The sequence below is a fragment of the Leptopilina heterotoma genome, unplaced genomic scaffold, assembly GCF_015476425.1.
Source record: "Leptopilina heterotoma isolate Lh14 unplaced genomic scaffold, ASM1547642v1 Lhet_264, whole genome shotgun sequence".
NCBI classification, from domain to species: domain Eukaryota; kingdom Metazoa; phylum Arthropoda; class Insecta; order Hymenoptera; family Figitidae; genus Leptopilina; species Leptopilina heterotoma.
Genome location: NW_025110974.1, coordinates 302,267 through 371,234, shown reverse-complemented (window position 1 = coordinate 371,234; position 68,968 = coordinate 302,267). Strand labels below are relative to the sequence as shown.

The 68,968-nt window shown below is 24.5% G+C and overlaps 4 protein-coding genes and 1 long non-coding RNA gene across 8 annotated transcripts; 2 read left to right on the top strand and 3 right to left on the bottom strand.

The window, feature by feature from the left end:
• Positions 1–2,484: 2,484 nt before the first annotated feature.
• LOC122503592 lies at positions 2,485–4,412 on the bottom strand. 2 transcript variants are annotated; one of them, XR_006301758.1, is made up of 2 exons: positions 4,058–4,412; positions 2,485–2,652 (listed from the first exon to the last, which is right to left on the bottom strand). It is a non-coding gene; the product is annotated as an uncharacterized LOC122503592 (long non-coding RNA). The 2 variants fall into 2 exon arrangements; XR_006301757.1 differs by having other exon boundaries at positions 4,093–4,412.
• Positions 4,413–13,684: 9,272 nt separating this feature from the next.
• On the bottom strand, positions 13,685–18,987 carry LOC122503598 (nose resistant to fluoxetine protein 6-like). The gene is made up of 10 exons (XM_043614194.1): positions 18,753–18,987; positions 17,985–18,330; positions 17,250–17,523; positions 17,006–17,166; positions 16,656–16,827; positions 15,746–15,942; positions 15,044–15,167; positions 14,763–14,952; positions 14,366–14,508; positions 13,685–14,142 (listed from the first exon to the last, which is right to left on the bottom strand). The coding sequence occupies exons 1-10, from the start codon at positions 18,910–18,912 to the stop codon at positions 13,972–13,974; spliced, it is 1,938 nt and encodes a 645-aa protein (XP_043470129.1). The 5' UTR covers positions 18,913–18,987; the 3' UTR covers positions 13,685–13,971.
• Positions 18,988–20,020: 1,033 nt separating this feature from the next.
• LOC122503597 (nose resistant to fluoxetine protein 6-like) lies at positions 20,021–23,981 on the top strand. 2 transcript variants are annotated; one of them, XM_043614192.1, is made up of 10 exons: positions 20,021–20,302; positions 20,613–20,949; positions 21,274–21,544; positions 21,676–21,836; positions 22,041–22,203; positions 22,282–22,475; positions 22,732–22,843; positions 23,010–23,199; positions 23,305–23,447; positions 23,709–23,981. In XM_043614192.1, exons 1-10 carry the CDS (start codon positions 20,035–20,037, stop codon positions 23,892–23,894), a joined length of 2,025 nt encoding a protein of 674 aa, XP_043470127.1. In that variant the 5' UTR covers positions 20,021–20,034; the 3' UTR covers positions 23,895–23,981. The 2 variants fall into 2 exon arrangements, with proteins under 2 accessions (XP_043470127.1, XP_043470128.1); XM_043614193.1 differs by lacking the exon at positions 20,021–20,302 and having other exon boundaries at positions 20,948–21,055.
• Positions 23,982–24,172: 191 nt separating this feature from the next.
• LOC122503583 (adenylate cyclase type 10-like) lies at positions 24,173–36,667 on the bottom strand. Its single transcript, XM_043614178.1, has 27 exons — positions 36,432–36,667; positions 34,641–34,747; positions 34,184–34,281; positions 33,665–33,747; positions 33,354–33,490; positions 32,947–33,137; positions 32,407–32,513; positions 32,178–32,296; positions 31,944–32,085; positions 31,615–31,758; positions 31,274–31,480; positions 30,568–30,842; positions 30,154–30,434; positions 29,778–29,818; positions 29,051–29,204; positions 28,808–28,957; positions 28,442–28,669; positions 27,738–27,938; positions 27,402–27,578; positions 26,944–27,182; positions 26,554–26,816; positions 26,346–26,466; positions 25,801–25,984; positions 25,640–25,718; positions 25,252–25,348; positions 24,632–24,913; positions 24,173–24,328 (listed from the first exon to the last, which is right to left on the bottom strand). The coding sequence occupies exons 2-27, from the start codon at positions 34,685–34,687 to the stop codon at positions 24,173–24,175; spliced, it is 4,203 nt and encodes a 1,400-aa protein (XP_043470113.1). The 5' UTR covers positions 34,688–34,747; positions 36,432–36,667.
• Positions 35,296–64,938, top strand: LOC122503595 (probable multidrug resistance-associated protein lethal(2)03659). Of its 2 annotated transcripts, none has more exons than XM_043614191.1 (11): positions 35,296–35,314; positions 42,209–42,345; positions 42,812–43,060; positions 49,332–49,587; positions 50,417–50,748; positions 55,479–55,681; positions 60,465–61,818; positions 62,890–63,104; positions 63,192–64,270; positions 64,366–64,476; positions 64,574–64,938. In XM_043614191.1, the coding sequence occupies exons 2-11, from the start codon at positions 42,272–42,274 to the stop codon at positions 64,601–64,603; spliced, it is 3,903 nt and encodes a 1,300-aa protein (XP_043470126.1). In that variant the 5' UTR covers positions 35,296–35,314; positions 42,209–42,271; the 3' UTR covers positions 64,604–64,938. The 2 variants fall into 2 exon arrangements, with proteins under 2 accessions (XP_043470126.1, XP_043470125.1); XM_043614190.1 differs by lacking the exon at positions 35,296–35,314 and adding an exon at positions 38,760–38,938.
• Positions 64,939–68,968: the final 4,030 nt, after the last annotated feature.

Genomic DNA, 68,968 nt, shown 5'->3' with positions numbered 1-68,968 from the left:
ATTTCACATATTTTGTTTCTCTTAATGACCAATAATTATTTAATGCTGATTGCCATGTAGCATTATAAAATAAATTTTTCTCCCTTAAAAATGAGAATAATAATAATAATAATAATAATAATAATAATAATAATAATAATAATAATAATAATAATAATAATAATAATAATAATAATAATAATAATAATAATAATAATAATAACAAATAATTAATTAAAAATATCTTCTTTACAAAAAATACCTCTTTATAAAACAATTTTTTGTTAATTTTTTTATTATCAATATTTTTCTCCAATAAAAACATTTTATAAAATTGAATAAATGATAAAATAATATTATTTGTAATTTTTATTAATTTAAACAAAAATTATAGAAATAATTATTAAAAATTATATATAATATAATTAAAATTTAATTATTAAAAACAAAATAATTGTGAATTATTTTGAAAACCTTATAAATCTGCTTGCACACATTTTTTCCTCATTAGTCACAATAAAATGATCTAATTCTTTAAGTTCAGGTAGACAATTAATTATGTGATAACGATAATGACAAACATGAACCAAAGGACACTCGCCATACAATGGATCGGCAAATGCAATAGATTCTACATTTTTTTGACAAAAAAAAATAAAGACATCCTGTTTTTACAAGAAAAAATTATTAAAATTATTTTATTTTTTATTTTTTTGTATCAAATAAATTGTATGTACACGAAAATTATTTATTAATTTTTATTACTTGCCTTCAGTGAATACAAAGGATTTCCTGAAAGATTGACACATTTTAATTGTCCATTGAGAGGAAAATTATTGACAATTCGACTAATATTATTGTTTGCTAAATTAATTTCACGTAAATTTGTCAATTCTTGAATATTCTTTAAAATAATTAATAACAATAATTATTGTTACTACTTTTAATAAAATGAATATTTTTTTAATTATAGTTTTTACTCTTCAAATTATTAATAATTAATTAATTATTCATTTTTATTAATAATATTTAAATTAATTAGTTCATTTTGTCAACAACGAATTATTAACTTTTATTAAAAATTATTAGTAATTAGTTATTTAGTTAATTATTAACTACTATAGTTGATAACTATTAACAGTCATTAATAATTAATTATTATGTTATTAATTATAATATTACCTATCATTTAATAACATAATAATTATTAATAATTAATTACTAAATGAAATTATTATTAAAAATTCTCATTAAAAAATTATGAAATTGAATTGTTTATTAAGTATAGTAATTAGTAACTTTATAATTAATACGATGTAATATTTTATTATTTATTGTCAACAATATTAATAGAAAAAAATTTGAAAATTCGTTTTTAAATTCTAACTGCAAAACTAACCTCAAGGCATTCAATAAAATTTCCAGCTAAATTTAAAATCGATAGACATTTATTGTTCACTAAATTTGGAATTCTGTCAATTTGGTTTGAGTATAAATAAATTAATTCCAAATTTTTGCATTTTTCAAGATCTTTTGTTTCCTGTTTTTTTTAACAGAAATTAATTTTAATAATTTTACAATAATATTAATTTTTAATATAAAAAGTAAGTAAATATTTATTTTTTTTAAACTATTTTCATAACATTAATTTAATAATAATAATAATTGAATAATAATTTTCATAATAATAATAATAATAATAATAATAATAATAATAATAATAATAATAATAATAATAATAATAATAATAATAATAATAATAATAATAATAATAATAATAATAATAATAATAATAATAATAATAATAATAATAATAATAATAATAATAATAATAATAATAATAATAATAATAATAATAATAATAATAATAATAATAATAATAATAATAATAATAATAATAATAATAATAATAATAATAATAATAATAATAATAATAATAATAATAATAATAATAATAATAGATGAATAAAAATATTTATTACATTTACTTGACATTCGACAATCCATAATTCACGAAGATGAATTAAATTTGAAATGCCATTCAATGATGTCACACTATTTTGTCCAATGACAATTAAAATACATAAATTACGTTTTGTGCAACATATTTCGTTGAAATTAATTTTATCACCCGAGAAAATACACAAGTTTTGCTTTTTCTCGCTAAAATTAACCATATTTGTTGACATACTTTTTTTACACTTTCTTTTATTTTGAAAAAAATTAAAAAAACTTATTTTTTAGTTTTTGAAACAATAATAATATAATAAGAAGAAGAATAATGAAAAATATTAACTAATATTATTATTATTTTTATAATTAAACAAAAATAATTGTCTTTTGGAATTTGAATTTCTCTTTTGTTAATAGGCGCAACTAGAGCCACGACTTATTATATTTATTGGCATAGAGTAATTGTTCATTACTCTTAAATATTTAAAAATAAAATAAACACAAAAGTGTATAAATAAATAGGTATATAATTATAAATAAAATAGCAAGAGCCAGTAATTGGAAAAATTATATTTTATTTTAGATTTTGAGTAGAAAACTGTCCAGTTACTTGGTCAATTACTTGCCAGTATCTAGAAAAACTTGTCAGTGACTGGTCAGTACTGAGTTGAAATTTCTACCTGGGACGACAGGATCCATTAGGACCATTGCAAGGCATGCCTGAAATTTGAGAATAAATTTACATAAATTATTAAATTATGTAAATTTAATCTTTTATAGTTTATAAAATAAAAAAATTTAATTAAAAATATGTTATCTTTTATTTTTATTCAAAATTTTTAGCCGAAATAATAAATAAAAAAAAAATGCATAAAAGAAATTGGAAGAAAAACTTTAATAAATTATCAGCGTCATTGTGGAATCACCATTATATTACAGTTATATATAATATATAATATAATAGAAATATTTTTTGTTATTATTAAATATTAATAATAACATAATTTTATCGTCTCACCGTTCGCAAAAGTAACAATATATGTCAGTAGTAGGCAAAACATGACTTTTGATGATAAACAGCGCATTTTGAAGTTAAATTATTAATACTTCCTTTTACTATAAATTTAAAGTTAAAACAGAAAATTTAGAAAAAGTCGTCACCTTTTTATATGAAATGGTGCCATGTTGTTTATAGAAAAAAAAAATGATAATCATTATCAACATTATTATAATTATCATTATCAGGAACATTAAAAATAATTCGTTTCCTTCCTTTAACTATATGTTTATTTTTGTATTTTTTCATTGAAAATTTGTTTTTCTTTCATTATTGAAGTGTTAATTATTTTTACCAACAACCAGAAAAAAAAAAAAAAAGCTAACGTTTTCAATACTATATTTTTTAATAACAATTAACCTACCCACAATCTTTTGTTTATAAATGACTTGTAAATGACTTTAAAAATTAATTTAAAATAGAATTAAATCATATTCACTCGGAATATTGTAGATTTAAAAATTCACATATTTTTTAAATAAAATTATTAATTAATATCACATTGTTTATAACAATTTTTTATAAAAATTAAAAAACAAAAAATCATTATAGAAATTACTTATTTTTTTACTATAGTAATTTTTCAAACTTTTAGAATCATTCTTTGGTTTCGGTATTTTATCGATTTAGAATTTGTTTTATATTTGTTTATAACAATTTGGTTTAAATTAATTTTAAAAAATGTAAAAAGTAGTTATCAATCTCACAACATTTTTTCATTCTTGTAGTTTTATATCTTCAGAATCAAAGAATATCATCTATTTTTAATTGAAATTAATCATTGTTTTCTATTTATTTGAAACAATTTGTTATAAACAAATTAAAAATTATTAAAAAAGTTATAATATATAATATATAATAAAAATATTTCTTGTTATTACAAAATATTAATAATAATAATAATAATAATTTTATTTTCTCACCGATTACGAAAGTTTATTTTTTAATTTTCTTAACAAAAGAAGAAATCGAGAAAAGGTCGAAAATATCGAAAACAATCGAAAAATATCGAAACAGAAAAGAAGTACATATTGACAATGTAAAAAGTGAATAGAAGGGCGGACTCACATTTCCAAATGAAATTTAGCACCTTAAAAACTCACATATTCTTGAAAGATGGAGCTACAGTCGATCTTCTTAATATCATTGATATCATTGGAGTTCCAATTTTTATTTAATTTTAATTAATTTAAATTTTGAAACTATAAATAAAAATAAAAATTATTTCAAAGAAATTATATGAAAACAATAAAATTTTTTAAATAAATGGACATGTTTTATGGAAACTTGGAAGCAATGAAGACGTCTCGGAATAAGAGGTCGACGAGGCGCTAGTAACAATAATTGTCAGTAGTAGGCAAAAGATGACTTTCGATGATAAACAGCGCATTTTGAAGTTAAATTATTAATACCTTTCTTTTACTTTAAATTTAAAATTAAAACAGAAAATTTAGAAAAAGTCGTCACCTTTTTATATGAAATGGTGCCATGTTGTTTAGAAAAAGAAAGATGATAATCATTATCAATTATCAACAATTATTAACATTATCAGGAACATTAAAAGTAATTGTTTTTTGTGCAAATTTTTCGAGTAATTTTGAATCATTACGCTTTTGTTCTAAAATTTTCTTACAAAATATACAGATAAAAACTCTATTTTCTTCTGTTCTAAATTGGTTTTCTTTCTTTAACTATGTTTAATTTTGTATTTTTCCAGTGAAAATTTTTTTTTCGCTTTCATTATTGGAGTTCCCATTATTTTTATCAAAAAAAAAAAAAAAATAAGACAAAGGAAGACAAAAATATATATTTTTGATCCTAGAAATTAAAAATTTTTATAATCTACATTATTTGTTTTTATATTTAATCATTATTTTTTATTTATTTATAACAAATATTGTTATAAACGAATTAATAATTTTGGAAAAAATTATTAATACCTATGTAGATATATTAATTAATTTAAAAAATAAACTTCTAGACAAATACAATTAAAATTAAATTTAATTAGAAGAGACAATTATTTTAATAATCAACCATTTTCGATGCCAAAAATAAGAGGCAACATTAAAGTCATCATAAATAACTAATTATTAATTTAAAAAATAAAATTTTATCAATTTTTCGTAAAAATAAATTTTATTTATTAAAAATTATACGTTGTAAATAAAATTTTATCAATTTTTCGTAAAAATAAATTTTATTTATTAAAAATTATACGTTGTAAATAAATTATAGGTAATTTTTTTTAACTGACAAAATTAATGATAAACAGTTCTTTGAAATAACACGAAACCCTGTCACAAAAAAAGAGATCTAATAATTTAACATTTTCAAATTCAAGTTTCAAAAGTTAGAAAAACTAATTAAATATTTTTTAATTAGTTTCAAGGTAAATATTTAGAAATTGACATTTCATTTATAAATGAAAATGTTACGTTTATTTAGTTTATAAGTAGTTATCTAAAGGAAAATATATTTCAATAATAATTTTTCTTTTTAGATTATATTATTTAAACAAAATTTTTTTGTATAGGTCACTAAATATAGAGGAGTAAAATTTTAAATATTAGTATTGCACTTCAATTTCGATATATTAAAAAAAAAGTAGTTGGAAAAAAAGCAACAAAAATTAAATTTATTATTTCTTTTCTCCCATTTTGCCTGCGGTTCTTGTAAATATTTTCCTTATATTAAATTATTAGGTAAGTTAATATTTAATTAAAAAAATTAAATTTTAAAAATAAGTTATTAATACATATTTCTTGTTTGTTTTAGTTTCCAAAATAATTTTAAAAAAAATTTTTTAAATAAATTTCTTTTATTGGAAATTTGAACTACTATATGACGTCACAGTTTTAGAATGCATTCTTTGCACAATCTGTAATATCATAATGTTTCAAATTCCCTTAAATTTTTTTATATTAAATTATAAAATTTAATTTTTTTGTTACCTCCACATTAAAATTATTATTATAATTTACAAAAATATTCAGATTTACAGATTAAAAAAACTAAAAAATTTACTCTTAATTGTTAAAATAAATATATTTTTAGTTTTTAAAATATTATTTTTAATCTTTTAGGGACTGTTAGGACATGTGCTTGTGGAGAGGGTGAATGCATAACATATGCATTCCAAAAAAAATGTCCTACCGATAAATTTAAACGTTATGGATGCAAAATTAGTCATGCTGTATCATTAAATTGTTGTCTTTATTAATTAATAAATCACAAGTGTTTAAATAAAGAAAATAATTTCAAATAAAAAATTATTTCCTGTTCATTTTTTGTCCAATATTATTTTCGATAATTGAATTTCATTGGCGTTAATAAAATGATAAACAAATAAATAAAAAAATTAATTTTTTGACATCGAACGTAATAACAAGTGAAACCAAAAGAAAAAGATATTCTTAAATAGATGAATAAAAAGAAAACTATAGCAAAATATAAAAAAAATTAAAAACCAAAAAAATTGTACAATTGGAAAAAATTCCAATGAAAAAATTTTTTCAATGAAAAAATTACAATTTCCAATTGTACAATTGGAAATTTTTTTCATTGGAAATTTGTTTTTCTTTCATTATTGACGTGTTAATTATTTTTACCAACAACAACAACAACAAAAATAAGACCAAGGAAAAATGTTAACGATTTCAATACTATATTTTTTAATAACAATTGACCTACCCACAATCTTTTGTTTATAAGTAAATGACTTTAAAAATTAATTTAATAAAAAATTAAATCATATTCACTCGGAATTGTAGATTTAAAAATTCACATCTTTTTTTAATAAAATTATTAATTAATATCAAATTGTTTATAACAATTTTTTATAAAAATTAAAAAATAAAAAATCATTAGGAATTAATTATTTTTTTACTATAGTAATTTTTCAAATTTTTAGAATCATTTCTTTGGTTTCTGTATTTTATTGCGATTTAAAATTTGTTTTATATTTGTTTATAACAATTTGGTTTTATATTTTGGAACCTAGAAATTAAAAATTTTTATAATCTACATTATTATTTGTTTATATTTATGTTTAATCATTATTTTTTATTTATTTATAACAAATATATTGTTATAAACGAATTAATAATTTTGGGAAGAATAATTAATATGTTGATATTATATTAATTAATTCAAAAAATAAACTTCTTGACAAATACAATTAAAAAAAATTTTAATTAGAAGAGATAGTTATGTATTTTAATAATCAACAATTTTTGAGGCTAAAAAGAGGCAACCTTAAAGTCATCATAAATAATTAATTATTAATTCATTAATATTAATTGATTTAAAAAATAAAAATTTGTCAATTTTTCGTAAAAATAAATTTTACTTATTAGAAATTATACGTTGTAATGTTAAGTATAATTATAGCCTTCATCTTATTGGTGAAGAATATAAATTATAGGTAATTTTTTTTAACTGTCAAAATTAATTATAAACAATTCTTTGCAATAACATGAAACTTTTTCACTATAAAAAGCGAGCTAAAAATTTATCATTTTCAAATTCGAGTTTCAAAGTTAGAAAAATTAATTAATAATTTTTGAATTATTTTCAAAGTAAATATTTAGAAATTGATATTTCATTTATTATTCTTTCATTTATAAATTAGAATATTAAAAAAGTTTTAATATCAGTATTACAGTTTGATTTCGATATTAAAGAAAAAGGAATTGGAAAAAAGCAAGAAAAATGAAATTTATTATTTCTTTTCTACTATTTTGCATCGTTTTTGCAAATATTTTCTTTATATCAGGTAAGTTAATATTTAATTTAATAAATTAAATTTAAAAATTATAGAAATTAATACATATTTCTTATTTGTTTTAGTTTCCAATCTAATTTGTTTTTAATATTTTAAAAATAAATTTCTTTTAAGAGGATTTGACTTGCTCAATCTGTAATGTCATAATGTTTCAAATTCCCTTAAATTACAAATTAAATTTCTTTTTATTAAATTCTAAAATAAACTTTTTTTGTTATTTTAAAATTATTATTTATAAAAATATTCAGATTAACAGATTAAAAAAACTAAAAAATTTAATTTTAATTGTTAAACTACTAAATATATTTTTAATTTTTAAAATATTAATTAAAATTTTTTAGGGGCTATGAAATGTGATGGTGGAAAGGGTCATTGCATAATGTTATTGAATCATAAATGTCCTGCCGATAAACTTAGTAAGAATCAATGCAAAACTAAATCTGGTGTAACATTCAAATGTTGTCTTCATTAATTAATAAATCACAAGACGTTTAAATGAAGAAAATAATTTCAAATAAAAAATTTTTTCCTATTCATTTATTTTTTGTCAAACATTTTGATAATTATTGTATATTTCATTGTCGTTAATAAAACGATAAACAAATAAATAAAATTAAATGATTATTAAAAATTTACAACAAAAAGAAAAAAATTCGAAACAAATGAATTTTTTTTCTCTGGTTTTTAAAATGACAATTTAATTTTTTGTTTTTCTTTTGTTTTACATTGAATTCTGGGATTAAAAAATTTTGTAAACAAAAAAAATGTATTATTTATTTCAAATATAAACGCAATGCAAAAAAAAATTTAAATACTGGGTAAGATTTATTTTCTTCTTAACCAAATAGACAAATTTTTATTAAAAAAAAATGTTTGTTCCTGTGTGATATAATAATTTCCTAGACCAAACATCATGTGCATGGATATAATCAGTAAACGAATTTTTACAAACAAGTTGAAAACAATGAATAATTAAAACTTTTAATTTTCCCCCTCCCATTTTAAATTTATTTATAAAAATTGTTATAAACAATAATAAAATATTAATTAATATATTTTATTACATTATTAATTATTCTTGAGAAAAGGGAAGAGGTCTTTTGTTTATAGTTATATTTATCTAAAGAAAAAGTATTCTATTTTAATAATTTTTCTTTTTAGATTATTATTTAAACAAAGAAATTTTTTTATTCGTTTTTGAAACGAATGATAATAAAATATTATAAACTAATTGTAGAGTAAATATTAAAACGTCCTTAATGACTAATATTTTATTTACATTTTATGACAAAAGTTTTTATTTTATTTTTTTATATAAGAAAAATAATATTTCGTTTTCTATATTTATTATTAAGTTCGAGTCACTATATACAGAGGAGTAAAAGTTTCAATACAGTTTGATTTCGATTAAAAAAAAGTAGTTGGAAAAAAAGCAACAAAAATGAATTTTATTATTTCCTTTCTCCTATTACTTCCTCATAGAGGAAGTATTTTGCCTTGTTTTTGCAAATATTTTCTTTATACTAAAAAATTTCATTTTAAATGTTAAAATTAAATATATTTTCTTTAATTTTTAAAATATTAATTTAAATCTTTTAGGGGCTTTAAAAATTTTTTGCAAATGTTGTCTTTATTAATTAATAAATCACAAGTGTTTAAATAAAGAAAAAATTAAAAAAAAAATTTTTTTTTTCTGTTTATTTTGATACCTACTTGTATTTCATTGACGTTAATGAAATGATAAATAAATAAATAAAATAAGAAATAATTTGTCGCATTGAACGTAAAAACAATGTAAGCGAAATAAAAAAATATTCTTAAATAGATAAATAAAAAGAAAACATTAACAAAATATAAAAAAAAAATAAAAAAAAACAGAAAGTAAAAACGAAAGCAAAAAATAAATATTGTAAAAAATGTTTATTTTTAACATTTTAAAAATAGAATTTTATCAACTTTTTGTTAAAAAAAATTGTTACTAATGAAAAATGGTACATTGTTTCTATTACCTGTAATTTTAGTTTTGACCTCATTAAACAACAAAATATATGTAAACAAATTTTTCTCAACCGTCAAAGATAATGCGATGGTAATTTTCCATTTTTCAAAAAAGACTGCACAGACTACTTCTCCTATGAAAGAAGAATTGAATGTTCAAATTTGCATATCTTGAGAAAAAGCTTTACTAGAAAAAAGAATCTAATTCAAAATGCGTTGTCTCGCATCAAAAATCGTCATTTGCTTCTTTTTAACATTTATTGTCACTTTCGTTGCAGGTAAGAAATTTTTTATAAACAAATAAAATATTTAATTTGTCTTTTTGAGAAATACCTACATTGGAATTTTTCATTACTAATTATTATTATTATTTTAATTAATAAAATAAATAAAAAATAATTCTTTTCTTGCAATTTGAATTTTTGCGCCCGATAATACTAAAGTTTATAAAAAATAGTTATAAACATAAAGAAAAAAATGGTTAATTTGTTTATTAAAAAGTTGTTATAAACAAAATAAAATTGTTACTGAATAAAATATACAACATTTCAACTATTTTTAAAAAATTTTTCAAATTGTTTATAACAATTTGTTATAAAAAAAGTGAGCAATTGTTAATTTAAATAAAAATAGTTGACAGTCCGCGGTTCTTAAAAATAATTTATTACAACAAATAATATTCTACATGTTAACTATAATAATTTACCCTTGTTTTTAAATTTGTTATAAACAAATAAAAAAGAAATATAAACTTTAATAGAAAACAAAAATAATAACTAAAATAAAATGTTAATTTTATTAATAAAAAATTAGTAGTGCAAAAAAATAAACAAATTCTGAATTATTTTTCTCAACTTTTTTTAATTGTTTACAAATTAATTATTATAAATAAATAGAAAACAATAATTAAAGTAAAGATAGTTGCCAGTGCTCCATTCTAAATAATTACTGCAGTAAAAATAAAAGTATATATTTCAAATACTTAATTTTCTTAATTTTTAAAATTATTTACAAAAAATTGTTATAAATAAATAAAAAAAAAATAATTTAATTAAATGATTATTATTAAAAATCTAAATTTTTTTTCAAATATCATACATTTTAACTATTTTTTTTCTTAAATGTTTATATTTTTTTATAATTTAATTAAGTAAATTAAAAGTAATAATTAATAGTTAATAAAATAATAATAATATAAATAAATAATTCAAATTGTTTACGAATATTTCTCTGAACAAAATTATTTTTTGCAAATTATTTTTGAAAAAAAATTGTAATCTTTGTTTTTGTTTTTAAGGTGAAAATTGTGATGGTGGAAAGGGTTATTGCAAAACATTATTCATGCCCGATTGTTCTGGTAATAAAGTCAGTAAGAATAGTTACTGCGTAAATGGATTTGGTGATAGACTCAAGTGCTGCCTTCGTTAAATGCAAGAAGAAAAAAACAAGAGTGTTTTTATTCATTGAATTCATTGAATTTAAAAAAAATTATTTCTCGAAATTTAAAATTTCTAATGTAAAACACTCAAAAACATTGAAATGAAAAATAAATGAATAAATAAAATTTGGAAATGATTCAAATTTTTTTCTTCACGCAACTATCCAACCTTGTTAGGAGAAATTTTTATTTTTATTCTATCTACTACCCAACCTTGCAAGACAAAATTTATCATAGCAAGGATGGATACTTAATGAAAACAAAATTCGATGCAAGAGCAACGATTTTGCAGTCGATAAGAAAAATTATTGTAGAAATACCCTAATTTCTTAAGGCTATATTCACAATGGACTTGCTGTGTCAGCATAAGGGTGCATTTACACCTTCGGTAAAAATTGTCCAGAACGGAAAATTTACATTGGAGTAAGAGAGACAGATATACAGGCTGTCTCTTTTACTCCAATGAAAAATTTTCCGTTCTGGACAATTTTTACAGAAAGTGTAAACGCTCCATAAGGGTGCGCTTATGGCACGGTCACACCTCGGCTGCCTGCCTGCCTGCGCAGGCAGCCGCCACGAGAGTAAGAGAGAGGAGACGAATAATTTAAATTGTCTGACTCTCTTACTCTTATGTATTGCCATGACGACCTGCAGGCAGGCAGGCAGGCAGCCGAGCTGTGACCGTACCATTATACGACTTGCGGTATGTAAATAGAAAAAAAATTAGCAAAAAAAATGTCAAAGTCGCCTTCATACCAAATTGTAAAGGTGTTTCTACAATAGTTTGAAAATACTTTTTTTTTATTTATTTTATTTATTTAACGTTGCTGTGTCTTAAGCGAATTAATTAATTAATGCTGTTCCTCTAAATATATTTATATGTAAAAAATTTGAAATGTAAATTAAAAAATTTATTTATTTACAAAAATAGAAAATTTGGGGAAAGAAATATTAATCTTTAAATTCATACTGTAATTTTTTTAATAAAACATACCTTTACCAACATATGATTAATTAAATAAATAAAAATTATTCTTCTTTATTTTAATTGAATTACGAAACTTTCATAAAAATAGTTAAAATTTTGTTACACAATAAAAAATAAATATTACTTTTTTCACAATTTAAATAGGTATTTAAAAATAACAATTTATTGTTCGCCATTGGATAATTATATTTTTTAAATTAATTTTTTCTTAAACAAATTTTAAAATTTTTCATATTCATTCATATTTTTCATATTGACAATAGCTTTATTTTTTTAAGTTGAAAATTTTATTTTCTACTTATAATTTTTTATGAATAATTTCATATAATATATATGTATATATAGAAAAAACTATTTTACTTTAATTATTTGTTTTCTCTTATTAAATTGATAATAACTTTTATCGTTTATAATTATTTTTTACTATTTGACCGTAAAAAATATGAAAATAATTTGAAACCGGTTTTTTTCTTTGCTTAATTTGTGTTAAGTGATAATTTATCCAATTAAATTGGATAATTACAGGTCGTATATATATGAGAAAAGTGCAACAAATATTTATTATAGCATTTTAATTTCCATATTAGCATTTAATCCCTGTAAAAAATTTTTGTTATTTATGAAAATAATTGTATTATTGTGAAGAAATTTCTAAAAAATTTGTTAATTTATTGAATTCATGTGAAATTTTAATTATTTTTGAAAATAATTAAATTTATTTTTTCTTTCTTCTAATTAAAATATTAAATATATTGAAAATTAAAATTTTATAAAATTTCAGACTAAAACCTTTTGAGGTTTATTTTAAAAATTAAATTTTTTTCATGTACTTTTAATAAAAATCGTATTTTAGCAATAATCATTTTGCATACTTAGAATTTTTATCAATAATAATAAAAATAAAATAATAATAGTGATAATAATAAAAGTAATTTTCTTTATTTTACGTGCAAAGTGAAAAATTTGCTAAGCTTATGAAAGCCTACTTCCAAGGGAGATAAAAAAAATAAAGTGAAAAAAAAATAAAAAAATGGTTTTACAGGTATTCCTTGCGACGATGGTAAGGGATACTGTCGAACAACTCGCAGTCCACCTTGTGCACCGGGAAAAATTAGTAGAGCCGCAAATTGCGTAAATGCATTTGGTAATACATTTGACTGTTGCCTTAACTAATAATTAATGTCATGAAAGTTTCCCTGATAAGAAGAAATAATTATTTAATATCTTAAATCAATGGAATAAAATATTTCAATTCACTGAAAATGAAAAATATACAGTAAATGCAAAAAAAAATATTATTTATTTCAATATTTAAAATAAATGTATATTTATTAAAAAACGATGGTTTATTTCTTAAAGTTACCAGTGTATTTTGTCATTTTTATGTAAAAAAATATTATAAAATTATTTTTTATTTAAAAAAAACTAGAATCCATTGTGAACGTAGCTTTATTTATTGTGTATCAATGAAAAATAGCAATTTTAGACTCAGTACACAATAGGCTCTTTAAATGTTTTTATGTACAATATTCGAACATCTAGACCATTGTGGACATGGCTTTATATATTGTGTGAAAAAAATAAATTTTAGGCAACGTCCACAATGGTCTCTTTAAATGTATTTATATACAATGTTGCAATACGGATCAATATGAACGTAGCTTTACTCATTTCCATGCTTCTATTTATTTAAATTCATTTTTTATTTATGAAAACTTTTTTTCATTAATTTTTTTCTTTACTTTTTTTTGTTTATAAATTTTTCTCTAATTCTACGGTTTTTTGGCTTCATTAAATGTTTTCTGTAAATTTTGTGTTTGTAAATTATTTCTCTTCCTCTTGAACAACATTTTTTCCAAAACCATTATCGGCGACTCGAAGAAAATTGAGAAGAAAAATGCCAACACTATTGTCGTTGATAATTCACTGAGAAAGTAGAGAAACTAAAAATAAAAAATATATTATCCTTCAATAAAGGTACTTCTACAATAACTTTCAAGTTTAACGACACGAACTGCGCATGTTTCCTGCGCATTGTTGTGTCAGTAGTGAATTTGAACTTTTGTCAATGAAGAAAGAAAAGTTATTGTAGAATTAGTGTAATAACATATTAATTAGCATAATTAGCATAATAAAAAATACTGAATTCAATTTTTTTTCTCCTACCATTGAAAACTCGGAAAAATAGTCAGCAGTTTTTACAGTGTTCACCTTTGCGAGTTGAAAAGTGGCATGCACAATGTAAATACAGAATGAAAGTTTACTTAGCGGGGCAAATAATGGAATTGATAGAAATTTTGTCACATAACCTGTAAAAAAAGAAATGAAAAAATATTTTTTATACCCTCAAAACATTTGTAAATTTTCTAATTATAATGGTACTTCTACAAATCACTGTTTATCGCAATAAAAACTTCTGTTTTTTGTAATAAAGTAAAAATACTTCTGTACTTCTACAATAAATTTCTTTTCCAAATACGAACAAAATTTAATAAAAACAATTTAAGTAAATTTTTGCCTACAGTTGAAAACGAATGCTATTGTAGAAGCACCATTAAGTTACCTCCATAGCCAAAAATCGAAGTAAAAATAATCCAAGAGATTCCAATTGCCCAAATTGGTCGTGAAAACATTCCAAAGGAGGTCTCAAATGTTGAACTATATTTATAAGTCTCCTCTAATACGATTCTTTGACCAATTATGCAAAATGTGAAACATCCAATAGTGCCTAACCATCCAATGTAAGCTATGTTCTATAAAAAAAAATATATTTTAAACTGTTACATAATTAGTGATACAAAATTTAATTATTGGACATTATTATTATTTTCAACAAATTCCCACCTTGTTGAGAAAATTTGGTCTCAAGTGTACAACATAACCTAAAAATATCCCAACAAGCCACGAACTTGCTCTCGTGTGTGAGACTGTGTAGAAAAATCGAAAAGAATTTGCCACATCTTCCACTCTGTTTAGAAAATAATAGAAAAATTAAAATTAAAATTAAAATTGTTTATAAAGCTGAATTTTTAATTTTTGTTAATAAAAATAAAATTTTATTGTAATAAAAGCGTAAAAAAAATTTTCTGATGTTTTTATTCACATCGATGAAACGACAATTATTATAGAATCACCCTTAATGCGTGTGCAAAACTAAAGTTGTTAACTTCCCAAATGCGACACTAGTCGAATGCCTCATTTATAGTTGTGTAGTTACCCAACCATGTTAAATGAATTTTTCCTATACTTTCCTGTAGTATTTAACAGAAAAAGTCCAAGGTTGGGTGGTTAATAAAAGACTGATAATTTCATCTTGAAAGTTTGGGTAGTTCATAAAAAAAGTTAAAAGTTTTTTCGTGCAAGGTTGGGTAGTTGATAAAAAAAGTTGCCAAGTTTTTTCTTGCAAGGATGGGTAGTGGATAAAAAAAAATTGAAAATTTTAACAAGCATGGTTGGGTAGTTGGTAACATTTCACCATAAGACACATTTGGGAAATTAACAAAATAATTTATTTACGTATATTTTACTGTAATATTAAAAACTTACTTTACACCATTGGAATATAAAGTGGAAATATAGCCATTCACTGATATTAAAATACCAACAGTAATTAGTGAAATAAGAAGAAGTAAAGCCAAAATAGTGAGACCAAATTTTGGTTTTTTTGCTAAAGGTAGTAAAATTAATGGCGAGAGCCAATAAAAATGCATATCTGCAGCCAAATACCAAGTATGCCCTAAACACTGTTGTAAAGAAAAAGAGAAAAAAAGTTAATAAATAATAATATTTTAAAATTAAAATTAAAAGATATTTGCAGTAATTCATTGTCTTTCTGTCTGTCTTTGGTTAATTAAATATCTACTTTATCGACTGCTGGCAATGTAGAGCGTTACCTTATCTTCAGTGGGTGAATGATTCTACAATTCGATCAGAAACTACATCACGATATTTTTAGCCAATTTTTAACATAATATGTATGATTCATATGTATCTTTATCGACCGTTGTTCATGCAGGAAGTTACTTTACCTTCAGTCGCTAAATAATTATAGCTTGGTGGCCAAAAGACTAAATTGCTATTTCGCTAAATTAAAATTTTACACAGTAAGAGGTTAGGTTCGAAACACTCAGTCGGTAAAACAGTTTTGCTGTGCGTGGTTTAGCAAAATGGCAATTTGGCAATTTAGCCTTTTGGCCACTAAGCTATACACCTACATTTATATAAATTTTTCAATATAACTGTCGATTACTTTATCGACTGCTGACAATTTAGAAAATTACGTTACCGGCTGCGGGTGATTTAGAAATTTACTTTACCGACTGCTGGTAATTTAGAAAGTTGCATTATCTACTGTCAGTAAAAATTGTCAATCTAAATCGTTCTGTTTAAAATAGGCTATTATAAATTATATGTTACTTTTAATTGTAACTAATTAATAAATTGGTCTTTTTCATACCTCAATATCGGTTCGTATATAATTTTGCATGTAAATTAAAAGAGTCCACCATTTTTCATTGCACGTTTGTGTCAATTTTTTTTCCAGTGCTCTCTCCCACAGTGGCCCTGATCCCAAATGTGGTAGTATGAACATCGATATTAATAATAACATTACTACAGCCGGTGTTAGTCTTCAAATAATAATTATTATTCAATTAACAATTGTTATAAGATTCTTATTATAATAATAATTATTATTATTTTTGTATTATTATATTTGTTATTATATTATTTTTGGTATTTTTATTCATTATATTAACAATAATAGTAAGAAAAATAATAATAATTAAATTAAAATTCATTAAATACCTGATATAACGATGCAAATAGTAAATAAAAATATTAAAATTTTTGCCATGTGATAATTCTTTGAGAACAATATATGTCATTAAAAATCCACTTAAAACGAAAAATGTATCAACAGCAAAAGGTGCGAGGAAAGCATATAAACTATTTGAATTATTTATCCACTAGAAAAAAAATTTTTTTTTCTTTTAAAAAAAATTTTTTTTTACCAAAAAGAACAATATTTAAAAAGAAAATAAAAACTTACTTTATATTTATCAAATGAATTAACAAATGGTAAAAATAATCGTGCTGTAAATGAATGACCAAAAACAATCCAAAATATACTTAATGTACGAATACCATGAATAACAGGCATTGACGATGAATTGTACTTTAAATGAAATATTCTCGCTGTACTTTTAAATATGGAAAATTTTGATAATAAATCACCGTATTTTGTAGATGAATTCATTTTTTTCTGAGTATAATCAATTGCTGTGCATATGGACAAAAAGAGAATAATTATTGTCAATATTGCTCTGTAAAGAAAAACAAATTAATTTTTAATTTATTTTTTTATTTGTTTTTTAATTGTTAAAAATTTAAAAAAATTTTTTAATTTATTTATAATTTTTTTAAATTTAATATAATTTTCTAAATAATTTTTTGCTGTTGTGTTATAATTGCTTGTTGGCCAAAAGACTAAATTGCCATTTCGCTAAATTAAAATTTTACACAGTAAGAGGTTAGGTTCGAAACACTCAGTCGGTAAAACAGTTTTGCTGTGCGTGGTTTAGCAAAATGACAATTTAGCCTTTTGGCCACTAAGCAATTTACATTACATTACCGACTGATGGTTAAGTAGTATCCTTTATTACCAACTGTCGATAATGTAGAGAGTTTACTTTCCCACAGTCGATAATAAATAAATGGAAATAAATAAATTAATAATTTTTGAATTTAAGAGAAAACAAAGCAAAGAAAAACAATGAAAACTTACATTGTGACAATAGTTCCAATTGTTATTTCTCTATTATCAACATTTGAGCATGTTGCAGAAAAATTGTGAATTGTCCAATTTTTCATATCATCAGTCTTATTAATTTTTTCATTAATTTTGTCAAAAATAAATTTTATATCCTTTCCATCACATGATGAGGGAACACAAATTGAAAATGTCATTGGCAATGGAATTTTTTCTAACTTAAATGAATATAAACAATGACGACCTTGAATTTTTCTTTCATTTTTTATATTTAACACTGAAACACATTCATCGTACATTCCCAAATCGACGAGATTTCCCTTAAATATTCCCCATGGAATTTTTGTACTCGAATCCAACACTTAAAAAGAAAAATTCAAAAATTAAGTTAGAATTTTTTCTTCTTTAATTTTTGAGAAAAAAAAATTTTTGTAAATAATGCAAAAAATATTTTTTTTTTAAATTTAAAATATAGAATTTACTAATAATAAAATTTATTTTATATTTACTTTTCAAAATTTAAGGGGAAAATATTTTTATAACAATTATTATTTTACTGCTTGAATTAGAATTATTGTTTTATTAAAAATAAAACTATATTCAGAAAAAATTCATTTATTCTTTTTATTATATTAATTTTATTTATAGAAATAAAAAAATAAAAAAAAACAGTGGCATTTTATATTAATATTCAAAATTAACAAATTATTTAACAAAATAATAAACGGAACAAAGTCTGTTCATTATTTAAATAAACAAATAAAATCAATTTAAAAAACTTACTTTTTAATGCCCAAAGAGAATTGAGAATATTACTTGAATTATTAATTTCATCAATTACAAATGAAATATCATTCCAACATTTTGAATAACTATCATTTTTTTCACTTATAAAAATTTCAAATAAATTATCAGCTTTAAGATTTTTTGAAAAATATTCCATTTCATTTGTTTCAATTAATGTCGATGATATTAATTTAAATAGTGTTAAAAATAGTAATATTGACTTCCAAACTTTATTCATGATGACTCGAAAAAAATATTTTATTGATAAGAAAATAGAAATACAAGAAAAATGTTGTCCATGAACAAAAGATAATTTACTGATTATGATAATATAATATATATTGTATCAAAGAATTTAAAAACAAAAAAAAAATAAATCTTTGGCGATCGATTAAAATAAAATTACGATTTGTTAATCAGCAGTCGGAAACGAGAGAGAAAAAAAGATTTGATCAAATTCAAAGGAATATAAATTTTTCTTATCATTCTGAAATATTGTAATTAATATTATCTTAATTTTTCTTTCCTTATTATTTTTTATAATTATTCGATTGAATGGGATTTATATTTATTAGTTATGATTTAACTGCCATTGGTAATTGTTAACTACCATTTATTTTATTTTTACAGTAGTTTCCTGCTTTACCGACAGCTGATAATGACGAAAGTAATCATAGCACCGGTCGGTAACAGTTCGGTAAAAAACTTTATTTTTCCAAATAGTTAGATATTTCCTACTTTATCGACAGCTGATTAGGAAAAAAGTGACTTAATCTACTGTCGGTAAAAATATTTTTGGTTGGAGCATAGTTTAGTTAATTTTTCTCCAGATATTTAAAAATTGATTTATTATTTTTATAAATAAATTTTATAATAAAATGTTTACGTTAAATTATATTAAAATTTGTTTGCAGCTTAATTGATTACGTTATCGACTGTTGTTAATATAGAAAGTTACTTTATCAACAGTCGATAAAAAAAAATTTCTACCATTATAAATATTATAATCGTCTATACAATTATAAAAACAATAATTACTTTCCATTTTTATAATCCTAATAACTATGTAAAGAAATAATTTTTTTCTTGATTATACTGAACACTTTTCTTTCATTAAAAAAAATTTCATCTATTATAAAATATATATTTTATGTTAAATATGATTATTGTAAAAATTATATTGATAAGATAATCAAGTTGACAAAATGATAAAATTGTTCGTTTATATAATTGCAATAAAGTATCTTTTTAGTTGGATAAAAACAGTTGCATTAAAAAAATGATCTTTCATAAAAATATTAATTCATTAATGATAATTTTATTAATAATAGTTTTTTGTCTATTCACAAAATGTTCATCAAATATTGAAAATAAATTGAATTTTACAAAAGTGGAAAATTTAATTCATACCATTCAATATAAACAACTGCAAAAAATTTCCTTATCCACAGAGAGGGCGATAAAGAGAAATTTTTCAAATCCATGTTATGGAGAATTATATGAATTTATAAAATCAATGAGAAATGGCGAACAATGGACATTTAAAAGTTAGTAAAATTTTTAAATTTATTATTTAATTTTGGATAATAATAAAAATAATAGAAATAATAGATAATAATAATAATAAAATAATAAAATAAAAATATTAATAACAATAAACATAATAATAAAAAATAAAATTAAAAAAAAATTTTTTTTTAATTATAATAATAAAAATAATAATAATAATAATAATACTTAAAACAACATTAATAATTATTTCTATTATTATAATTTTAAAAATAAAAATAAAAAAAATTATCAGTAAAAAAACTTATTTATAATTTTATTATTATTCAATAATAATATTTAATTTAGTGGCAGATGCAACATCTAAATTACAACCAGGAATATATATTGGCAATATTATTGATTTGGGAATGTACGATGAGTGTTTGTCAATAAACGTAAATAAAAATGGATCTTTAATTCGCGGACGTCATTGTATGTACTCACTTTCAACGAATATAAAAGAATTAAAACCATTATTTTCAATTTGTGTTCCATCAGTTTGTAATGCAACTGATATTAATCGACTATTAAATTTAATAATTAATAATATGACTGATATTCATGAGATTGGAATAAAATTAGAATCCACAACGTGTTCAAGAATTGATTCATTGGATTGGTCACAAGGAAGCATAATAGCTTTGTAAGATAATTGAAAATGATAAAATTAATTATTCTTACAATAAAGGAATGTAGAAATTTCCCTTACCGACTGATGGTTAAACATAATCCTATATTATTAACTGATGGTAAGTAGAATTCTTCATTACCAACTGTCGATAATGTAGAGAGTTTACTGACCAATAGTCGGTAATTTAAGGAAATTAATCCGTTCTCTTTATCAACCCGTTAATTATTTTCTAGTTTATTTTTTTAGTAATTTTTATCTAATTTTAATAAATAATAAATAATTCTATTTATTTAATCGATTTTTATAATTATTAAAAAAAAATTACATTCATTTCAGAACATTTATTACCATTTATGTAACTATTTTAATTGGATGTACAATAATTGATATTTTCTATGGTACTAGAGATGGTAATAATAATGTAATAAAAAAATTAGTAAGTTTCTCATTACGTCGAAGTTGTTGGAAAATTCTTAATACAAAAGTTAATAGTACTTCGATTCCTGTACTCAATGGAATTCGTGTACTGAGTATTGCTTGGATTGTTATGGGTCATACTTATGCTTCACGAATAGGAACAGTAGTTAATAAGATAGAAATCTTAGAGGTAAGTTATCGACCGTTTTTGAAATTATATAACCGACCATTTTTAATGGTAAGTTACCGACGGTAGGTAAAGTAGAGTAGAATAAATTTTGTTTTTAAAAAATAGAAAATGTAAACGTTTTTCTATTTCAGTGGTATGCTAGTTGGGACTCAATATATATGGTATTAGCACCATTTGCAGTCGATAGTTTTTTCACAGTCAGTGGATTTCTGATGGCTTTCCATTTTTTAAAAAAATTTGAAACTAATGGAAGAATCAATATTTTTATGTATTACCTTCATCGATATATAAGGTGAGAAACCAATAATTATTTTTAACCAATTTTTAACCAATAAATAATTTTTCATAATTCTTTATTACCGACTATTATGGTATGTCAGTATCCCTCTTTACCGACTGATGGTAAAGCAATATCTTTCTTTATCAGCAGTCGGTATAGTAGAATTCAAAAATACCATAAGTCGATAATGCAATTTAATTTTCTTTCGTAAATAAGATTAACTCCAGCTGTGGGTGCGCTTTTAATTTTCACAATATTCATTATACCACACATTGGTACCGGTCCACTTCGTGATAGTTACGAGGCCTATAATCAATGTGAAGATTGTTGGTGGACAATTCTTTTATATTTACAAAATTTTATCAACAAACATGCAATGGTACAGAAGAATAAAAAAAAATTAATTAATAAAAATGAATTTCTTCTGCAAATTTTGTGCTAATCATTTGGATTTCAGTGTCTGGCACATTTGTGGTATTTGGCAGTTGACATGCAACTTTTTTGGTATTCACCAATTATTCTATATCCATTGGCGATAAGACCAAAAATTGGACTGTTAATTTTACTTGCAAGTTTTATGACAAGTGTCATTGCAAGTGGAATAATCATTGGAGTTAATGAATATTCGTATAATCTTTTGGCTCTAAGAAAGTGCGTACTGAACTATTTTTATTATAATTTTAATAATAATTCACTTTCTTAATAAATAAGTTAATAAAGAAGTAAAAGAAACTAAATAAATTAGTTTAAGATGAAACAATAATTCTATCTAGATAACATATTTTTTATTACCGACCGTTGGTAAAGTAGAGTTCTTTCTTATCAATTGTCGATAATTCAGGAATTATACTCACCAACAGTCGGTATGAAGTATTTAAAAATTAAAATCCTTTTCTCTTCTCTTTAGTATGGAAATGTTTGAAGCCGTTTATAGAGTACCATACACAAGGGCAGGTCCTTGGCTAGTTGGAATATTTTTCGGATATTTGGTTGTTACTCAAGATATAAGATTTTCAAAGGTATACAAAATTCTAGTCTATTTATTTATTTATTAACTTTAAACAATTTTTGTTTTTGTATATTGATGACAATTACAAGAATAATATTAAAATTAATTACAAAATTGTAATTATCATGATAAAAAATAATTTTAAAAATAATAATTCTAAATTATAAATTTTTTAGAAAATAGAAATTTTAGGTTGGATTGGAACGTGTGCAAGTTTTGTTTTTTGTACTCTTGGAGTTTGTTACTGCCAAAGAAAAAACTATCAGTACAATATTTTTTTTGAAATAATATTTGGAAGTATTGCCCGTTCAATTTGGGGTTTAGGATTGTCTTGGATTATATTTAAGTCAATTAAAGGAAGCAATGGTATGTTAAAAAATATTTTTTGTATAAAATTGTTCTTTAAATTAATCAAATCTTGTTTTAAGAATTTTTTTATACTTCTTTAACTGTCTCTTTTTTTGTTTTAAGGACCAATAACAAAATTTTTGTCGTTACCAATTTTTGTCCCTTTGGCAAAATTGTCGTATTGCATTTATTTGGTGCATATGACAATACAATTATTATTGGAGAGTACATCACGAGTTAATATTTATTTTTCTGATATTCAATTTGTAAGTATAACTTTCAAATACCGACTGATGGTTAAAAAGAAATATACCTTATCGACTGATGGTATTTCTTTTAAATATTGATTTACTTTATTGGTTGATGGTAAATCTATTAATAGCGATCTACCTTGTATATTAATGGTAAACCTATTAATAGAAATCTACCTTATCAACCGGTGGTAAAACTACCAACAGGCATCTACATTATCGACTAATGGATAAGAGACATTAATTTTTTTAATTAATCTTTTGTACTTATTTCAGATTTCCATTTCTTTCAGTGATTTTATACTTTCTATTCCGCTTGCATTTCTCTTCAGTTTATTTTTTGAATCTCCAATATTAACTTTGGAAAAAATGATATTTCGAGGAGGAAGAAAATCAAGAGTTGAATATAATAATAGTGACAACCATAAAAAGACGTTGAACGGCTCGTCGTCTACTCAATAATATTTAATATAAAATTTAAACTTATCTAAATTAACAATCAAAAACAAATGACAATTAATTTAAAATAAATTACTAATTGCATTCTCATTTAAAAAATTTTTTTAACCTGTGTTAATAAAATTTATATAAAATATATCTAAAATTTTATTTAATAACTGAAATTGTATTTAATAACTGGCCATTAAAAGTAGTAGACGTAATTATTTAAGTATTTTTAATATTAGTTTTTAATTAAAAATTTGAATTCAAAACTTTTTTTAAATTTCTTTATTAATTACTTAAAACATTGGATCAGGTATAGGCATAGAATATAATATTGTCGTCCATTCAGAAATATTAAAACTGTCAATATATCTCCAATCAATTCCTTCACCATTTGAAATATATTCAATCCAGTATGAAGGAATATTTCTGTAATTTGTCGTTTTCCAAGCCTATTGGTTAATGAAAATTTAATTAGTTCTATGGCTTGTAGGTAATTTTTACTTAAAAAATAATAAAATTTAAAAACAAATATTTATTTGGTCGGTAATAAAAATTTGATCTTTATTATCGACTGAAGATAAAGTAGGTCCCTGCCTTGACCACTGTCGGTAAGGTAGATATTTTTTACAATCTATTACCGACAATAGTTTTAAACGATATAAAATCATAATTATCATCTACTGAAAATTAGAAGAAGAATATAAGGTAAGAACCTATACACTAGTCGGTATAATAGATATATAATAATTTACCTTTTCATTTTGAACAATCGAAGCGAAATCCATTAAATTACCATGATATTTTGCTAATTTTTTAGCTTTATATATATTTAGGGTTTTGGAAAAATTTTCATTCTTCGTTATAAAAAAATAAGCTTTTAATAGATATAATCGTGGTTTAATGAAAATATTTATTTTCGATTTGCTTTCGAGTAATTTGATGATTTTAGAAATTTTCTCCATTAATTTATCAGATTCCTGATACTTTTTTACATTCATGTAATTCACTAAAGTCAATAAATGACATTCAAGAATCTAAACAATTTAAAGTTAAATTAAAAACTGAACATTTAAATTTTTTAAACATGGTTAAAATGTAGCAAACTATTTTTGTCTTTACCCATGGTTTGCTAGATTTTAAAACGACCGAAGATAAGAAGACAACCTTCTTTAACAGCTGTCATTAAAGGAGATATTTAACATATCTACTTTCGAAAACAATTTCGTTTTTGCAACTGTCGGTAATACAGAGGTTTACCATATCTAAGGTCGGTAATAAAACTGTGATAAGTCTTAATATTACTAAATTAAGAAAAATTTTTAACTCCTCATAATGAAAGGTTGTTAATATTCTTTGGTGAAAGCTTTCTTACCCTACAAGCAGTTATGCCTTCCGACAATTCATCCAGTTTAGTTAGATTTAAATACGACTTTACGGATAGTGGTAAAATTTTATTAACAGTAATTCCACTGAAAAATTAATAAATAGTATATAAAATAACCAAGGAATTAAAAGAATGAAAAAATTGTTTGAAAATCCAATTACCCACTGTCGGTAAATAAGGGTACTGTATTACCCACACTCGGTAAATAAGAATATTATATTATCGACTGTGGATAAATATGAATACTGTATTATCGACTGTCGGTAAATACAAGTACTATATTATCGACTGTCGGTAAATAAGAGTACTATATTATCGACTGTCGAAAAATTTAAAAAAACTTAACTGCTCCACTTTATTTAAATCAATTTTTTACCTTCTTAGTTGCCAAGTTCGTAATGACACAATCAAACGTTTTTTGCCTTCAGGATCTCTAGTTATGGGATATTTTTTATCTGTCGAAAAAAAATTAAAGACAATTGTATTAGTTGATGGAAAATTAAAAAAAAAGTTAAAATACATAAAAATCAAAAGTACCAATAACTTTCTCAGCAAAATTTAAGCATGTTTGATACGTTTCTAGTGTAATTCCAGCATCTAAAATGAGATCTATGCAAAGGGCGTAGTACCAAGCAAGAGATGATTTATCACTGTCAATTGGTGATAAATATAAAAGTTCATGCATTAAATCCACTGTTTGATTAATTCTTTTGAGTCGTATCTAAATAAATTATTGTTCTTTATATAAATTATGCAATTGCATACTGTTTATTCTTATTAAATAAAATTTCCATGTCGACTGTAGATACAATAGATGATTACCTTACCGACAGTTGTTACATCAGCAGTTTTAAATTACCACCAGTCTATAATATACACTTATCGACAAGTGTCTATTATTAATTGCAGGCAAGTAAACATTTCACGTTATTAACTGTTGGTAAAGCAGGTATTTAATTTACCTACAGTAGATAATGAAACATCTAAGAAATAAAATATATTTTTAAAAATAAATTATTCTAAAAAAATATAAATAATATATAATAATAAATATACAATAAATAATCTTTTTTATTTATTACCATTGATTCAATAATTAAAGGAAGTACAATTAATTTTATTTTATTCAAGTGCAAAATGTCCGTTAGTCGTAAAAGTTTTGAACCAATTGCCACTGTTTTTGCAAAACTTCCTCGACGGAATCTAATTAAAAAAATTAATTTTTAGAAAAAAATTAATTGTTATAAATAACAATATTTGTAAAGAATAATTGTAACATTATTCTTTTACTTGATTTTAATTATTGCGAGAAAAACATTTGCGAGAACAATTAATTCCTCTAAATTTGACCAATTTTCCTTTTCTCTTATCATTAAAAAGATATTGTAAATTATTATTTGCAGAAGTCGATAATTTTCTAATTTTTCAAAATTATTCGCTATCAATAAAAATAATTGACATTTTTCCAAAAAATCCAATGTATTTGTATTTCTGAAACCTAGATTAACACTAACGTGACATGCTCTTAGGGATGATTTTTGTTTTCCTTCCATCTATAGCGAAATATTAAAAAGAAATATCATTAACACTATATAAACTAGAAATTAATTTGGTTATGCAATAGCACAATCAAGAAAAGAAATTAATAACTAAAATTTATGGAATTAATTTTTTAATTACCAATAAAGCAACTGAAAGAAAACTTAATAATTGGGAAATTCTTATTGTATCCTTTGAAATTGTTTTTAAACCAGAAGACATAAATCTTTGCATAAAATTTTGTCGTAAAAATGTTTCTAATCTTAAATTCCATTTAGAGAAGTTATTTCCTGTTTTAAATTTATAATTATACATTGATAATGCTTGTAGATAATTTATTTTCGCCAAATTATATCGACCCAAATGAAAACAGGCGTTCCCTATTTAAAATACATACAATAGAGAATATTTTATTTACCACTGACGGTAAAGAAGAGATCTCATTTACCGACTGTCGGTAAATAAGGTATTTTTATTACCGGCCATTGGTAAAGAAGATCTCATTTTTATCTACTGCGTAATTATTTTTTTTTGCTATATGAATTTAAAGGTAATGCAGTTTTGTGTAAAATCTAAAAGAAATTGACATATTATCTAACCAATTAAGCAATATATCAAAGATTTGCTGTCCCTATTTTCCTCAGTGTCAATACTTGATGCTTGAATTTTTTCAAGGGCCATTGAGAGAATTTTTATGGCATATCCAAATTCAGCGTTTTCTATTAAAGCTGCGCCGTATTGTATTAAGAATCTTATTAAAAAACAATTATTTCCACCTGTTAAAATAAGAAAGGAAAATAAATTACTTCTTGAATTCATTGATTATTAATTTGATCATAAGTAGTCCTTTTTTAACCAAATTATATATTTTTTTTATTTTTTATTTAACAAAAAAAATAAATTCTTATTTATTAAATTTAAAAAAAATAATTCACTTTTATCAATATGGGCAGGAAATTTCCATAACACTGAATTAATAATAACGGAACATTGACAATTACGATGGTCAATGTGATTAAAATTTTTCATTTGTAAAAAACCAGATTTTGGTTCTGGTTCAACTGAATTACATTTTTTTGCATTACGAGAATATGACAATGGTTGTGATATGTTCAATTGTTGACTCACTGATGAACCTAAAAAAAAAGAAATTATTAATAAAAAAATGTTTTTCAAAAAAGTATTTTGTGCACATTTTTTTCTCTAAAGTAACCCTCACTTTCATTTGATAGTAAACTATCGTTCATTGGTATTTTATCGGTAATAATTCTCGTCCTTTTCGAAATTTGCCTCTTTTTTATAGATGTGACATTCATTTTAATATTCTAAAGGTTTTTTTTTAATTAATTTAGTAGAAAATGAATAATAAATTACAATTTTTATTTAACTTATTTAGTCGCAAATTTAGAATCTAATTCAGTTACCATCTGTTGTTAATGAAGGTACCTTACTTACCGACTGTTGGTAAATATGAATATCACCTTACCGACTATCGGTAAATAAGGATACTACATTACCTACCGTCGGTAAATAAATGAGACACTATATTATCGACTTTCTGTAAACAAGAATACTGTATTATCGACAATCGATAATCAAAAACATGAAAATTCCTAACTGCTCCACTTTATTTTCATACAATCATTTAAATTTAAAACCTCATTCGTATTTTGTCGCAAAAATTCCCCTTCTCCACATGCTTCACATTTTCGAAATTTCTCATCGAGTATTTTTACTGTTTTACAAAAGAATCCATCCTTTTCAACAGATGTAAGTAGTTTGTAAATTTTCTCACGAAAAGCAGTTGATTTGAATTCCAAAAATTTACAGTATGCATAGTGTGGCAATTTGTTTGGTACAAAAGATTCTATAGAAGGTTTAAAAAAATTAGAAATAAAAAAATTACAAAACATAATGAAAGGGGAAATTTTTTTAATAATTTAAAAAAAAAAGTTTACTACAAAAAATTAGTCGAAAAAAATACAAGATAAACACAAAAATTTACTCATTTCATAACAGTGACATTCAATTAAATGATGAACATCGGAAAAATTTCTCTTTCGAAAACTGCAAATATTCGTTTTATTCCTTAAATTTAGAGATCTTCGAATTGAAGCACATTCTAGTATTCGAATTCGAATCAGTGATTCCACTGCTTTTTGAATAAGGATAAAAATTAATATTTAGGAAATAGTTTTCATAATTATTTTTATTATAATTTTTAATTTTTTTTAATTACTTAATATACCTCTTGCCGTATTCTCTGTACTACAATTTTCCATGATTTGCATTAAAAAATCACGTGAGAAAAAATCGCCAATAAATGATGCGCACTTTATTAAATTCCGTTCGTGTGGAAGCATCCTCTCAAAAATTTGATTTTTCATATCTGATTTTAATTTGAGGAATATCAATTAAATAAAAAAACTACAAAAACTGCAGATGGCATAAGAGAATTCTTCTTTATTGTTTGTCAAATATAAAGAAATTTACATTACCGACAGTTGGTAATAGTATCGATTGCCGTCTAATAAAAAGTTGAAAAGTTTATTAGGTACTTATTGTCCAGTATTATCGACATTTAAATAACCAAGTTATCTACATTACCGACTGTTGAAATTGTAGCGAAACAGATTACCCATCTTGTTCAAATTAAATTATTACCATTATCGACTTTTGTAATTATAGTTTTCTACAGTTACTGGCGGTGGGTAAACTTTATTATCAACTATTATCGACTGTTAAATAACCACATTACCTACATTACCGATTATTAAAATCTGGAAAAAAATAAATTACCGACCTTGAATAAATCATATTTCTATGCAACTGACAACTGTCAAAGAAAAATATTATCATTAACGACTGTTGGAGCCGTTGATATTTACGAAATTACCAAATGATGAATTGTTAAAATTAAAATTAAACCATTGTTACCATCTGTCGATTATAAAAAAGGAAGCTATTTGCATTACCGATTGTTGAAAAGTAGCAAAACTGTTGGAAGCATAGTTACCTAGTTGAATGTAGTAAAACTTTATTACCCACTTATTAACGGCTGTATTGTCTTATTATCGACCTTCAGTAACCAAATTATCTTCTTTATCGACTGCTAAGAAGTAGGAAAACTGAATTACCGACCGTAAATAAATCAGTTGTCCACGCAAGTAACAGTTATCAAAGCAGAATATTAGTATTTACCTACCAACATTTACGGTTTGATAATTAAGTGATCTACCTTACCATCTGTCGGTAAAGCAGTGATTTTCAAACATATTATTTTGTTATTCACTGCATTAAAATAAAAATCTACATTATATCAATTTGGTTTATTGTTTCAACCAATTATACCGTCGATAGGAAAATGTGAATCGGAGAATCCGGTAAATTTATCATTTAATAAGCAAACTGGCAATTTTTTCATACGATTCCATGATTTTGGTGGAACCACTTCATCGGGAAGTAAATCGACATGTATTTTCGAGAATAAAGTATTATCCAAAAATATTAAATTATTCGTTTTTGCTTGTTTTTGTGTCATTGTCAAAAAATTCAAACCACGTGCTTGTAGAATTAACATTAAAAATAATTCACACCATTCTAAATTATTGCCACTGTTCTTTATTAATAATCTATGAGGGAACACAATATTTATTTAAATATGATTATTATTATTAGGTTTTATTTTTAATTATTTTTAATATTAATTTCTTTAAATAAACAGTATAATTATTTTCAAAAAGTAAAAATAATGTCTTCACATACCTTTCTAATTTTTGTGGAATAGCGCAGACATTAAGAAATTGACAAGCGAATGCAGTAAGTGATTTTGATGTTAATACATTGAGTGTAAATTTTTTTACCCTCTCGTGACTTTGAATATTCAATGGTATTTGGGAAAAATTGTCGTAAATTTTTCCTTTCATCATTGTCATGATGATAATAATTCGAGAATTATTTAGAAATTTTATTAAATATTGCCAAGACATTACGTCAATAAATTGTACATTATCCAATAAAATGCAAATTCTTTCATTGCTCTGTAATTTTTTTTTTTTTGAATTTTAGTTCTGTTTATCATTTTCTCTTTTCAATTAAATTACAATGAAGATTGAAAAACAATTTTTAATTATGAATGCATTATAAAATTTAGGTTGAAATCCATTTTATAAAAAGAAATTCTTAAATTTAGGAAAATGCATATAATTAAAAGGAAAATGCTACATCTTTGACTGTCGGCAAATAAGAATACTATACATTATCAACTGTCGGTAAATAGGAATACTGTATTATCGTCTGTTGGTAAATAAGAACTCTGTATTATCAACTATCGGTAAATAGAAATACTGTATTATCGACTGTCGGTAAATAAGAATTCTACGTAAATAATAATATATTATATAAAAAATTATTAATAAAAAAAGGATAATTAAATAATAATTCACGTACGGAAAAAAGATTTTAATCTTACTCTTTTTAAAATTTCTTTTACAATATTAACTCGTTTTAAATGTCGTTCCATATCTGTTTCTGAGCAATAATTTTTTGATAATGGAAATTCAACTCTCATTAAACTATTGAAATAACAAAAATCATCAGCATCGATTACTTTATATAATATTTTGATTAAAAATTTTTCTCTCTCCTCTATTGTATTACATTCTTCACATCGAAAGATCTATTGAATTTATTTCGCCAAAAAAAAAAATGACAAAGTAAAATTATTTTTTAAACAGAAAATATAAATTTAAAAAATTATAAAATTGCTTTTTTTTATTTGAAAAATTAATAAAAATATTTATATATTCATACCTGTTCTAAAATGTGAAAAATAACTGAATTAGATTTAGATAAAAAGGAACAATTAATATCCAATTGAATTGTTCGTATTTGTCGTGATTTTGCAATTGTTACGTAAACATCGAGAATTCTTGATTTTCCACTTCTACTTAATCCCTTGAAAAATAAATTTAAATTATAAAGAAATTTTTGCTTTCTAACTTCAATTACAATAATTTATTATAATTATTAACAATTTAGGTAGTGAAGTTTAAACATTCTAGCAACAAATTAATTTTGGTACAAGGTTCTTGGTTGTAAACATTCAAGAGTGGTGATTAATATACAATTATTAGTCTTACCTCAATTAAAAGTCCAGCGTACTTGCGATTCTCAACATTTATGTCATCGAGAATTTCGGAAAAAATTTCCATTTCCTGAAATTGTTCTAAATTTGGATAAATGAAATCCAATTTCTGCACTTTTTGTTCCAACAAACCATTTCTGAAAAAGGAACAAAAGATTTTCGATAGTAAAATAATTAAAGCTATAATGCTTTTAATATTCAATTAATTAATTCAATATTGAAAACTCACTGATCACCAATATATTCAAACAAAAATGTTTTTTTATTTTCATTTATTACTGTTAATCCTTGTTGAAATAAATGTTTTCCAATTTCACTAAAAACGACTGTATCTGTGTCACAACAAACCTGAAAGTTTGAAAACTGTTGTTTTTATTCTGTCCCTTTGTAGAATAATTATTTTTTTATTATTATTATTAATGCTATTTGAAATATAATTATATGTATTAACTAAATACTTTATTTATTGAAACGGAAGCAATTTCTGCAGATATTTTAACAGGTCTTCCAACAATTGCATAATATCTTCTTGCAATGTGTCCAATAACACTACAAAAAACTGTTCCTGCAAAAAAATGTTACAAAAAATTATAATTGCTGTTCACACGGTGAGAGCGTGTCTACTACTGAGAGTCATTGAGTTGAGCGCCGGCTTTTATACTCGCCTACTCTGCGGGAGGGGATTGCGAGGACTGCGCGTCGCTCGTTAGTGGGGAGCAGGCGGGCGCTGATTCGCTAGACGTAGAGTCATGCGCGGCACAAGATAAATTTTCGCCCCACACGATACAATATTTTAAATGTTAATTTATTTACAATAATTAATGTTTATACTGTCCAACCATTATATTTAAATTATTGAATTAATTTTTCTATTCAATCCGACTTTTGGCAAAATTAAATTGTTTATATAAAATAAATAATAAATTTATTACATTAGAAAAAAAATTGTTAAACTAATTTTCACAAACTATTAAAAATTACAGTTTAAAATAAATTACCTGTTGATATTCCAACAGCAATCGCATGTAAATTTAAATTTGTTTTCAGTGTGTCTACAATTTTACGTCCCATTGTTATTCCTAATTTTGCGACATTATCAAAATTATCGATGATGCCAAAAATTATTTCAAAATTTGTAAACTTCTCCAATAAATTTATATTTATTGTTCCATTACTGTCTTCAATTAGACTAACAAAAGAGGAAATAATTTTTAAAAATTTAAGCATTTTTATCATCTTTTATCTTTAATTTAAAAAATATATTTTTCTAAAAAGAGTATATTTTAATAAAAATAGGTATATTTTTTTCAATTACTGCTGAATGTTAAAAAAATTTTGTTTTTGCTTAATATAATTTTTTTTATTATTATTTACTATTTTTTTCTAGATTAAAAATTAATAGTACTTTGTAATTAGAATGCAACAATGATCAATTAAAGAGATTAATTCAAAAACTGATGATTTATTTGGATAAACATTGACAGAAAGAATTGTTACTCTTTTTATTTCTGTTAAATTATCAAGTGTCCGATCATTTTCAATCTGAAAGATAAAATTTTAATGCAATTAATTATTCTTTTATTTATGTTTTATCTTTATTAATATTTTATTTATTTATTATTTTATATTCTACATTATTTTCTTTACAATATAAAATTTCTTTCTTACAAATAATTATTGAAATTGAAAAATTAATTAAAAATAAAAATTACTTACTTCCTTAACGACAGAATTATTGATAAATAATTTCAATTTATTTCCAAGTTCACTGTGAACTGCTTCTGCAATTCCCAATCGACCTCAAAAATTCATAATATTAATTATTTAGTTTATTTACTTATTTATACATTTACTTTTTACTTATTAAGTAAAAATTATTGTAGTAATAGAAAGAATTTTTTTTTAACTTGGCTTATTATCAACTTAAATGAAGTATCGATAAGGCAAATTCGTACTTTACCGACTGCTGATAATACAGAGTCCTATTTCCTTAGTCATCGGCAAAATAGATTTCTACATTATCAATTGTCGGTAACATCGATTTCTACCTTATCAATTGTCGGTAAACTGGTTATTTACTAAACCGTTTGTCATAGTTTTTTTAAAATTTTTTTTCAAGTTCGAATTTTTAGTTTTAAAGTTAATTGACATAAAATTATTTTTAAAGTATAAAATTAATTATTAGTATTAGGTACGTTTATATAAAGAACCCCAAGAAATGAAATTTTCTATTACCAGTAAAAGGTCTTTGAGAATTATTCGGTAATTTTAAATTACTAATATTTGTGACAAAATGGGAAAATGAATTTTTTATTAAAACTGTTGGTATCAATCTGCAAACAAAAATAAAAAGATTTGAAATTTAAAACAAAAAAACATGAACATCATATACTATATTTAAATAATCCAAAAAACATTTACATCTATTATAAAAATAAAAAGATTTAAAAAATTTTTTGATTTATAAATATTTAAATTATAAATATTTTAAAAATTATAAAGTTAAATTATAAATATTTTTTAATTTATAAAATTAAATTATAAAAACGTTTAAATCTATAAAATAAAATTATAAAAAATTTTAAATTCATAAAATTAAATAAAAAATTTAACTATTATTAATTGTTTTCTTGAATTTATAAATATAAAATAAAATATTGAGAAAAATTGTGAAAAAATATGTCATATTTACGAATTAGTTGTAAAGGAAGTTGAAAAATTGGTTTTCTTCTTCATCATCGTGTTTTGATCAAATGACGAATTTGTTTTTATAAAACTTTTTGGAATTGTTTCAAGAATCTATAAATTTTAATAATTATTATTAATTAACAATAAACTATTGCAATTTATAATTAATAATTAATTAATTAATAATTATTAATTAATAGTAATAATTATAATATTAGGAATAGTATAATATTTTTCCCTTATATTCTAAAAATATTTTATAAATTCTTTTTTTCGATTTTACGAAGATACGTTTTATGAATTAATAACTTGTTTTTTTTATATTTTTTTTAATAAATTCCAAAGAGTAATGGTTGTTTTGCAAAAATTCAAAAATTAAATGTTTCTTTCTGAAAGGACTTGCAAGACAGTAAAATAGGTGTATCATAAAAATTGTTAACATTGTTCGTTTTCATGACGTGAAAAATAATTTATTAATCTATTAGAGGAAATAGTTTTTTGATACCAGTAATAGTGATAAGTGGATTATTGCTTTTTTATTAATGTCATATCTAAGAAAATTTATTTATTATCAGCTTCTAGTTCATAAGTGAATTTCAGTCAAGTTAATGTTAAAAGAATTATGTAAAAGTATTTAGTGAAAATTTCAACTTTTTACATTAAGGAACACACAAAAAGGTATCGTACATATCTAAAGGAAAAATTTTTTAATATTTTTTAAAAAATATTAATATTTATTATTTTTTTTCAAGTTTTTGAAATTATTGTGTACACGAGATTTCTTATTTGCAAATTTAAATATTTTATGCTTTGTGTTCTATTTCTTTATTTAATTTCTATTTTTTGACAAGATGTTTCTCTAAATAATTTTAAGTTTTAACAGTTAATTTTTAAAAGATTTTTTATTTATTTTTATATTTTTCATATTTTGAAAATTGTGTCCTATTTATTACTATTTTTTCAGACCACCAAAACGTCGTCTTAAAAAAAAAGTGAAAAATATTGCTTTTTTCTTTCAATTTCTACATTTATCTTTCTAAAATCGAAAAAAAGAATAATTCAATAAGTAAAAATAATTATAATTTTAATAATTACAATAATTGTAATCTATATAAATAAAATATGTTAATAATAAAATTTATCTATTTATAAGTAAAAAAATTTTTAAAAATGACAATAAATTAAAAAAATTTAAATCTGCAAAATTGTATTTTTCGGTTAAAATTTTGAGATATCAAAATACTGTTTAATTCTTTAGTGAAGATTTTATTCATATTTTTTTTGATATCTTTAATTTTTAAATTATCATCATTAAAACTAATTAATTGTCCATTTAATAAATAGATCATAAATAAATTAAACAAATAAAAAAAATTTTTCTCTGAATTAGTTTTTGGTAACACAAATTTAATTTGGGGAAATTTGCCAATTTTTTAAAAATAATTTTTATTAATTGATTATTATTTTATTATTAATTTATTATTAATTTATTATTATTATTATTGTTAATTATTATTATTAATTAATTAATAATTTTTTAATAATTATTTTATAAATTAGTAATTAGTTAATAATTAATAATTAGTTATTTTTGACTAAAAAAAATTGTGGCTGACTTTTTGTCAGCCACGATTTTACCAATAAATTAGTAAACTTATTTTTTAACTAATTATTAAAAAAATAAGTTAACTAATTGAAATTTGGAGAGTAAAAAATACAAACAAATTAAGAATGAAATTAATTTTTTTTTAAAATTAAAATTAATTAATTTTTAATAAAATTCTCTCTTCATTACTTTCACTTTAGTTTCATCTATAATAACATATTCATAATTCGATGGAGCGCAATGTTCCCAAGCGTTAGCAGTTAAAATTAAATTTCCTAGTGGGCAAAATTTATTTAAACTTTTCACTTCAGTTACTGGTGAACCAGCAATGACATAATATCGATTCTCTTCATTTCCTATCACTGAGAAAATCACATGACCTGTCGATATTGTAGTTTTAACTAAAAAAATGATTTTTTTTTAAATTCCAACATCAGCTGTGTTGTGCAAGAAGTTTTCTATTTACAAATTTTATTACTTTTTTTCCTTTCTTTACTACTTTTTTCTTACTTTATTAATTAATTTATATTTTTATTATTTATATTTAATAGTAAAATTAAAATTTAATAAATTATATAAATAATTATAATAAATAAAGTAATATTACGTATAGTATTTTTTACTAAACGGCAATATTTCGTATAATTCTGTAGTAAAAAGTAATATTTTATCGTAATCATTAATAAAAGGAAATATTAGGTAATATTTTGTAATTTCGTATAATATTCTATAATATTACGTAATATTCTGTAATTCCATGTAATATTCTGTAATATTTTGTAATATTCTTTAATTTCTTGTAATATTCTGTATTTTCATGTAATATTACGTAATATTCTTTAATTTCGTGTAATATTCTGCAATTTCGTCTAATATCTTGTAATTACATATAATATTCTGTAATTTCTTGTAATATTAAGTAATATTACGTAATATTCTTTAATTTTGTATAATATTTTGTAATTTCATGTAATAATCTATAATATTACGTAATATTCTATATTATTACGTAATAATCTGTAATTTCATGTAATATTCTGTGATATTACGTAATATTCTGTATTCTCATGTAATATTATCTAATATTCTTTAATTTCGTGTAATATTCTGTAATTTTATGTTATTTTCTGTAATTTCATGTAATATTCTGTATTATGAGGTAATATTCTCTAATTTCGTGTAATATTCTGTAACTTTATGTAATATTACGTATTAAAATGGAATTTTTTCGTAATTTTCTGTAAATTCCTGTAATATAGTGTTACGTAACACTATGTAAAAGAATTCATAAAAAATGATGATTTATCTTTTTTTTTTTAAAAAAAAAGAGAGGAATGTGAAAAATCGAACGGATTTACCTTTTAAGAATAAAAGCGTCTCATTGTTGACGTATTTTAAACTGTCGTGAATGCTAAGAGCGCAAACAATGACATTTTCAATTAATTGAAATATTAAAATATTCTTACTGACTTTCCATAAAACTAATAAGCCATCATCTATTTAACAAACAAATAAGATATTTGTAAGTATATATTAAACAAAAAATTGTATAAATTTTATTTTTTTTTTTAAATAAAAATAAAATAATTTTGCTTTAGAGAATTCAAACCATTCTGACGTCATAGTTTTAGAATAAATGCTTTGAATAAACTGTGACGTCATAAAATGGTTTAAATGCCCTTAATTGAAAAATTTTAATTTCGATTAGGTATAGAAAAGTAAAAAACAATTTTATGTTATTTTAAAAAATTGAAGATAATATTTGAAATTGAATTTTTTTTAATATTTAATATTTTTAAAAATGTTTTTATTAAACAAATATTTTTATTAAACAAATTTTTTTTTTAAAAATGTTTTTATTAAACAAATTTTTTTATTAAAAAATGTTCTATTTACTTTGATTATTCTTTTGTATTATTATAAATTATTATAAATATATTCTCTCGTGATTATGAATATTTTTGTTCTTTGTTTAATCTCTGCGTGTCCAGATCAACAATGTATCTCTGTGGGTTGGTTCTTTTTATTATTTCGTTTAAAAGAAAAAATTTTATTTCGATAGAAAAATGATATTGAAAATTAATTTTTTTTTTGTATTTTATTTTTAAAATATTCGATTATTTAAAATAGAAAATTTTAAATTTTTAAATAGAAAATTAAAAATATTTAATATTATAAAAAAACTTGTAATGTGAAAAAAAATTTATTGAATTAAATATTAAAAAAAAAAAATTTGAAACTACATGGAAAAATAAAAATATTTATTTTTTTTTTGCAATAAAATATTTGTTCAATTTATTTTATCCTTTTTTTTCTACTGACTACACACTGCACTTTATAATTTTTCATAATAAAAATTTATTGATCCAGTAACAATTTTAAAAATTTTCAAGGCTAATGTGTATTGATGTGTGGTTTATTATATTTGTTTGTGTGTGTTTATTTCGTATATTTCACAATATTTTGCTCCTTCATACTTTTATATAACTATTTGTAATTTGCGTTTAGTGTAGTAGTTCTCTCTGCCAATTCGAGTGACATCTGCTTTTAAATAGTTTAGTTGATGAAAAGATTTTAATTGGAAGAAAAACAAAAAATTTTGTCTCTTTTAAGAGTAAAAAAAAAAAATTTATTTTTTATCATGTGTAAAATGTTTGTGTAAAAAAAATGTGATTTATTTTGTTATTTTTAAAATGGTAAGAATTCTTTTTTAAATACATTTATAGCACATAAATAAATATTAACTACATTTTTTTCGCATCTTCTATTTATTTTGCTCAGTCATTAATTTTGATTTATATTTTTAATATTCAAATCCAATAAAAAAAACTGTATAATTTGTATTAATAATAATTATAACCATAAAAATAATAATAAAAATTGTTATTATTATTATTATTATTATTAATATTAATAATAATGGAAATTAATAATAAACTATAATAATTTAATAAAATAAAAAAATTATAAATAAAATTATAATAGAACAATTAATAATAAAAAATTATTATTATTGTTATTATTTTTATTGTATTATTATAATTATTATTTATTATAATAATTTGTAAATGTAATTTATAACCTCGTTTATAACTATTCGAATAATAATTTATATTTATTGGTATTGTTATTTTTACTATTATTATTTTTATAATTACTTTTTTATTATTATTAATATTCTTTTTTATTGTTATTAATATTATTATTATTCTTAAAAACGTCTTACTTGTAAATTTAAGAACATCACCACCGTGAAAGTTGATTTGTTCAATAATAACGCTTAAATAATTATTTAAAACATTCGCAAATCCAAAACAACCACCATTCTCCCCGCCAGTGAAAATTTCAGTTATTTTCAGCAAATCTTGAATTAAAAATAGAAAAAAATTAGGAATTTTTTATTTTAAAATGGAAAATTATACATATATATGTATAAAACATAAAGAAGGAAAGAAAAAAAAAGTAAAATGAAATAAATAATGAATTTACTAATTTATATTTTTAATAATAAATAGATAAATAATTAATAGCAATAAACAATAATAATTTCTAACCTGAAATATCAACTAATAATAAAATTCCAGAAAATTTACGTAAAATTTTCTTTATTGGTTCAGTGGAAAAAATGATTTCATCTGGAATAAATGTTGCAAGAGTTCTTGTCCTTTTTATTTTCACATTCGTTTCAATGGCCTTAAAATATAATAAATAATAAATAATAAATAATAATAATAATAATAATGATAATGATAATAATAATAATAATAATAATAATAATAATAATAATAATAATAATAATAATAATAATAATAATAATAATAATAAAAATGATATTAATAAAAATGATATTAATAAAAATAAAAATAGGAATAATAGTGATAATAATAGAGTAAATAATTTCAACCTGTGTAAAATTAATTGTTTTTCGAAGAAAAAATGAATTAAACAATTCTGTATTTAAAATTGTTGGTGAATTATTCATTGTAAATAAATAAATCTTAGGCACAGAGAAAATAAGGAATTCTTCTTACAATCTGATATTTAAAACTATATATATAGATTAATAACAGTTCTTTTTAAGTAACTTGTTTTTCTTTTTTGACAGAAAAGCTAACTTCAGAGTTTTTTTTATTGAAGAAAAACAGAAGAATTTGAATTTAAAAAATTCTAATTTTAATAAATATCTAATTAATTTAAAATAGAAAAAAAAGAATTTAAAAAATATTTTTAAATATATATATATATATATATTTAAAAATATTTTTTAAATTCAACAAAATTAAAATTCATTAAAATTAAAATTTTTTTATAATGATATTTGACAAAAATTCCAATTGTTTCAATTTTTAAAATTATTTTCAGGAATTCAACTATCTTGAGAAAATTTTAATTACAATTTTTCTAAAACTTTTTTTTTGTCAGAATTTCTAAATTTTATTATTTAAAATTAGAACAATTTTTGTTAAATAAAATATTTTAATACTTATTGTAGTCACTATTTACAAATGAAAACTTTCAAACATTTTTCATGATAATTCGAACTGTAAAACAATTTGGAATCATAAATCCCTAATTTCACGTGAGGACAGAATTATTATATTATAACAGTAATTATTTTAACTAATTTCAGAAAAATATTAATATTTATTTAAAAAATTAAATAAACGATATTGATATTGAGATTTAAAAAATTTTTAAATTCACAATTTGACATTATAATTTAAAAATGAAAAACATTTTATTTTTTTAAAATAAAAACATATTCTTTTGTTTTTCGTCGTTAAGTCTTTATAGATTTTATTGTAATTATTTTTTTTTTATTTTACAATAAATTCAAAATTTTTATTATTAACTACTTTAAAACAAATATCTAGATTAGTTTTAAACAATTTATTATTTTAATTTGTTTTGCTCATAAAATTATAAGTTTGTTTTAGAAAATGAAGAAAAATATTTGCATAATTCCTATGTTTTAATCACAAATTTGGTATAAAATATTTAAATTTTTTTTTAAAATAAGGAAAAAAATTTATTATTAAACCTTTCTTTGTAACAATTTTATTATTTTTTCTTGCTTACTATATTAAGACTAACTTTACGAAAAATAATATTCAAGAATTAATTCATTGACAACTTTGAAAATAATTAGTTCATTAAAAATTTTCATTGTACCTAGTAATAAAATTAAATTCCAATCCAATTTTATTTTTATAAAAAAAAATTTGAATTATAAATTTTTAAAATTGTTAATTTTATATAAAATAGTAAAAAAAAAGTGTTGGTCGCGCGCATCAGCGCATCAGCGCGCGAATTGTTTGAAATATTTTTGCCTTCGCCCATTACAAATTATAAAATTTAAAAAAAATTTTTTAAACAATTTCCCTCTATATAGAAATATTATGTTATAAATGAGATCCTGATAGAAAATTATTATTTCTATTTTTATTATAAATTATGTAAATTAAAAAAAAAAAATTGTGTAAAATTCTATATTAAATTTCTATTAAATTTCTATTAAACGTTTTGAAGTTATTAACTTTGTCATTGACATTCTTTAAGTACAATTTCCAAGCTATTAATTTTACGATACTCGATATAAAATAGAATAAACGTGAAATAAGTATATTTATATATACGTATATATTTTTTCCTTCTTTCATTTCTAAACTGTATCTCTTATATTTGACTAACATCTCCAACTAATAAATCTATTATTTACACGTGATCCATTGTGTGCGTCTTACACATATAATGAGAAAATTATTATAAATTTTCAGACTTGCACTGCACAACACTTGACAATTACATCGAAATTTTTTTTTTTTTTATTTAAAAAGTATTTTAAGTATTTTATAAAGTATTTAAAATATTTACTTATTTATTTTGTGTATTTATTTTAAGAAAGTGTTGTTTAAAAAAATAATTGTTTCTATATTAAAATAATTGTGTAATTTTTTATTTTTCAGTGTAAATAAAATTTTTAAGTTTTTTTATTATTGTAAATTAAAAAAAAAAAAAAAAAAGGAAAAATGTATCAAAATAGAAAAAATAATCAGAAAAATCCACAAGAGGGAATAAATCTACTGTCATCATTAACATTTTCGTAAGTTGAAAAAAATTTTGTTTTTCTTTTATTATTTTTTAATTAAAAATTGACCTTTCTTTTTTCATTATTTTACAATTTTGAATTTTAATTTCCTAATGAAAAATTTTCGATTTAAGCTTTTAGTTTTTATTATTTTCAGTCTTGAAGTTTTTCAATTTTAATTAAAACATTGTTTGTATAAATTGCCAATTTTATAATTCTTATTTTTTATTTAAACGTTTTTTATTATAAATTTTCGAGTTTAAATTTTTTTTTCTTAAAAAGAAATTTTTAATTAAAAATTAAAATTAAAATTTTTTTTTTTTCATTTTACTTTTCAATAATATTTTTTTTTCAACGATTTCATGATTTTTAATTGTTAAATTAAACTTGAAATATAAATTAATTGACAAAAATGGAGAGGATCTTTTGTTTCCAATTAAAAACTGAAATTTATTAATTATTAAAAATTATTTATTTTTAGATGGGTTTTAAAATATTTTCGCGATGGATTTAAAAGGGATTTAGTTGAGGAGGATCTTTTTGTGCCATTAAATTCTCATTCGAGTCATAATTTAGGTGAAAATTTAGATAATATTTGGCAGTCAGAGGGATATTTTAAAAAGAAAAAAGCAAATTTCAAACCAAGTATATGGAGAGCACTTTTTAAATGTTTTGGATTTGAAGTATTTGCAATTGGATTATTGCAATGTTTCTCAGAAATTTGCATCAGGTAATGAAAATAAAGGCATACAATTTTTATTTACTAATTACATTACTTTCTGCAATTTTTATTACTATTTTTTTAACTTTAAATAATATTTTTTTATTACTTTTTTTATATTCATTTTTATTAATTAAGTACTTTTTAAAAATTTTTACTAATTAATTTCTTTCTCAATTTTTTTTAAATCAAATAATTTTTGTTATTAATTTTTAACAATTTTTATAATTATTTTTATTTTAATAATTTTCAAATGTTTATTATTATTATTAATAAATAATAATAATAATAATAATAATAATAATAATAATAATAATAATAATAATAATAATAATAATAATAATAATAATAATAATAATAATAATAATAATAATAATAATAATAATAATAATAATAATAATAATAATAATAATAATAATAATAATAATATAATAATAATAATAATAATAATAATAATAATAATAATAATAATAATAATAATAATAATAATAATAATAATAATAATAATAATAATAATAATAATAATAATAATAATAATAATAATAATAATAATAATAATAATAATAATAATAATAATAATAATGAGGGTAAACTCTGTGAAGAGATACCAGGATGCACTCCCTTTGCGGAAACTTCCTGCTATCTTGGAGAGACACATCGACCTCCACGTCCGAACACACATGTTCACGTGCCCTTGGATATCATAGACGTCGCATCAATGCTCCGGCAATGCTATAACGTCTATGTAACTAACGGAGGCGGTTCAGGGCCCATCTTGGCCAGATGGTAGTACCCTGTTAAGGCCCGATTGTCCCTCGACACGGGACAAAGAATTAAAAAAAACACAAATGAAATGGACAAAATTTTAAACGAAATACTCCAAGTGGGTACCTCGAAAGAGGGTAATCCCACCACCGATTCTGATCGGGTGCAAGCCCCGATAGTCGGTGCAGATGGCTCCAAGGATTTTGGAGGGAGCCAAATAGATAGCCAGCTGACATGCTACGAATCAAATGTCGCAAATCAGTTTCTGGCTATTCCCGGGATTTTTAAGAGCGTGTACCAGGCATTCAAGCGCCAAAAGAACGTCAGTCGTGACATCCAGGATGGCGTGGCGGTTTTGGAGAGTTCGTTCTTAACAATTTGTAAGAATTTACGTTTTATCCCCGAGCCGTTCAAAGACCAGGCGCCGCAACATCCAACTGTGGGAGCTCGAGATCAGACGGAGAGCACTACTACAGCTCTGGACGGCGTAACTGCACGCCCTAATAAGGCAAAGGGCGTTAATAAGCGCCCCAGGGAAGGTGCAAGCCCAGATGCGAGTCCGCAACGGGCGACTCAAAGCGGGAAAAGAATTAAGCGAAAGGATGCTCCACAGCTTGGTTCTGAGTCGCTAGATGGAACGAAAGAGGCGCCCTTAAATAGTCCTGGCAGTTCGTATGCTGAGACCGTTTTAAAGGACGGAGCGGACAATAAGGACGGCTTCAAAGTTGTTAAAAGCAAAAAGAAACGGACTCCAAAAGAGAAACCCTCAGGTGAGAAAAAAGAGCTTCCGAAGCCCCCTTTGAAGCTGAGGAGCACGGAAGCTGTTAAAATTACGGCAAGCGACCCAAAGCTTTATGAGGGTATCTTGCCGCTGCTAAAAGCAAAGGTAAACCCAGAAGATACGGGTACCGTGATCCGGAAAATCAGGAGAACCTTTAAACAGGAGGTTCTCGTGATAGTGAAAAAGGGCGGAGAGACCTTAAAATTTGCAGATGCACTGTCTTCGGCCCTGCATGGTAAAGCTGAGGTCACACCTCTAGTGAATAAAAGGTCTCTAGAGATTAAGGATTTGGACGAAGCCACCTCAGAGGATGAGGTAACTGCAGCACTAAGAGAAAAGCTGGGTAAACCCGACCTGAAGATGGAGTGTCGACTTTTGCCGCGATACAGAGGAACTAAGGTTGCTCTGGTACGTCTGACAGAGGCAGAAAGTAACACTCTGCTAAAGCTTGGTAAAATAAAAATCGGCTGGATAAATGCTCCAATTCGCGAGCATGTTGAAGTAGCTAGGTGCCAAAAGTGCCTAGCATACGGACACTCAACCCGAACCTGCAAAGGCCCCGACAGAAGCAAAAACTGTCGGAGATGCGGCGGAGAGGGACACCTCGCGAAGAGCTGTAAAGTTAAGCCGAAGTGCCTTACATGCTTGGACCTGGGAAAGCCAGAGACGGATCACGATTCCGGAAAGAGAGCCTGCCCGGTTTACAGAGAAGAACTGCAAAAGATTAAAAGGGCAAATCCTTAAAATTTTTGCAGGTCAACTTGCATACAAGTAAGGATGCACAGTTGCTCCTAATGCAAACAGCAAGGGAAAATGAGGTCGATATCCTGTTCTGCAGTGAGCAGTATCTAGGAAGCGACCTCGCACCTTGGTATCAGGATAAGGCGAAGAGAGCCGCCATCAAGCTGTGCAACCCAGAATTGCGGGTTGACAAGTTCTTGGAGACAAGCAGCGGGTTTGTGTGGATAGAGGTGGCTAACATACGTATGTATAGCTGCTACTTCTCACCCAACGACCCGCTGACCACCTTCGAAGCCAATATAGAAGACCTAGAATCGAGCCTCATAGAATCCAAGCTGGATGTCATCATCACTGGCGATTTTAATGCAAAGTCGCCAGAGTGGGGTGAGACGAGGCTCGACAAGAGAGGAATTCTGATTGGAGAAATGATCTCCAAGAACGATTTATTAGTTGTAAACCGGGGAAAAACATGGACGTTTAGACGAGGTGCGATCGGATCGATAATAGATCTAACGATAGCATCGTCTAATATATTTAGCCGCATAAGCGACTGGCGGGTCTCTGAGGAATATACAGCAAGTGACCACCAGTACATTGAGTTCTCAGTCTCAATGGGAGACACACGAGGAGGAAAGAGACAGGAAGCTCCTAGTCGCAAAACCTTCTCGTGGAACATTAAGAAACTCGACAAGGAGAAGTTCAGCCGGTCCCTAAAAGAATCTATCTTAATTGAGGATTCTGGTTGGGTGAGGAGGCCGAAAAGTCTAAATGGAGAGGTGCGAGCGGTGCGAAATATAATCGTCACCGCTTGCAATGCGTCGATGCCACGTCGCAAAGGCGCCTTTCCAAGGAAAAAATCCTTGCACTGGTGGTCAGAAAAACTGTCCTCCTTGAGAAAGGAATGCCTCAAAGCAAGAAGGACATATACCCGTTCTAAGGGAGATCCCTTGCTGAAAGAGGCTTTCAAGGAGGCGAAAAAGGACCTCAAGAAAGAGATCCGCAAGTCGCGACGCCGTAGCTGGAAGGACCTAATCGAGGAGGTCGATAAGGACCCATGGGGTCTGGCTTTTAAAATCGTAACTAAGAAATTAGTGACGAGGCAAAAGACCCCCGGCCTGGACAATCCCGATTGGGTCAGAAAGATAATAAGTTCTTTGTTTCCTCCTGCAGAACCATACCTTAGAAGGGACTGGAGTTTTTGCAAAGTCGAAGAGGAAGAACTCTTCACACTTAGTGAACTGAAAAAAGCAGGCAAAAGATTAAAAACAGGCAAGGCGCCTGGAATCGATGGGATAAGTAACGAGATCCTAAAGTTGGTAATCGACACTTCACCCCAGATTCTGCTTCGATGCTTCAATCTTTGCCTTGAGAGAGGAGAGTTCTTCCGCGACTGGAAGCGACAGAGGTTAGTCCTCCTAAGGAAAGGTGAAAAACCTCTAGATAAGGTTTCATCGTACAGGCCTATATGCCTGCTAGATACGATGGGTAAACTTCTAGAGGATATGGTTCTCCAGAGAATGCAGGGCCACTTGACCGAAGAGAATCGTCTATCCGATTACCAATTTGGTTTCCGTAAAGGCAAGTCCACAGTTGATGCCATCCAGGCAGTTGTGGACATAGCCAAAGCAGGAAAAAACAAATTGGGACCTGGGAAAAAGAAGAGCTTCTGCGCGTTGGTAGCAATTGACATACGCAACGCGTTTAATTCCGCAAGATGGAAAGATCTCATCGAGTCGATGGAAAAGAAAAACATGCCGCCCTACTTGTTGCGGATAATGGATAATTATCTTAGCGACAGGTGGGTTATATATGAGGGAGACACCTGCACTCTCAGGGAAGAGATGCAGCGTGGGGCTCCTCAAGGCTCGAGGGTAGGTCCATTTGTATGGAATGTATCTTACGATGATTTTCTGCGAATGGATCTGCCCGAAGGTGCGATGATCATCGGCTTTGCGGACGACGCGTTGTTCGTGTGCACTGCCGAGAGTGAGGAGGCTCTTGGGACATTGGTGAACGAATGTCTGCGACTAGCAAAAAGCTGGCTGGATACCAGAGGTCTTGAAATGGCCCTGGAAAAGACCGAGGCACTGCTAGTCACAGACAGACGTGGTTATGAGCTCCCACGAATCGTGATAGACGGATTCGAGGTCAAGTGGAGTAAACAAATTAAATACCTTGGTGTGGAGTTGGATGGAAGGTTAAACTTCCACCACCACATGGCTACGGCGTCGAATAAGGCGATCGAGTGTGCGGCTAATCTTTCACGGTTAATGCCAAATGTTGGCGGACCCCGTGAACAAAAAAGAAGACTGGTGGCGAGTGTCGCCCACGCTAAAATGCTCTATGCAGCACCAGCGTGGGCCCCATCCCTGAGGAGTAAAAGATGTGTTACCATCTGTGAAAAGATACTGTCGGCGCAGAGATCGATAACAACGCGTATCATCTCTGCATATAAGACGGTATCTACGAGTGCTGTGCAGGTCCTTGCAAGTGTCCCGCCAGCAGATCTCTTGGCGAGGGAAAGGGAAGAAATGTTTCTCTTTTCTAAAGAAAGCAGTTCCTGGGATGAGGAATTAAGACCAAGCAAGGGCCTGATCCGCAAAGAAGCGAGGCACAGGCTCATAGAAAGATGGCAGGAAAGATGGGATGGTGAGGGAAAAGGTCGATGGACCTATCGCCTTATCCCGGCACTCGCCACCTGGATAAATAGGAAACACGGTCAGGTTTCCTATTATTTGACTCAGGCGCTCACAGGTCACGGGTGTTTTAACTCGTACCTGTGTCGCTTTAAATTACGCGAGAACGAGGTGTGTGCATATTGCCAGTTCCCTGAGGACAACGCGGAGCACACCCTCTTCTCATGCAAAAAATGGGACTTGGAGAGGCGGGCCATGTTCGAAGGTGTAAACAGTCAAGTTACACCGGAGAATATGGTATCGCTGATGACCCAGTCGGAAGAGAATTGGCGGCAAGTCGAGAACTTCATAATCTCGGTTATGTCGAGGAAGGATCTCGACGGCCGCCAAAAAGCGTAATTTAAACAGCTTTTAATTTGTTTGTTTGTTTTTTATTAATTTATTTTGTGATTTATTTGTCCCTATACATTTTTTTTAATTTGTTTTGTTTTTTTTATTCATCTTTGTACAATTTTATGTTTTCAATATTTTATACGCGTTTATTTTTATTTTTTTTATATATCCGTTTATAATTTTGTCTTTTGACTTTTTAAACTTCTTAAAATTTTTGTTTTTTATTGTTGTTGTGCTGTTAATTCCGCTTTTATATTGAAATAGTTTTAAATTTTTTAACTATTGACGCAGGAGAACCGCAGACACAGAACAAAGTCGCAGCAGCGATAGAGTTGGAGCGCCTCCCTCGAAGGCTAAAGTCTTACGACAGTTCCGAGGGAGGGTAAAGGGCTCCAAAAGAAGGGTTACGGGTTTTAGTGGGCCGGGCTGGTAGTAGGTCGCCAGTTTATTAAATTTATTATAACATTTATTTATTTATCCTTTTTTTTAAATTCCCTTTTTTTTTATTTTACCAACCCCACATAACCTTGGAGTGCGGAATCCAAGGTATCTGTAAACAGATTTCCCAAAATTCCCTAAGCAAAAAAAAAAAAAAAAAAAAAAAAAAAAAATAATAATAATAATAATAATAATAATAATAATAATAATAATAATAATAATAATAATAATAATAATAATAATAATAATAATAATAATAATAATATTATTAATCAAAAACATCTTTTGAATCAAAACATATTTTATTTAAATAATAATAATAATAATAATAATAATTATTATTATTATAATTAATAATGATAATTTATATTATTATTAATTAACATTCATAATATTTATAATTTTCTCATATTTTAACTGCCAGAGTAGAATTGAAAGTCTGAGTTTCAAAATTTTAAGATGGCGGATCCAATATGGCGGACAATTTTTATTTCTTTGACGATACATTAAATTTTCTTTTTGACAGGTTACCGATACCAATTTTTCTTGGCAAAATGTTGAGCTACTACAATGGAAATAAAAATAACATGCCAGTTGAAGAGGCATATTATTGGTCGACTGGCTTGATTTTATGTTTTTTTTTATCTGGACCATTTTTTCAACTTGGACTTTATAAAATGCTTATACTTGGAATGAAATTTCGAGTCTCATTGTGCGCTCTGATTTATAGAAAACTTTTAAGGACATCGAGTTCATCGAAAACTGAAACAACTGCTGGACAGGTAAAATAAATAAATAAATAAATAAATAAATAAATAAATAAATAAATAAATAAATAAATAAATAAATAAATAAATAAATAAATAAATAAATAAATAAATAAATAAATAAATAAATAAATAAATAAATAAATAAATAAATAAATAAATAAATAAATAAATAAATAAATAAATAAATAAATAAATAAATAAATAAATAAATAAATAAATAAATAAATAAATAAATAAATAAATAAATAAATAAATAAATAAATAAATAAATAAATAAATTCATAATTTAATTAAAAAAACAAATAAAATTAGTTAAAATATTAAAAAGTTGATTAATAAATAAATAAATAATTAATAAACAATTTAATATGCTATTCAATATATAAAACAATCTGTAAATTAATAATTTAAGCTATTAATAGTAAAATAATATATTAGTAAATAAATAAATTTATAATTTAATTAAATAAACAAATTATTATGTAAATAACAATTTGATTAGAATATTAATAAATATAATTTTAAATGAATAAATTAATGTGTTGATAAATAAATAAACAAATTTAATTAGTTAACAAATTATTATGTAAATAACTAATTGACGAGCTTATGAATAAATATAATTGATACTTAAATAAATAAAATAAATAAATAAATAAATAAATAATTGTTAATGAAAAATTTAATGTGTTGATTAATAAATAAACAAAGAGACAAATGAAAGTAATAAATAAATTATTAAAAAAATAATAAAAATTTTTATATTAAAACATAAAAAAACCAATTAAACAAGAATTAAAGAATATGAAAAAAAATTGAAATATTTCACAATTTATTGTAGATTGTCAATTACTTGAGTAACGATGTAATGGCCTTGGAGCTCATTTTGGTTTGTTTCAATTACTTGTGGATTGGTCCAATAAAAACAATTATTATTCTCTATTTAATGTACACGGAAGTTGAGTTATCGGCAGTGTTTGGCGTTATAGTATTATTAATACTTGTTCCATTGCAAGGTTCAGTATCAAAATATGTCTCAAAATTGACGTTGAGAGCAGCATCGAAAACAGACGAGCGTCTTCGTATAATGAATGAAATAATAATGGGCATACAGGTCATTAAAATGTATGCATGGGAGAAGCCATTTGCTTATCTTGTCAATAAAGCAAGAGAGTAAGTTGTTTATTTATAATTAATTTCTATTTTTTTTTTTTTTTTTTTTATTGTTTTCACTAAGTATTTTCTAATAATTTTCACTAAGTGAGGAAATTGTTGCTAGGGAGCTTTTGGATTCGCTGATTACGAATCTAAAGTCAAATTTTCAAATTTCACAAAATTCAAAATGGCGGATCCAAAATGGCGGACATTTGGATCGGGGAAGTTAGGGAATTCAGGAAAACATCAGGGAAAGTAGAATTGGTCAGAGAAATTAGGGAAAAGTCAGGGACTTTTATTAAAACAGACTTCACACTCAATAATGAATTTTAAAAAAGTATATCAAAAAGTAGCTTTAATACTGAAAAAAGTAGTAAAAAAAGTAAGTAGCTATCAAAAATAAATTTTAATGAAATTTAGTACAATATTTCCCTGACTGTTTCCTGATTTCAATCAAAAATATTTATTTTTATTTTTTTTATTCTAATCCTGCTGAGAACTTTAATTCTAAATTTTTGAAAAATACAATTACTTTCTAAATTTTTGAAAAATACAATTACTTTCTAAATTTTTATCCTAAAAAATACAATTGTATTTAAAAGTTATTTTTAAAAGTAAACAAATAAAATTATTTAATAAAATTTAATTTAAATTGTTCACTGGAATTAAGAAAATAAATTAATAATTTTCCAAAGTGAAAATTTAAATGTTTTATTACAGTTTTTCAAACAATTTAATTTTTATAAAGAATTTATTAATTTTTTAAAGAATAATTCAATTTCTGAGAAGAATTTCGATATTTATGAAAGTAATTGAATTTTTGAGAAGAATTTTATTTAATTTTTTTTAAATAATTGAATTCTCGTGAAGAATTAAAGAAAGAATTCAAGAATTTATCAATTTTTTAAAAAATAATTGAATTTCTAAGAAGAATTTAATTATTTATAAAAATAATTGAATTTTTGCGAAGAATTTAATTATTTATGGAAATAATCGAATTTTTGCGAAGAATTTAATTTAATTTTTTTTTTAAATAATTGAATTCTCGTGAAAAATTTTATTATTTGGCAAAATAATTGAATTCTTGTGAAGAATTAAAGAATGAATTTTTATCAATTTTTCGAAACATAATTGAACTTCTGAGAAGAATTTTATTATTTATGAAAGTAATTGAATTTCTGCGATTAATTTTATTTAATTATTTTTTAAATAATTGAATTCTCGTAAAGAATTAAAGAAAGAATTCTAGAATTTATTAATTAAAAAAAAATTGAATTACTGAAAAGAATTGTATTATTTATGAAAATTAATTAATGTTTGCGAAGAATTTTATTTAATTTTTTTTATATAATTGAATTTTCGTTAATAATTTTATTTGGGCTAATAATTGAATTCTTGTGAAGAATTTTATTATTTGGGAAAATAATTGAATTCTTGTGAAGAATTAGAGAATGAATTTATCAATTTTTCGAAAAATAATTGAATTTCTGAGAAGAATTTCATTATTTATGAAAATAACACAGGTCAACAAAAAAAGACTTACTTTTTTTTTATGAGATAGCGGAATGGTTTCCTATGTATTTTTGGACGCTGAACACAATCCCGACTTCCAAATTTGCCCATCACGTCAGGATTTTGAGAAAAGTGGGGGTAAAGACCCCAAAAACGCTTTTTTGAGGATTTTCAACATTTCTTTTCTCTTTAACCTGACGTGCTAGAGACTTCCACAAGGTCTTAAATTAAAGCTTGTAATGTGCACTACAAGACCAATATCCATAAAATAAAAAAAATTAAAATTTTTTTCAAAAAATGGGGTTGAAGACACCAAAAATTTGTGTTTTTGGATTGCTTTAATAGACTTCTTGCAATCGCTTGGATTCGCTTGAAAATGGGTACTTGGGGTTTTCGGGTCGCTGATTACGAATCCAATATTTGTTTGCAAAAATTTAAAACGGCGAAACCAAGATAGCAGATGTAAGAATTAAGAATTGCTTGGATTCGCTTGAAAATTGTTATTTCAGGGTTTTTGGGGTCGCTGATTACGAATCCGCCATTTTTAATTTTTGCAAACTAATATTGGATTCGTAATCAGCGACCCCAAAAACCCCAAGTAACCATTTTCATGCGAATCCAAGCAATTGCAAAAAGTCTATTAAAGCAATCCAAAAACACAAATTTTTGGTGTCTTCAATCCCATTTTTTGAAAAAAATTTTAATTTTTTTTTATTTTATGGATATTGGTCTTTTAGTGCACATTACAAGCTTTAATTTAAGACCTTGTGGAAGTCTCTAGCACGTCAGGTTAAAGGGAAAATAAATGTTGAAATTCCTCAAAAAAGCGTTTTTGGGGTCTTTATCCCCACTTTTCTCAAAATCCTGACGTGATGGGCAATTTTGGAAGTCGGGATCGTGTTCAGCGTGCAAAAATACATAGGAAACCATTCCGCTATCTCATAAAAAAAAAGTAAGTCTTTTTTTGTTGACCTGTGTAATTGAATTTTTGCGAATAATTTTATTCGGTTTTTGAAATAATTGAATTCTCGTGAAGAATTAAAGAAATAATTAAAGAATTTATCAATTTTTGTAAAAAATAATTAAATTTCTGAGAAGAATTTTATTATTTATGAAAATAATAATTATTCTTAAAAATTTTATTAAATTATTATATTATTTTACAAATTTTTTATTTTCTTCGCAATAATCAATTAGTTTCATAAATAATACATTGTTTTACAGGGATTCAATTATTTTTAATACAATATTAATTGAATTCCTCGAAAAATGTAATTAATGTTAAAAAATTTATTACAATTCGTCAAAACAATTGAATTATTTAAAATTTTGTTGATAAAATTCTCTTGGAGAATTCATATGAAAAACATTCAATTATTATTCAATAAATTATTTATTTGTGTATTTAAATAATTGAATTCTCATAGAATTTTCTAAGAAAAATTGATTTAAAAATAAATTTTCGTTAAAATTTTAGTTAATTTGAAACAGGTTTCAAATTAAAATCATTGAAAATTTGAATTTTTCATTCTTTTAACTGACAATTCTGTAGAATTAATTTTTTTGGAAATGTTTAATTGAATTTTTTTTTAAATTACTTGAAATTTTTATTTTCTAATATATATTTAATTGAAGGACTTTCGAATAATTGAAATTTCGTAAAATTTAATTTTAAACAAATAGATTTGGAAATTCTCAAAAAAGTTTTTTAAAAATTAATAAAAATAATTGATTTAGAGAAAAATTTTAGTGAAAAATTCTAGAAAATAATAATTGAATTAAAATTGCTCAAATTTATAAAACTTGTTACTCGGAGATTTTCGGCGTCGCTGATTACGAAACTAAAGTTAAATTCAAAAAATTCAAAATGTCGGATCCAATATGGCGGACGAGTTTTTTAAAAATTGCTTGGACACGCTTGAAATTTACTACTCGGGGGTTTTTGGGGTCGCTGAATACAAATCTTGAATCAAATTTCAAGAATTCAAATTGCGGACGAGTTAAGTTTTGAAGAAAAATTTTTAAAAAATTTGCTTATTACGTGACACTTTGGGTAGTTTTTAATTATTGTCATAAAAAACCGGCTTTATTTATTTTCTCTCATAAAAAATAAGAACTACAACAAAAAGAAATTTACTCTAACATTAAAATTGCAGAGGAATTATCCATTACCTACTTCAGAGCATCATTATTCATTACTTTCCACCTCTATTACACACTAATACATAAAGAAAAATCTTATTTTTTCAAAAATATCTACTATCAGATTATAAAAAAAAAACAAATCATAAAATACTATCATTAAAAAAACTCTATTTCTTCTCTATGTGTCCTAAAAAAGAAGCTGATGAAATTCAGAAAAAAGTGTCATTTACTAAGAGCCATCGCCCAATTAATTTTTACAAGGTTTTTTTTTTGTCAATATTTCCATCCAAACATTCTTATTTTATTTTGATTGTTTAGAATTTTTCTTTTATTCTATTTAAAAAATTTTTAAATGTGTTTATTATCAGTTTGTTTTTTAATTTTTTATTTAAAAATTCTGGCACATAATAATTGTGATTAATAAAAAATTTTTAATAAACAATTTTTTTTTCAAAATTGGAATCAATAACATTTTAATTTATCATCACGGTACTTTTATTATTTTATTATTTATTAATTTTATTTTGTTATTATTTATTATTTATTACTTTATTTATTTTTTATTCTTTATTATTTTCTACTTACCTAATTATTAAATTTCTAATTATTTTTACAAATTTGTTTAAATATTTTTTTACTCCTTTTTTTGTTAAATAATTATTCTTAATAACATTTAACAATTATTCTTTATAATTATTATTATTAAATTATTAATATTTATAAATTTTCTTTTGTGACTTTTGTATTATTACTTAATTTACTATTTCTTATTTTTATTCACTAACTTTTATATTATTTTCTACTATTTATTGGTGATTATTTTTATAAATTTCTTTCAACTTTTTATTTCTTTTTCTTTGTTGAATAATTTTTTATGAATTTATTTTCATTACTTTTCGATTATCATATTATTTATTATTTCTTATAAGTTTATTTTTTTTAATAAATTTGTTTTTTATTTTTATCCACATTTTTTTAAATAATTTTTTTCTGCTTCTTTAGCCATTTAGAAAATAAATTATTTTCTTATTTTATTAAAAATTTAAAAAAAAATGATTATTTATGCTTTAATTTTTCTCTTTTTATTCTAGACAGGAAGTAAAGGCGATTAGAAATAGTGTCTTTGTGGATATTATCGTCATGTCCTTTCAGTGGTATGCAGCAAGAATTGGAATATTCATCACAATTGTCGCTTATGTTTTTCTTGGCAATAAAATAACAGTCGAGAAGGCATTTATGATAACAGCATTTTACAATGAACTAAAGAATTGCATGAATATAATGTTTACTTTTGGTTAGTTAATCAATTTTTTCCTATTTATTTCCATCTTTCTTTCTCTTTTTCTTATTTCCTCTCTTTTCGAGGGGTTTTCATCAATTTTTACTTTCTATTAATTTGATTTTCTTTAAATATTTTTTAGTATATAAAAAAACATTCCAATTTTTCCTTAACAGTAAATTGTGAGGTATTAAAAAACGTTGCAGATTAAATTACCACAAAAAAAATTAAAATAATCCATTTTGGTGTCACTTTTTACTATGACTTGCAACTAAAATTTTACTTTCAATCAAAACTATGTCAACGATTACTAACTAACAAACTACGAACTAACTTACGAACTAACTTACTAACTAACTAACTAACTAACTAACTTACCAACTAATTAACATGATTACGAAATAATTTACAAATTAAATTATTTGCAAATTGACTTACTAACTAACTAAGTAATTAACTTAGGTACGAACTAAATAACTAAGTTACTAACTAACCGGCTTACTAACTAAACTAAATAGGTTACTAACTAACTTAGTTATTAACTTACTATCTTAGTTACTTACTAAGTTAGTTACTAACTTAGTTACTAACTTAGTTACTAACTTAGTTACTAACTTACTAAGTTAGTTAGTAACTAAGATAGTAAGTTAATAACTAAGTTTCTAAGTTAGTTAGTATTTAGCTACCTAGCTCATTAACTTAGTAGCTAACTAACTTACTAACTAAGTTAGTAAGTTAGTTAGTTATTTAGTAATTTAGTCAGTAGGTAAGTTAGTTAGCAACTAACTTAGTAAGTTAGTTAGTTATTTAGTAAGTTAGTTAGCAACTAACTTAGTAAGTTAATTAGTAACTAACTTACAAGTAACTTATTTACTAATTAACTCACTAATAAAGTAACTTAGTTACGAACTAAATTACTAACTAACTAACTAATTAACTTAATTACGAAATAATTTATTAACTTATTTACTAAATAACTTACTAACTAACTAACTAACTTCCTAAACTTAGTTACGAACTAAATTACTAACTAACTAACTAATTAATTAAATTACGAAATAATTTATTAACTTATTTACTAAATAACTTACTAACTAGCTAAATAACTTCCTAACTTAGTTACTAACTGGCATACTAACTTCCTAACTTACTTACCAACCTTGCTTACGAATCAAATGAATAATTAACTCAGGTACTAACTAACTAACTAACTTAGTTACTAACTTACTAACTAAATAATTTACTAACTTACTAACTAAATAATTTACTAACTAATTAACTAATTAACTAAACTCTCTAAATCTTAATTAGTAAAATTCTACTAAGAAATAGTAAAATTTTACTAATGTTTTAGTGGAATTCCACTAATTGAATGTCACTTACTTCACTAAATGAATTTGTGAAACTGTGTTTCACCGACTATTAATGAAACATTTCTACTAATTGTTAGTAGAATTTTACAAAGCAATTAGTAAAATCTACTAATAATTAGTAAAATTTTACTATTTGTAAGTGAAATTATTACTAAATCTTTTGGTGAAAGACTGTTCGTCATTTCATTAGTAACTTTCTACTAATTCAGATTTAGAGAGCACAAAGTTATCAGGCCAGAAATTCTTTTAATTTTTGACTGGAATTTCATAAGTATTGAACAGGAAAAGCCTGAAAAAAAGCCTGGATCTTATATTTATCATTTTGTGGCAACCATGTTACTAACATACTAGATTAGTAACTTACTAATTAAGTTAGTAAGTCAGTAAGTTACTTAGTAACAAAAAAATTTGATAAGATAGTTCGTACCTAAGTAAATTAGTTAGTTAGTAACTAAGTTAGTAAGTTAGTTAGAAGGATACTAAGTGTTTAACAAACTTGATTACTAACTAATTTACTAACTCAATAACTTACTAATTTGTTCAATAACTTACTAACTTACTAACTTACTAACTTTCTAACTTACTAACTTACTAACTTACTAACTTACTAACTTACTAACTTACTAACTTACTAACTTACTAACTTACTAACTTACTAACTTACTAACTTACTAACTTACTAACTTACTAACTTACTAACTTACTAACTTACTAACTTAGTTACGTACTAACTTACTAACTAACTAACTTTGTTACGTACTAACTTTCTAAAGTATAGTTAGTAAGTTAGTAAGTTAGTAACAAAGTTAGTTAGTAAATTATTCCCTTACAAAGTTAAATATTTAGTAAGTTAATTAGTTAATTAGTAAGTTAATTAGTTAATAAGTAAGTTAATTAGCTAGTTAGTAAAATAGTAAGTTTAGTTGGTCAGGAAGTTACTTAAAACTATTTTAGTAAGTTACTTAGCTAGTTACTAACCAAATTCCTACTAACTTACTAACTTAGTAACTAACTTACTAAGTTATTTATTAAGTAAATATGTAACTAATTTGTTTAGTAACTTAGTTTTTTTTCGTAACTTAGTTAACAAACTTGGTTACTAACTAACTTACCACTGACTTACTAACTACTTTAAGAACTAACTAACTTACTTATTTTTTAACTAACTCACTAACTTACTAACTTGTTAAATAACTAACTAACTATCGAATTTCCAGACTTAGTCGCTAAGTAAATAAGTTAGTTATCTAGTTACTAACTAACTTACTACTAACTTACTAATTAATTTACAAACTAACTAACTTACTAACTATCTTGCTAGCTTACTAACCTAGTAACTCAGTTAGTAACTTAGTTAGTAACTTAGTTAGTAACTTAGTTAGTAACTTAGTTAGTAACTTAGTTAGTAACTTAGTTAGTAACTTAGTTAGTAACTTACTTAGTAACTTAGTTAGTAACTTAGTTAGTAACTAAGTTATTAACTCAGTTAGTAACTCTTCTTTATTAACGTAGCTAGTTACTAACTAACTAATTAACTAACTAATTCACAAAAATAGTTACTATAGTAATTTACTAAGTTAAAAATTTATTTGTGACTAAGTTAGTAAGGTGTTTGTTAGTGAGCTGCTTACTAAGGTGTAGATTAGTTTATAAGTATAAGTTAGTAAGTCAGTTAGTGTCTAAGTTAATAAGTTATTTAGTTATTTAGCTAGTTACCAAGTCAATTAGTTAGTAAGTTAGATACTAATTAACTTACTAATTTAGTAACTAACTTAGTGAGTTATTTAATTAATAAGTTACTAAGTTTAGTAAGTATGTTAGTAGGTTAGTTACTTAATTAGTAAGTTAGTTAGTGTCTATGTTAGTAAGTTATTCAGTTAGTTAGCTAGTTAGTAAGTTAATTAGTTAGTAAGTTAGTTACTAATTAATATAATAACTAACTTAGTTAGTAACTTACTAAGTTTGTTTTTAAGGCAGTTAGTAAATAATTTAGTTAGTAACTAAGTTAGTAAGTTTGCTAGTTAGTAAGTTACTAAGTTTGTTATTTAGTAACTTCGTTAGTAAGTTAGTAACTATAACTAACAAATTAACTTAGTTCCGAACTAACTTATTAAATAAGTTAGTTAGTTACTATAAGTAACAAATTAACATTGTTCCGAACTAAGTTATTAAATAAGTTAGTAAGTTAGTAAGTCTGTTTGTTATTTATTTAGTTATTAACTAAATTTGTCACTAACTAGCTAACTAATTTACTAATTTAGTAAGTTAGTAAGTGTCTAAGGTTGTAAGTTAGTTAGCTACTTAGTTTGTAAGTTAATAAATTAGTTATTTATTAAGTTAATTACTTAGTACGTTAGTTATAAGTAAGTTAGTTATTAACTAACTGACTTCCTAACTTACTTATTGACTTACTAAGTTGGTTATTAAGGTAAGTAGTAAGAAACTAATTTATGTAGTAACTAAGTTAGTAAATTTGTTAGTTTGATAATTATTAGTAAGTTAGTTATTAACGAACTTATTAATAACTATCTTACTAATTTATTAACATAGTTACTAAATTACTAACTTAGTTACTAACTAACTTCTTAACTAACTTACTAAGTAAGGTAGTTATATAGTAGCTTATTAAGGTAGTGAGTTAGTTAGCTAGCTTACTAACTAACTAGCTAGATAAATAACTTACTAAGTGAGTTAGTAAGGTAGTTAGTAAATAATTTAGTTATTGAGTTGTTTAGATAGTTGGTTAGTAAGTTAGTTAGTTATAACTTTGTAACTAACTTAATAACTAACTATCTTACTAACTAACTAACTAACTATCTAACTTAATATGTTAGTAAGTTAGTTGCTCGGGTAATAAGTTTTAATTTAGTTAGCTAGTTAGGTAGTAAGTTAATAAGTTAGTTAGCTAGTTAGTTTGTAAATTAGTTAGTAAGTTAGTAATTAAGTTAGTAGATTAGGTAACTAACTAACTAACTAACTAACTAACTAACTAACTTACTAATTATCTAACTAATTAACTTAGTTACTAACTAACTTATTAATTGAGTAAAGTACTAACGTATTAAGTAAGTTTGTAAGTTACTTACCAACTAACTATTTTCCCTGGTGAGGCTAAATTCATCGAATTTTGTCAAATCATTAACTCTGTGTTTGGATTAAAGTAAAATTTTACTCTTTTTCAAAAATAACACCAAAATGAATTATTTTTATCCTTTCTGGAGTTATTTCAATACCTGACGATTTACTGTGATTGTAAATTTTACTAATTTCGTAATGCAATGTAAGCTTCCCGCAAGCTTCCTTGGCAATATTTTCGCTACTTCTATAAGATAACTTTTCAGCAAGCTTTCCTTGTGGTAAACTATCTTGATATCTAAGTGAATTTTTCATCAGCTTTTTTAAAATCGATTTTCATTTTTTTTTAGCAATGCAACGTCTCGCTCAGTCAACCGCATCTATTGAACGAATACGAAAATATCTTCTAAGTGACGAACTCGAAAAATCAACAGACATAATAAACAATAATATCGATGAAAAATATCCACACGATGTTGTATTGGCATTAAAAAATGTCACCGCAAAATGGGCAACGAACGATACACACGAAGTGACAAGATCAACATTAAATAATATCAATTTTCAAGCAACTTCCGGTTCACTAACAGCAGTAATTGGACAAGTTGGTTCAGGAAAGTCGAGTCTCCTTCAATTAATAATCGGTGAATTGCCAATAAACCAAGGTAAACTCTACATTGATGGTAAATTTGTTTACGTCAGTCAAGAACCATGGATATTTGCCGCAAGTGTTCGACAAAATATTCTCTTTGGTCGTGAAATGAATAAAGCACGTTACAATGATGTAATTCGTGTTTGCCAATTGGAACGTGATTTCTCATTATTTCCCGATAGGGATCAAACAATTATTGGCGAAAAGGGAACGACACTGAGTGGTGGTCAACGTGCAAGAATAAGTTTAGCGCGTGCTGTTTATTCTGAGGCTGATATTTATCTTTTGGATGATCCATTATCGGCTGTTGATGCACATGTCGGTAGATCGATATTCAATAATTGTATTTGCGATTATCTGCGGGGGAAGACGAGAATTTTGATAACACATCAATTGCAGTATTTACAGAATGTTGATCGGACTTATGTTCTTAATAATGGTTTTGTTGAAATGAATGGTACAATTGATGATCTCAGAAAATCGAATTCGGAATTTTTGGCATTTCTTCAGGAGCATGATGATAATCAGCATCAGCAAAATTTTGATGAACCACATGAGCAATTAGAAAATGTTTGTATGAAGAATATTATTTCGGATGAAGAGCGTGAAATTGTTGCTGAACAAACGCAAACTGGTAAAGTTTCGAAGAGAGTGTTTATCGACTATTTTCAAGCCGGTGGAAGTTGTGTTAGAAAATTTTTGGTATTTTGTTTTATTATTCTATTGCCATTGCTTGTTATTGTTGGTGATTATTTCTTGACGTATTGGATAACAACGATGGAGGCGAATGATTTGAGGAAGGAATTGAAGATGAAAAATGATAGTGCTGAAGGAGGAAGTACGACAACAGATGATGATGATAATGTTTGGTATGTTTGGGTTTATACGGGACTTATTTTGGCGACGATTGTTGCGGTCTACATGAAGTACTTGATGTTTATGTCGATGTGCTTGAAGTCGTCGAAAAATATTCATGCCTCGATCTTTAGGAGTATTAGCCATACGACGATGGCGTTCTATCATAATAATCCTTCTGGAAGAATTATAAATAGGTGAGTGGATAGATTGTACCTTTTGTAATGATTCTTTTTCTTAGAGATGCTACTATTTATTATTTTGATACTGCTTTTACAGATGCTTTATTTGATGCATTTGATGCCTTTTCTGATACTATTAGTGATCCTTGTGCTGATTCTGATAGTGATGCTTTAGATGATACTATCAGTGATGTTATTAATGTTTTTAATTATGTATTTGTTGATGCTTTTGCTGTTGTCTTTACTAATACTTTTAGTGATGCTTAAACTGATGCTAAAATTTGTTACTGCTTTTACTGATACTTCAATTTAAGCTTCTGTTGATGTAATTAATTCTGCTATTAATGTTTTTAATTATGCTCCTGCTGATCTCCCTACTGCTGTTACAAATGCTTTTATTGCTACTTCAACTGCTGCTTTAATTTAAGCTTCTGTTGATGCAATTAATTCTGCAATGAATGTTTTCAATGATGCTCTTAATGATGCTCTCAAATTCAACTGCTGCTTTAATTTAAGCTTCTGTTGATGCAATTAATTTTGCAATGAATGTTTGTAGTGATGCTCATGAGAATTTTACTAATACTTTTAATGATCCAATAACTTCTGTTTTTTCTCATGCTATTAAAACTATTACAGATGCTACTAAGGCTTTTACTGATGCTATTAAAGCTGTTACTGATGTTATTAATGCCTCTAATGATACAATTACCGATGATCTTGTTTTACTTGTTTTGCTTCTGCAAATACTACTACAGATGCTTCTAAAGATTCTTCTGCAAATACTGCTACAGATGCTTCTAAAGATTCTTCTGCAAATACTGCTACAGATGCTTCTAAAGATGCTTATACAAATGCTTCTGCTGATTCTCCTGCAGATGTTTCTACAGATGCTTCTAAACATTCTTCTGCAGATACTGTTACAGATGCTTCTAAAGATGCTTTTACAGATGCTTCTAAAGATGCTTTTACAAATGCTTCTAGAGATGCTTTTTGAACTCCTACAGATTCCGCTAAAGATGCTTCTAACTAGAATTATTCACAACGATGTTAATACAGAAGTTTTTAATTTTTGCCTCATTTTCACAGATTCTCGAAGGACATGGGCATTATGGACAAATTACTACCACAAGCATTAAACGATGTCTCGTCATTCTTCACCTACATGATGGGAGTTGCACTAATGACAGTTGTCATAAACTACTGGATGCTGATACCCCTAATTCTCTCACTAATTTTTCTCTCCCTATTAAAGGAAGTTTACTGGCGTACAAGTCGCAGTGTTAAGAGACTCGATGGAACAAGTAAGTTTCCCATTAACATTTTTTTTCATCCAATCTACAATTAATGAATTAGTCCATTAAATCACAAATTTTTTTTCTTCCTCGCAGCAAAATCACCAATATTCAGTCATTTGAATGCAACAATACAGGGAATAACGACAATAAGAGCATTTAAAGCAGAAGATTTAATGATCAAGGAATTTGATAATAATCAAGATGTAAATTCATCGGCTTGGATATTATTTGCAGCATGTGGCAGAGCATTTGGCTATTATGTGGAAGTATTGTGTACATTCTATTTGGGTATTATTATCTATATTTTCTTGATATTCAAAGATATGAGTTCGGCTGGTGATGTGGCATTGATTATAACACAAACAATATCGATGACAATATTGGTACAATGGTGTATGTTTCAAGTTGTTGAGGTCGAAACGAATATGACATCAGTCGAGAGAATATTGGATTACAATAAAATACCCCAAGAACCGGCATTTGATAGTGAGGAAAAATTGAAACCATCTAAAGAATGGCCCAAAAATGGACGTGTGGAATTTAAGAATGTTTCTCTAAAATACAGTGCTGATGGTGCACCGGTATTGAATAATTTGACATTTGTCGTTGAACCAGTGGAGAAAATTGGTATTGTCGGTAGAACAGGTGCTGGAAAATCGTCGATGATTATTGCACTGTTTCGATTGGCACATTTGGAGGGTGAAATTATTATCGATGATGTTTCTGTTGGAACATTGGGTTTACATGATTTAAGGAAGAAAATAAGTATTATTCCACAGGAACCACTTTTATTTGCCGGCACATTGAGGTCGAATCTTGATCCGTTTGATGAATATTCAGATGATGAATTGTGGCAATCGTTGGCTGAGGTGGAATTGAAGAATTATGTTCAGGAGATGTTTTCTGGATTGTATGGAAAGGTGTCGGACGGTGGGGCGAATTTCAGCGTTGGACAGAGGCAATTACTCTGCCTGGCGAGGGCAATTGTGAGGAAGAATAAAATTTTGGTGCTCGATGAAGCGACGGCTAATGTTGATCCACAGACGGATGCGCTGATTCAGAAGACGATTAGAAGTCGATTTAAGAATTGTACGATACTCATTGTTGCTCATAGACTTAATACTGTTATGGATTGTGATAGATTTATTGTTATGGATGCTGGACGGATTGTGGTGAGTTTTTTTTTTGTTTTTGGTTTTCAAAAACCATTTCAACTTGTTTTTCTAAAAACTTTTCTCCATTTTCTTCTTTTTTTTATCCCTCACAGGAATTTGATCATCCACACGTACTGCTTCAAAATAAAACTGGATATTTACACGAAATGGTTCGACAATGTGGTAACGAGGCATCCATATCGTTAAAAACAATAGCTGAAGTGGTGAGTTTCACATTTTTCATTTTTCTATTCGTTTTAGAGAAAGAATGATTCTCTCTCAAAAAAAAATTTTTTTCTTATAAATTCCCTCTTTTTGCAGAGTTATCAAAAAAGGAAAAAAAATAATTGAAAATTATTGAGGAGAAACGAATTTTATTATTTGGAGGACTAGAGAAATTTTTTTTTATACTTTTGATGATTATAAATATTATGTTTAAGATCTCTGTACATTCTCGTTTTTTAATAGTTTAAACATTTATTTAAATAATAATTATTGTAATTTTGTAAGAGTGTAGTGGAAATGTGAAAATAATTATATTGATTTTGTTTGTGAATGAAGAGAAAAAATAGACGTAGTTAGAGGTGAAATGAAGAATAGGAGATTTGGAAATTGCTTTTAAAATAGTGAAATTTAATTATTGTAAATAGTGAGGAAAGATGATTTTTTAATAAAAAAAAGAAAAACAAATTAATAATTTGAAAGATAATAGTTAATTTCAGTAGAAGAATAATTTATCATTCTTCGTAAATGTTTCCTCCTCCAGTTTTTCCTTATTCTCTTCCTCCTTTTTTCCTCCTCTTCTCTCTTTTTCCTTCCTTTTTTTCTCCTCCTACTCCTTCCTATTCTCTATTCCCTTTTCACTATCTCCTTATTTTCTCCTTTTACTCTTTCCTATTCTGTATTCCCCATTCTCTTTATTTTTTATTTTCTTCTCCTATTCCTTCCTATTCTCTATTCCATATTCTCCCTATTCCTTATTTTCTCCTGCTACTACTTCCTATTCTCTATTCCCTATTCTTTCTATTCCTTATTCTCTTTCTCTCTAATCCTTATTTTCTCCTCCTACTCCTTCCTATTCTCTATTCCCTATGTCTTATTCTCAAACATATCATGGCACTTCCTATTTCTTATTCTCTTTATTCCTTATTTTCTCCTCCTACTCCTTCCTATTCTCTATTTCTTATTCCCTATTCTCTCTATTCCTTATTTACTCCTTCTACTCCTTCCTATTTTCTATTCCCTATTTCTTATTCCCTATTCTCTTTATTCCTTATTTTCTCCTCCTACTCCTTCCCAATTACTTTTGATCTTTTTTATAATTAATTTCCGTTTGCAAGTTTGCTGCAAGATTACGTGTTTTCTGAAACTACAAAAATAACACTGCCACTTTAGTTTTAGATTCCAGATGAAGAAAAATCACTACGAATTATTATTTCTAAATAAAAAAAATCATGAATTTCTAGTTTATAATTCCAAAAAAATCATTTGATTTTGAGAAGAAAAAAATATGCAAAATAAAATTTATAGAACACTATAAATGAAATACGAGGAAAATTGTCTCGTATCACTTATATGACACGTGTCAATAGATGAAATAAGTTGTCACATGTATATTTACACTTGTTCCCCCATTGAGTTTTTAGATAAGAATATGAAAAACTTCCTTAGGGTTATTAGTATTGAAATTGAGAGACGTATAAATATATATTATGTACCTGAAAGCAGAGAGAGAGAGAGAGAGAGAGAGAGAAGTAAAGTTTATATTTTCTAATGACTTTCATTAAAATTTGAAATATTTCACATTTACACAATGAGACTTTTAAATTACACAATTCAGAATAGAAGTTGCAGAGATTTATTTCGTAATTGAGTTTGATAAAGAGCTTTAAGATTTCTTCCTTATTGGTATAATATTTAACTACTACCATTTAAGATGAAATTATTTGTTTTCTGGAAATGTTTTTTCTGTTTTTTTCTGCTTTGCCATTAATTAAAATAAATAAAAAATTGACTGTTATTTATGTGTTACCAAACATTTTTGTTAATATTATATATGTTACTTGTATTCATATTCCTATTCCTATTCCTATTCTAATTCCTATTCTAATTCCTATTCCTATTCCTATTCCTATTCCTATTCCTATTCCTATTCATATTCATATTCCTATTCATATTCCTATTCCTATTCCTATTCCTATTCCTATTCCTATTCCTATTCCTATTCCTATTCCTATTCCTATTCCTATTCCTATTCCTATTCCTATTCCTATTCCTATTCCTATTCCTATTCCTATTCCTATTCTAATTCCTATTCTAATTCCTATTCTAATTCCTATTCTAATTCCTATTCCTATTCCTATTCCTATTCCTATTCCTATTCCTATTCCTATTCCTATTCCTATTCCTATTCCTATTCCTATTCCTATTCCTATTCCTATTCATATTCCTATTCCTATTCCTATTCCTATTCATATTCCTATTCCTATTCCTATTCCTATTCCTATTCCTATTCCTATTCCTATTCCTATTCCTATTCCTATTCCTATTCCTATTCCTATTCCTATTCCTATTCCTATTCCTATTCCTATTCCTATTCCTATTCCTATTCCTATTCCTATTTCTGTTCCTATTTCTGTTCCTATTTCTGTTTCTTTTCCTATTTCTGTTCCTATTTTTGTTCTTATTTCTATTCCTGTTCTTATTTCTATTATTTAAAATTTTAATGTATTTACATAAATTTAAATTCGAATGGAAAATTGAATAAAAACACTTTAAGGGATACAGAAATATTTTAAGATTTGTATAATTATATATAATATATTTGACAAATGTTTTATTAGTTTCTAAGTGGCCTGTGAAATGAAATCATAATTTCTACACTGCACTGAGTGCAAAGAATAAGAAATTTTTAATAAATAAGGGAATGATTAAGAGGGACTGAATCATGGCATTACACGTCACAATTATACGAATTAATTGTTTCAATTGAAAGCTTACTTTTGTTCATTGAAGCCAATTATATTTATAATATGTTACAACATTGTTATTTTTCAGAAATATTTTCTTTATGTTTCATTAAATTATTATTATTATTATTATTATTTTATTATCATATTCAACGATTTTCATTTTTTCGAATTTATTTAATCATTTATAAATTTACAAGTTATTATACAAAAGTAAAGATTAATTCATTTCTTTTTCAAATAATTTGAATAAAGGAATTTTAAATATTTTGTTTTGTTTGTCGATAATTAGAAAAACTTATCAAATTTTGTTAAGAAAATGAACATAATAATTACCATTTCTTTCTTATCTTGTTAAGCAATAATTTAATAGCCATAAAATGACAATTATTATTCATTTATGAGATAATCGATTTAGGATATTCTTTTACAAGTTCATTAATAATAATAAAAGTAGCAGTAATAAAAATAATAATATTAAATAATAATAAATAAATAAATAATAAATAATATAATAAATTAATTAAGAAATTAATTATTATTAATATATATTTTTAATAATAATAAATATTAAATAATAATAATAAGAATAAAAATAATATTAAATAATAATAAAAATAATAATAATAAAAATCTAAATACAACTTTATATTTTTCCTTCTGTGGAAAAAGAAATTTTAAAACTTTCCCATCTATTTTTAAAGTTAAATTTTTATTTCTCTGATTGTCATTTATTTATATTTATATGATATCACTGTCATTTGTTTATTTTACAATATCTATCTAATTGGGTCAATTTTTTCTGTTTATTTCTAAAATATACTCGCAATATTAATCACGTGAAACAAGATAATTATAATAATAATCTCCATTATTATTATACTAACTTCTGTATATTTATTTACTTATTTATTTACTATTTTGTTTATTTACTTTCATATTTACATTTTTGTTTATTTGTTTACAATTTTGTTCATTTAATTATTTATTTACTGATTTGTTTATTTTTTTAACATTTTGATCATTTACTTATTGTTTTTTTTATTCAATTTTTTATTTACTTTTTTGTTCATTTACTTGTGCATTTATTTACTATTCTGTTTATTTACTTTCATATTTACTTTTTTGTTTATTATTTACTAATTTGTTTATTTATTTAACATTTTAATTTTTTACTTATTTATTTACTATTCTATTTATTCACTTATTTATTTACTATTTTGTTTATTGTTTTCTTTCTTTTCTTTTTTAATTACTTTTTTAAATTTATTTACCATTTTCTATATTTATTTATTCTTCTGATTATTTATTTGTTGTTTTGTTTATTAATTTTTGCTGATTTAATGTTTTGTTAATTTATTTATTAACATCCTATTTTCTTATTTTTCCTTTCTTTACTAATTTATTTACTTTTTTGGTTTTATGTGTTTACTATTTTGTTCATTAATCCACTATTTTATTTATTTACTTATTTGCTTCCTTGTTTATTTATATCTTGTTTTATTTAATTATTTTTTCATTTACCTCTTAGCTTATTTATACCTATTATTTATAAATTTATATTTTTTTCTAAAATTTTTTGTGAATTAATTTTGGGGCCATTCAAGTATTACGTAAGCATATTTTTCAGGTTTTTAGACCCCCCCCCCCTCCCCCATGTAAGATTTTTTATATGCATTAGCGCCATTTTTTCTAATGAAAATAAGCAATAGCTAGACCCCCCCCCCCCCTTCCCCTTAAATGCTTA

Excerpts from the sequence above, each read along its gene's own strand:
- LOC122503598 (XM_043614194.1), bottom strand. The coding sequence starts at position 18,912 with ATGGAATATTTTTCAAAAAATCTTAAAGCTGATAATTTATTTGAAATT. Across the intron at positions 17,524-17,984 it reads ATTGGAACTATTGTCACAAT|AGCAATATTGACAATAATTA; the intron begins GTAAGTTTTCAT and ends TTTTCTTTACAG. Across the intron at positions 14,143-14,365 it reads ATTTTTCCGAGTTTTCAATG|TTTCTCTACTTTCTCAGTGA; the intron begins GTAGGAGAAAAA and ends TTTTATTTTTAG.
- LOC122503597 (XM_043614192.1), top strand. The coding sequence starts at position 20,035 with ATGATCTTTCATAAAAATATTAATTCATTAATGATAATTTTATTAATA. Across the intron at positions 20,303-20,612 it reads CGAACAATGGACATTTAAAA|TGGCAGATGCAACATCTAAA; the intron begins GTTAGTAAAATT and ends TATTTAATTTAG. Across the intron at positions 22,476-22,731 it reads AATCTTTTGGCTCTAAGAAA|TATGGAAATGTTTGAAGCCG; the intron begins GTGCGTACTGAA and ends TCTTCTCTTTAG.
- LOC122503583 (XM_043614178.1), bottom strand. The coding sequence starts at position 34,687 with ATGATGAAGAAGAAAACCAATTTTTCAACTTCCTTTACAACTAATTC. Across the intron at positions 32,086-32,177 it reads TTTGAATATATTGGTGATCA|AAATGGTTTGTTGGAACAAA; the intron begins GTGAGTTTTCAA and ends TTCCTTTTTCAG. Across the intron at positions 24,329-24,631 it reads CGATTGTTCAAAATGAAAAG|GCTTGGAAAACGACAAATTA; the intron begins GTAAATTATTAT and ends ATTAACCAATAG.
- LOC122503595 (XM_043614191.1), top strand. The coding sequence starts at position 42,272 with ATGTATCAAAATAGAAAAAATAATCAGAAAAATCCACAAGAGGGAATA. Across the intron at positions 49,588-50,416 it reads CTGAAACAACTGCTGGACAG|ATTGTCAATTACTTGAGTAA; the intron begins GTAAAATAAATA and ends AATTTATTGTAG. Across the intron at positions 64,271-64,365 it reads TGGATGCTGGACGGATTGTG|GAATTTGATCATCCACACGT; the intron begins GTGAGTTTTTTT and ends TATCCCTCACAG.